Source organism: Chiloscyllium plagiosum, chromosome 5 (genome assembly GCF_004010195.1).
Source record: "Chiloscyllium plagiosum isolate BGI_BamShark_2017 chromosome 5, ASM401019v2, whole genome shotgun sequence".
Taxonomy (NCBI): domain Eukaryota; kingdom Metazoa; phylum Chordata; class Chondrichthyes; order Orectolobiformes; family Hemiscylliidae; genus Chiloscyllium; species Chiloscyllium plagiosum.
In genome coordinates this window covers 51794102-51847729 of record NC_057714.1, presented here as the reverse complement: position 1 = coordinate 51847729, position 53628 = coordinate 51794102, and the positions used below count along the sequence as shown (strand labels likewise).

Below are 53628 nucleotides of genomic sequence, written 5' to 3'. Positions count from 1 at the left end.
AAGTTTGTTTCTCAATTTCCCTCTGACTATTGGGGGTCTATAATACAATCCCAATAATGAAAGGTGGCAAATGGAATTCAATGTAGCTAAGTGTGATGTGATTCACTTTGGGAAGAATAACAAAAAGATGGGGTACTGGGCTAATGGTCGGATACTTGGTAGTGTGGATGAGCAGAGGGATCTTGGTGTCCATGTACACAGATCTCTGGAAGTTGCCACCCAGGTAAATAGTGTGGTGAGGAAGGCATATGGCGTACTGGCTTTTATTGGTAGTGGAATTGAGTTCCGGAGTCCTGGGGTCATGTTGCAGTTGTATAAGACTCTGGTGCGGCCGCATCTGGAATATTGTGTGCAGTTTTGGTCGCCATACTATAGGAAGGATGTGGAGGCACTGGAACGGGTGCAGAGGAGGTTTACCAGGATGTTGCCTGGTATGGAAGGAAGATCGTATGAGGATAGACTGAGACACTTGGGGCTGTTTTCATTAGAGAAAAGAAGGTTTAGGGGTGACTTGATTGAGGTGTACAAGATGATTAGGGGGTTAGATAGGGTTGACAGTGTGAACCTTTTCCCGTGTATGGAGTCGGGTATTACAAGGGGGCATAGCTTTAAGTTAAGGGGTGGTAGGTATAGGACAGAAGTTAGGGGTAGGTTCTTCACTCAGCGAGTCGTGAGTTCATGGAATGCCCTGCCAGTAGCAGTGGTGGACTCTCCCTCTTTATGGGCATTTAAGCGGGCATTGGATAGGTATATGGAGGATAGTGGGTTAGTATAGGTTAGGTGGGCTTGGATCGGCGCAACATCGAGGGCCAAAGGGCCTGTACTGCGCTGTATTCTTCTATGTTCTATGTTCTAAATACCATGGCAGGTTGACATCTGTAAATAGAATAAGAGAATTTTCCTGGAAGCCCACAGCTGAGTGTATCCAGTTTGTCAACCACAAGCCAGCTTAACATTTCAGAAACTGACGGCAAAGAGAAGAGCCCGCAGTCACCACCATCCTTGGTGATGGTGTGACGGGAAGTTTCTTCAACGGCAAGAAAACTGTCTAACCATTAATGTATTGTGCCATGCTTTATGAAAATGAGATTATTCCAGGACAATCTGCAGGAGCACAAGACCAGTCCCAGCACTGGAACAAAAAAGGAAACATACATCATAACAATCTATTTCTGTCCAAGAAATAGATGTTAATGACGATCACCACTGGGCAGTTTTAGAATGTCACGATTATTTCTGATAATCCGATGATTTTGTTAACAGGAGTGAAATATGTTTTAGATTAGCTATCAGAGTCAAAAGGTGTGGTGCTGGAAAAGCACAGCAGGTCAGGCAGCTGATATGCCAGCTTCTGCAGTCATAGAGTCATACAGATGTACAGCATGGAAACGGACCCTTTGGTCCAGCCCGTCCATGCCGACCAGATAACCCAAACCAATCTAACCCACCTGCCAGCACCTGACCCATATCCCTCCAAACCCTTCCTATTCATATACCCATCCAAATGCCTCTTAAATGTTGCAGTTGTACCAGTCTCCACCACGTCCTCTGGCAGCTCATTCCATACACGTACCACCCCCTGCATGAAAAAGTTGCCCCTTAGGCCTCTTTTATATCTTTCCCCTCTCACCCTAAACCTATGCCCTCTAGTTCTGGACTCCCCGACCCCAGGGAAAAGACTTTGTCTATTTGCTCTATCCATGCTCCTCATAATTTTGTAAACCTCTATAAGGTCACCCCTCAGCCTCCGATACTCCAGGGAAAACAGCCCCAGCCTGTTCAGCCTCTCCCATGTAGCTCAAATCGTCCAACCCTGGCAACATCCTTGTAAATCTTTTCTGAACCCTTTCAAGTTTCATAACATCTTTCCGATAGGAAGGAGACCAGAATTGCACGCAATATTCCAAACGTGGCCTAACCAATGTCCTGTACAGCTGCAACATGACCTCCCAACTCCTGTACTCAGTACTCTGACCAATAAAGGAAAGCATACCAAATGCATTCTTCACTATCCTATGTACCTGCGACTTCACTTTCAAGGAGCTATGAGCCTGCACTCCAAGGTCTCTTTGTTCAGCAACACTCCCTAGGACTTTACCATTAAGTGTACACGTCCTGCTAAGATTTGCTTTCCCAAAATGCAGCACCTCGCATCCATCTGCCACTTCTCAGCCCATTGCCCATCTAGTCCAGATCCTGTTGTAATCTGAGGTAACCCTCTTCGCTGTCCACTACATCTCCAATTTTGGTGTCATCTGCAAACTTACTAACTGTACCTCTTATGTTCTCTTTCTCTTAGATTAGATAAAAGTTTTTCAGTTGTGCTATAATCAAGTCAAATCTTCTTCAATCCTTTAGTATTTGACTACAAGGTACAGGAGGTATTTGAATAAAAGTCAAGGGGCAGATGTCTATTCCACTTCATATAATGGATGTGAGTTTACAGATATTGTGTTAGTCATTTCAAATCAAGGTATTCTGTCCTGGATAGAGAAGCTCCTTAGTAAGATATTCCAGGGTGGTGTAGTATCATAACATGGATAGAGGATTGGATAACAAGTAAAATACAGGGAATAGGGATAAGGAGGTGACTTGTAATCATTGCCTAGCCATAGGCAACTGTGTTAGAATCACAATTATTTATAATATACTTTCAGTGGGAATATGGCTGTTGGTGATTCATTTACATTTGACTGTGAGTTTGGTCAGGTCTCTAGGAGTTATCTGATCAGCAAAATTTGATGTTTCATTGCAGCCTTTTAGCAGATAAACCTTGAGCCTTCTTCCAAGTTTGGATAAAGCTTCACTAGATTGGATGCAGGTTCTGGATTCACAATACACAGGCTACACTGGAATTCCATATTGTCATCAAACTCCACCTTAACGTATGGATGCTCAGATTGTACGGTACTGCTGTGAGAGCTGCTTGCCTTCACATCACCCACCTCAAGCAACTCCTTTCAATGAACCATTTTCTGAGATTTCCCTTTCACTACAGGTTTAATAACATGATTGTTTCCATGATTTGATGACTGCAGGTTTCAGGATACCATACGTCCTCTACCTTACTGTCATCACTCACCAAGATACTGAACTGGAAATCAAGCCCCACAATTCCCAAAACCTTCACAACTGTGAAAATTTGCTTAAACTACCAAATTACCCAAATTCTACCTATCTAATTCAGGTTAAAAGAATATGCCAGGATTTTCCATTAACAAAGAAAAACTATCTATTGTAGTCAAACTATTTTGAATCAATTGGAAGAGAAACACAATTTGCTGACTACAAATCTATAACTTAAACTCTGCCCTTTCTTTAAAAGTGTTTCAAGATGCAAACAGACTCACAAAGAAACAAGAGAAAAAAATGACACAAGTAGAAAGGAGAAAGAGAGTCAGACAAGCATGGTTCTAGCACCAGTCCAGAACATAAACATTGATGAGTTGATTTTTTTCAGCTCTTTTTAATTCATTTTGACTCTTTGATGAGGACAAAGGTACATTCTTTCCTTCACTCGTTAAATATGCCATGTTTTCAATATTTTGCGCAGTGACGGATAGTTAGTCCTAATTGTCATTTTTAGTTACAGTCTTGTGTCACCAGCCAATGTCATCCATACCTTTAAGAAATTTATCCAACACTAGGTGAGAGCAGAAGCAAGCTGCCTCCTTTGGGTTTTCCCCAACTCACCAATGTCCATCTTTGAAATGAGGGGAGTGATGTCTTCCCCAATTGGTTGAGTTTGCATGATACTGGCAGGTATTAGGACACCTGTGGGTGTTCTTTGTTGGGGTAAATATCTTTGCCACTCAATTTGTGGGTACCTGCCCTATTTCCCACAGTGAGGAGGGCAACTCCAGAGTTACACAAATTAGGAGCACTGCTGCATGTGTTTATTCAATGTTGCTTTTTGATCTTGTGCTACAGGAAAACTCTAAAAACTTGAAATCTAGACCTTGTGGAGTAAATAACTAATAATGTCTTAATTCTGGTAATCACAACTGATTATTTACATAAGGAGCTATATCATAGTGGCATAAGATTACATGAAATTGGAACCTAATTCTAATGTGTTCTAGAAAATTGTCCTCCATTACTACCGTTTATCATAAAGTCAATGAGTCAGAGATTTAAAAGCTTATTGTGTTAGAACCACTCATCAAGCACCTATCGACTCTCATTCCATTTTCCAGCACTTGGCTTTGTAGGTTGTGGTGTTTCAAATGTTCAGCCAAGTATTCATTAAAATGCTGCGATGGGTCCTGTTCAGACAGAGAGTTTCAGACACCCACCAGCTTCTTTATGTCCCCTGTAAACCTCAGTCCCTTATCTTAAATCTATGCTGCCTGGTTCCTACTAGAGGAACAATTTCTTCCTACAGACCGATTTATGCCCTCATTATTTTGTACACCTTAATTGGGTCTCTCTTCTGCTTTCTCTGCTCAAAGGAAAACAACCCAATCTATCTAATCTCTCATCATAGCAGAATCAATCCAGTTCAAGCAACATTCTGGTGGATCTTGTCTCCACCCTCTCAAGTCCAATCACATCCTTCCTGTACTGTGGTGACCAGAACTGCATACAGTACTCCAGTTGTGGATAAACTAACATCATATATAACTCCATCATTATCTCCCTTCAGTTGTATTCATTGATAAAGACAAGTGTCCCACATGCCCTCTTAACCATCTTGTTCACCTGTCCTGCTGCCTTTTAGGGTATGCCTACCAAGCTCCCTCTGATCCTTTGTATTTCCTCGGGTCCTACCATTCAATGTGTACTCCCTTACCTTGTTAATCCTCTCAAAATGCATCACCTCATTCCTAACAGAATTAAATTCCTTCTGTCAAAGTTCTACCCATCTAACCAGTCCACCGATATCGGTCTGTAGACTAAAGCTTCCTTCCACAGTATTTACCAACCACCAAAGTTTCTGTTATTTGCAAACTTAATGGTTAAACCTGATATCCTGCAGATATGGTCTTCCAGGAGCTCACACACGGCAGGCCATACAACACCTAGGTCTTAGCATGACTCCTATACCTTTAATTAGGCGTCTCGTAAAAAGCTTATATCAAATGGAAAATTGTTTCCTTTTAGAAAAGAGAAACTAGAACTCTTATTTTCCTTAATGCAGTTTGCGAGTGGACACAAACAGCCTACCTACGACAAACCAATCTGCTCCCTGCTTTGCACTGATATCACTTTCATCGGTCTTTTCAAATTCCGCTTGGGTTGCTGCTCAGTTTCGCTGTTGGACCATTGAGCTCCATTAGGACCTTGCCCTTCTGGATTTTATTTGAAAGTTCCATTGCTGCCATTCACCCCCAGGTGCCACTCTGATTGGCTCCGCTTCAAAGCAGAGTACGTGACAGACAAGCAATATCTGCATTTCTGACCCAAATCACACTCAGGTCCACTCTCCCACAGAACAGTGACACTGGCTCACTGTACATAGCTCCCTGCCTGTTTCACAGTGACACTGACCCACTGTACACAGCTCCCTGCCTGTTTCACAGTGACACTGACCCACTGTACATAGCTCTCTGCCTGTTTCACAGTGACATTGACTGACTGTACACAGCTCCCTGCCTGTTTCACAGTGACACTGACCCACTGTACACAGCTCCCTGCCTGTTTCACAGTGACACTGACCCACTGTACACAGCTCCCTGCCTGTTTCACAGTGACACTGACCCACTGTACACAGCTCCCTGCCTGTTTCACAGTGACACTGACCCACTGTACACAGCTCCCTGCCTGTTTCACAGTGACACTGACCCACTGTACACAGCTCCCTGCCTGTTTCACAGTGACACTGACCCACTGTACACAGCTCCCTGCCTGTTTCACAGTGACACTGACCCACTGTACACAGCTCCCTGCCTGTTTCACAGTGACACTGACCCACTGTACACAGCTCCCTGCCTGTTTCACAGTGACACTGACCCACTGTACACAGCTCCCTGCCTGTTTCACAGTGACACTGACCCACTGTACACAGCTCCCTGCCTGTTTCACAGTGACACTGACCCACTGTACACAGCTCCCTGCCTGTTTCACAGTGACACTGACCCACTGTACACAGCTCCCTGCCTGTTTCACAGTGACACTGACCCACTGTACACAGCTCCCTGCCTGTTTCACAGTGACACTGACCCACTGTACACAGCTCCCTGCCTGTTTCACAGTGACACTGACCCACTGTACACAGCTCCCTGCCTGTTTCACAGTGACACTGACCCACTGTACACAGCTCCCTGCCTGTTTCACAGTGACACTGACCCACTGTACACAGCTCCCTGCCTGTTTCACAGTGACACTGACCCACTGTACACAGCTCCCTGCCTGTTTCACAGTGACACTGACCCACTGTACACAGCTCCCTGCCTGTTTCACAGTGACACTGACCCACTGTACACAGCTCCCTGCCTGTTTCACAGTGACACTGACCCACTGTACACAGCTCCCTGCCTGTTTCACAGTGACACTGACCCACTGTACACAGCTCCCTGCCTGTTTCACAGTGACACTGACCCACTGTACACAGCTCCCTGCCTGTTTCACAGTGACACTGACCCACTGTACACAGCTCCCTGCCTGTTTCACAGTGACACTGACCCACTGTACACAGCTCCCTGCCTGTTTCACAGTGACACTGACCCACTGTACACAGCTCCCTGCCTGTTTCACAGTGACACTGACCCACTGTACACAGCTCCCTGCCTGTTTCACAGTGACACTGACCCACTGTACACAGCTCCCTGCCTGTTTCACAGTGACACTGACCCACTGTACACAGCTCCCTGCCTGTTTCACAGTGACACTGACCCACTGTACACAGCTCCCTGCCTGTTTCACAGTGACACTGACCCACTGTACACAGCTCCCTGCCTGTTTCACAGTGACACTGACCCACTGTACACAGCTCCCTGCCTGTTTCACAGTGACACTGACCCACTGTACACAGCTCCCTGCCTGTTTCACAGTGACACTGACCCACTGTACACAGCTCCCTGCCTGTTTCACAGTGACACTGACCCACTGTACACAGCTCCCTGCCTGTTTCACAGTGACACTGACCCACTGTACACAGCTCCCTGCCTGTTTCACAGTGACACTGACCCACTGTACACAGCTCCCTGCCTGTTTCACAGTGACACTGACCCACTGTACACAGCTCCCTGCCTGTTTCACAGTGACACTGACCCACTGTACACAGCTCCCTGCCTGTTTCACAGTGACACTGACCCACTGTACACAGCTCCCTGCCTGTTTCACAGTGACACTGACCCACTGTACACAGCTCCCTGCCTGTTTCACAGTGACACTGACCCACTGTACACAGCTCCCTGCCTGTTTCACAGTGACACTGACCCACTGTACACAGCTCCCTGCCTGTTTCACAGTGACACTGACCCACTGTACACAGCTCCCTGCCTGTTTCACAGTGACACTGACCCACTGTACACAGCTCCCTGCCTGTTTCACAGTGACACTGACCCACTGTACACAGCTCCCTGCCTGTTTCACAGTGACACTGACCCACTGTACACAGCTCCCTGCCTGTTTCACAGTGACACTGACCCACTGTACACAGCTCCCTGCCTGTTTCACAGTGACACTGACCCACTGTACACAGCTCCCTGCCTGTTTCACAGTGACACTGACCCACTGTACACAGCTCCCTGCCTGTTTCACAGTGACACTGACCCACTGTACACAGCTCCCTGCCTGTTTCACAGTGACACTGACCCACTGTACACAGCTCCCTGCCTGTTTCACAGTGACACTGACCCACTGTACACAGCTCCCTGCCTGTTTCACAGTGACACTGACCCACTGTACACAGCTCCCTGCCTGTTTCACAGTGACACTGACCCACTGTACACAGCTCCCTGCCTGTTTCACAGTGACACTGACCCACTGTACACAGCTCCCTGCCTGTTTCACAGTGACACTGACCCACTGTACACAGCTCCCTGCCTGTTTCACAGTGACACTGACCCACTGTACACAGCTCCCTGCCTGTTTCACAGTGACACTGACCCACTGTACACAGCTCCCTGCCTGTTTCACAGTGACACTGACCCACTGTACACAGCTCCCTGCCTGTTTCACAGTGACACTGACCCACTGTACACAGCTCCCTGCCTGTTTCACAGTGACACTGACCCACTGTACACAGCTCCCTGCCTGTTTCACAGTGACACTGACCCACTGTACACAGCTCCCTGCCTGTTTCACAGTGACACTGACCCACTGTACACAGCTCCCTGCCTGTTTCACAGTGACACTGACCCACTGTACACAGCTCCCTGCCTGTTTCACAGTGACACTGACCCACTGTACACAGCTCCCTGCCTGTTTCACAGTGACACTGACCCACTGTACACAGCTCCCTGCCTGTTTCACAGTGACACTGACCCACTGTACACAGCTCCCTGCCTGTTTCACAGTGACACTGACCCACTGTACACAGCTCCCTGCCTGTTTCACAGTGACACTGACCCACTGTACACAGCTCCCTGCCTGTTTCACAGTGACACTGACCCACTGTACACAGCTCCCTGCCTGTTTCACAGTGACACTGACCCACTGTACACAGCTCCCTGCCTGTTTCACAGTGACACTGACCCACTGTACACAGCTCCCTGCCTGTTTCACAGTGACACTGACCCACTGTACACAGCTCCCTGCCTGTTTCACAGTGACACTGACCCACTGTACACAGCTCCCTGCCTGAGAGGGATTGGATGTTAATGGTGAAGATGAGGTGTTGGGGGCCAGGGAAAACAAAGTCTTGGAGGAGGTGGAGAGCGTGGGTGGTGTCTTGGACGTATGTAGGTGTTCCTGGACTAGGGGTGGATAGGACAGTTTTGAGGTAGGTGGAGATGAGTTTGATGGGGCAGGAGCATGCTGAGACGATGGGTCGGCCAGGGTGGTCAGGTTTCTGGATCTTGGGAAGGAGGTAGACTCGGGTAGTACGGGGTTCCCGGACTATGAGGTTAGAAGCTGTGGGTGGGAGATCTCCTGAGGAGATGAGGCTCTGTATGGTCTGGGAGATGATGGTTTGGTGATGGGGTGGGGTCATGGTCGAGGGGGCGGTAGGAGGAGATGGCTTCGAGTTGACGTCTGGCTTCAGCGGTTTAGAGGTCAGTGCGCCAAACTACCACTGCACCCCCTTTATCTGCTGGTTTGATGATGAGGTTTGGCTCCACTTCAAATCAGAGTACGTGACAGACAAGCAATATCTGCATTTCTGACCCAAATCACACTCAGATCCACTCTCCCACAGAACAGTAACCTTGACCCACCGTACACAGCTCCCTGCCTGTCTCACAGTGACACTGACCCACCGTACACAGCTCCCTATCTGTCTCACAGTGACACTGACCCACTGTACACAGCTCCCTGCCTGTTTCACAGTGACACTGACCCACTGTACACAGCTCCCTACCTGTTTCACAGTAACACTGACCCACTGTACACGGCTCCCTGCCTGTTTCACAGTGACACTGACCCACTGTACACGGCTCCCTGCCTGTTTCACAGTGACAGTGACCCACTGTACACAACTCCCTGCCTGTTTCACAGTGACACTGACCCACTGTACACAGCTCCCTGCCTGTTTCACAGTGACACCGACCTGCTGTACATCCCTCATTAAGTTTAGGCAAAGCTAACTTTCTCTGACAAGAGCATGGATTTAAAATGTTTGCAAGGTATTGGTCTTCAATGGGTCTGTAATACTTGCAGGAAAGTGGAGACAGAAGAGAAAGGAAAGCATTTAACATCTTTTGACAACTCATCCTCTGAAGTGCTAATCATAGATACAGAGCCCTGTGTTATGCATTCACTACACCATCTTTTCCACCTATACATTAAGCCATTCACTCTCTGAGAGCTCCACATGCATTTCACTTCCATGTTTGCTTCGGCAGCCCACATTCTGCCCCAATCCAAAATGTCATTGTCCTAAATATGAAGATGGCCATGTCAGGTGGGCATGGTTACTCTGATTCTTGACTTTTATCTCGTGTTGTGAGCTCTTGTCTCCCAAAAATATCTGAGATGCCATTGTTACTTAGCAACCAATGACACTGCCATTACCTTTGCTGACATCCTATTTGTCCATCATGGTGCATGGTCACATGGCAAATCAGTACTGGCTCTGCAGAAGTCACCACTATCTGACTGGTGTCCTACACAGGGAGACTAACATCCAACCCTGATGCTGGAGTATCTCCACTAATTGGCTGATACCCAATCTCCAATTTTATATTCATCTTCATGTCATCAAACCTTTTGTAATATTGCAGCCAGATGTGGAAAACATCAACATAGTTGCTCCCCAATTTTCCCCAGTGCTTCCCTTTGAGCTGTTACAATCTAAAGAAAAAACATCTATCAATGAATTGTGGACTGACCTTTGTTCTGATTTCTGCCAAGTCCTGATTTCTAAAGTTGCCAGTTTTCCATGTTGATTCTTCCAAGTTTGCTTTGCATGTATTTGTTACAATCAGTGTCTGTTAGAGATGGTGCCAGTACCTCCCTTGCTCTTGAGCCACCGATTGGACCAACTCCCAGCCTTCCAGCTGTTGAGTGGCCAACACTGACAGCCACATGTGCCAAGCCCATCAACCCCAATCCATAAAACCTTGTCCTGCTCTCCCTGCTTTTGGTCTGACTTTGGGATTTGAAGGTTGTTGGTAAAATGTTAACCATTCCACTTTTTGTCCTTCAAAGTTTTCAAAATCAATCCACTTTGAGATTGTTTTCAGCAATGTCTTTTTGTTGTTTCTTTTTGTTGTTATTCTGATGCAATCAAAGCCACTGTCAATGAGTTCTGTCTTGTAATGTTTTATGCCCATTTCTAGAAAAAAATGAAATTTCTCCCTGTCATGAGACCAGTGGTGGATTGATGTCATGGATCACAGCACAATGTGAGTACGGGAAAGAAACTGATTGGTGAGTAAGACCAGTAAATATTTCTCGTCTTTAAAGTAAAATAAAGTTATTCAGCTTGTGTTTAGAATCCCTACAGTGTAGAAACAGGCCCTTCGGCCCAACAAGTCCATACTAACCCTCCAAAGAATATCCCACCCAAACCCATTCCTCTCCATTTACCCTTGACTAATGCACCTAACCAACATATCCCTGAACACTATGGGCAATTTCGCACAACCAATTCACACATCTTTGGATTGTGGGAAGAAACCAGAGCACCTGGAGGAAACCCACGCAGACATGGGCAAAATGTGCAAACTCCACGCAGACAGAAGGCTGGAATCAAACCCAGGCCCCTGGGGCTGTGAGGCAGCAGTGCTAACCACTGAGCCACTGTGTCACCATTTCTAGATGCTTCCTCTCACAATCCCTTGTATATTATCCTATTTAACAAATCCTGTTATTGTTAACTGACAAGAGTATAGACCTGATCTTACTGCACTGCTGAGTATTCCAGCATTTTTGTTCTTATGTCAGGTTTGTAGCATTCGCTGTATTTTGATTCTGTTGAGTGGCAGGTAGCATTCATACCACACAGTGCTAGAGAATGATCATCTCCAACAAGAGAGAATCTAACCATCTCCATTTGACTTTTGATGGCAATTCCATCACTGAATCCCCACTATCAATGCCCTGTGGGATACCATTGATCAGAAACTGTGGAAGATAAATATTATGGCTACAAGAGTGAGTCAGAGACTGGGAATTCTATGTCAAGAAATATCTCTGAGGAGACAGTGACTGTAACATGGTAAAATTTAGCATTCAGTTTGAGAGGGAAGAATTTGAGTTGGAAATAACTGTGCTAAGCTTAAATAAGAGTGAGGATAGGGAGATGTGGCTAAAAAGAACAGAGAAAGGAGTTTAGTAGCAAAGACTGTTGAGGAACATGGCAGACATTCAAAAAAACAGCTCATGGCCAAGTTATACCCCAGTGAGGATGAAGAATTCTAGGAACGGGATAACCCAATTCTGATTAACTGGTGAAGATAAGGATAACACAAAATGAAAGAAAAAGAAATGCAATGTGGCAAAGATTATTGGTATGCAAAAGGAGGATTTTAAAAATCAACAGACAACCACAAAATCCAATAAAGTAGAAGAAAATAAATTTCAAGGGTGTACTTGCAAGTAACATCAAGACAGACAGCAAGAGTTTCTTTAAATATGTAAAAGGAATGAGAAAAGCCAAAGTGGAACCCAAGTTCCTCAGAGAACAAGGTTAGGAAAACAGTAATGTAGAACCAGCAAATGGCAGAGGAGTTGAATAAATACATTGCATTATTTTCACAGTAGAAAACACTAAGGCATTCCAAAATGATTAAATACTCAGGAGGCAAAGGGAGGAGAGGAAACAAGTAATCATCACTGGCGAAAAATGCTTTGGAAATTGATAAGACCAATTTGTCCCCTGGACCTGATGGGATGTATCCTACGTTATTGAAGTAAGTGGGTACAGAGATAATGATCTTCCAAAAATCCTTAGAATCTGGAATAATTACAGAAGGTAGGAAAGCTGCCACTGTAACACTTGTATTTAAAAGGAAAGGAGAAAAGTAGAGAATAATCAAATAGCTAATGTCTCTTATTGGGAAAATGTTACCGGTTATTATAACAGTTCTTATGACACCATTAAGGAGAAATCATGCTTGACAAATTTACTATAATTTTTCAAGAAAGTAACAAGCAGGATAGATGAAGGGAATGTAATATATTTGGATTTTTAGAAAATATTTGGCAAGGTACCACCCATTAGTCTACTTAATAAGATAAGAGCTCATGGTATTGGAGATTATAGTATATTAGCTTGGAGGGAGGATTGGCAAAAAGAAACAGAAGATAAAGTTTTGGGAAAGGGGGTATTTACAGGATTGCAACTAGTAACTAGTAAAATGCCACAGCAATCAGTGCTGGGGCCACAATTATTTATAATATATATTAATAACTAAAATGAAGAAAGTGAATGTGCTATAGCCAAGTTTATAGATGATACAAAGATAAGTCAGAAGGCAATTGGTGAGGCTGACACAATGAGAAACTAAAGAACATTGGATGTTGGAAATCTGAACCAAAACAGAAATTGCTGCAGGAAGTCAGCAGGACTGGCAGCATCTGTGATAAGAAAGTATTGTAGAGGAGAAGACTGGGATACAGGATATTAGACTAGAAAGGATTGAGGTTAGTAAGGAGGAGGTGTTATCAATTCTAGAACATGTGAAAGTAGATAGGTCTCCTGGGCTGAATGGGATTTCTCCAATGATTCTCTGGGATGCTAGGGAGGAGATAGCAGAGCCTTTGGCCTTGATCTTTGAGTCATCATTGTCTACAGGTTTAGTACCAGAGGACTGGAGGATTGCAAATGTTGTGCTCTTGTTCAAGAAGGGCAACAGAGATGACCCAGGTAATTATAGACCAGTGAGCCTTACTTCTGTTGTATAAAATGTTTTGGAAAAGATTATAAGAGATAGAATTTATAATCAACTAGCAAGCAACAATTTGATTAGAGATAGTCAACATGGCTTCGTTAAGGGCTGTCCTGTAAATACCCCTTTCCTAAAACTTTATCTTCTGATTTATTTTTGCCAATCCTCCCTCCATGCTAATATACTATCTCCAATACCATGGACTCTTATCTTATTAGGTAGGCTAATGAGTGGTACCTTGCCAAACATTTTCTAAAAATCCAAATATATTACATTCCCTTTATCTATCCTGCTTGTTACTTTCTTGAAAAATTATAGTAAATTTGTCAAGCATGATTTCTCCTTAATGGTCTCGCAAACAGTGTCTCACAAACCTTTGAGAAGGTGACCAAGCATGTGGATAATGGTAGGGCAGTTGATGTAGTGTACATGGACTTCTGTAAGGACTTGGATAAGGTTTCACATATAGGCTATTGGAGAAAATGCAGAGGCATGGGATTGAGGGTGATTTAGCAGTTTGGATTAAAAACTGGCTTTCTGTGAGAAGGCAACAGTGGTGGTTGATGGAAAATATTCAGCCTGGAGTCTGGTTACTAGTGGTGTGCCACAAGGCTCTGTTTTGAGACCACTGCTGTTTGTCATTTTTATAAATGACGTAGACGCAGGCATAAGTGGATGGGTGAGTAAGTTTGCAGATGACACTAAAGTCAGTGGAATGGTGGACAGTGTGGAAGAATGTTGCAGGTTGCAGGGGGACTTGGATAAATTGCAGAATTGGACTGAGAGGTGGCAAATGGAGTTCAATGCAGCTAAATGTGAGGTGATTCACTTTGGGAAGAATAACAGGAAGGCAGAGTACTGGGTAAATGGAAAGAATCTTGGTAGTGTAGATATGCAGAGTCATCTTGGTGTCAATGTACATAGATCCCTGAAAGTTACAACCAGGTTGGTAGTGCTGTTAAGAAGCCGTACAGTGTGTTAGGTTTTATTGGTAAAGAGTTGAGTTCTGGAGCTGTGATGTCATACTGCAACTGCACAAAATGCTAGTGCAGCCTCACTTGGAATATTGTGTACAGTTCTAGTCACCCCATTACAGGAAGGATGTGGGAGCATTGGAAAAGGTGCAGAGGAGATTTACCAGGATGTTTCCTGGTCTGTAGCGAAGATCTTATGAGGAAAGGCTGAGGGACCTGGGGTCTGTTCTTATTGCAGGGAAGAAGGCTAAGAGGGGATTTAATAGAGACATACATGATGATCAGAGATTAGATAGGATGGACAGTGAGAGTCTTTTTCCTAGGATGATGAAGTTGGCTTGTACGAGGGGGCATAACTACAAATTGAGGTGTGATAGATTTAAGACAGAGGCAGGTTCTTTACTCAGAGTCGTAAGGGTGTGGAATGCCCTGCCTGTCAATCTAGTTAACTCAGCCATATTAGGGGCATTTAAACAGTCCTTGGATAAACATATGGATGATGATAGTATAGTGTAGGGGGATGGGCTTAGATTAATTCACAGGTTGGCGCAACATTGAGGGCCAAAGGGCTTGTTCTGTGCTGTTTTGTTCTATGTTTTATGTAAATCAGAGTTAACGTTTTAGGTTCTGAAGAAGGATCATTGCACCTGAAATGTTGACTCTGCTTTCATTCACAGATGCTGCCAGAACTGCTGAGTTTCTCTAGCAATTTTTGTTTTTAATGACACAAAGACTCTGTGGAAGGAAACAGACAAATTAAGTGATTTGGTAAAAACTTAGCAGATGAAAGATATTGTAGGAAAATATGAGTTTGTGCACTTGCATAGGAAGAATAGAGGAACTGAATATTACTTAAATGGAGGAAGATTGCAGAAAGCTACAGAACAGAGGGATTTAGAAGTCCGCACCAATGAATCATAAAAAGCTACCATCTAAATTCAAACAGATGATCAGGGAGACCAATGTAAAGTTGACCTTTATTTAAACAGGAAATGGAGAATAAAATTAGGAAGGTCTTGCTAACGCTATACAAGTCACCAGTCAGACCACAGCTGGAATACTGTGAATTGTTTTGGGACCCTTATCTCAGGAAAGATATACTGGTATTGGAGGCAGTCCAGAGAAGGTTCTCTAGACAGATACCAAGTGTGGAGGGATTGTTTCATGAGGAGAGATTGAGAGTTTAAAAGAATTAGAGGTGACCTCTTTGAAACATGTGAGATTCTTAAGGGACCTGACAGGATAGATGCAGGAAGGTTGCACCCACTTGTAAGACAGTCCAAGACCAAAGGGCATGGTCTCAGAATAAGAGGTTATACATTTAACACAGATGAGAAGGAACTTTTTTTCTCAGAGGGTATTTGTTGAATACTTTACCACAGAGGGTCATTGATATTGGGCCACTAAGTATTTCAAGGCTGGGATAGACAGATTTTGAAACAGTAGGTGAATCAAAGTTCTTACAGAAAAGGCAGTAAAATGAAGTTGAGGATTATCAGGTCAGCCATGATCTCACTAAATAGTGCACCAGTTTTCATTGGCTGAACAGCCTACTTTTGCTCCTAGATCTTCTGGATGACTTAATTTTTTTTTATTCCACCACCAGGAAGATAGGAAAACACCCGGGTGGCCAGTGACAAACACTGCCCTTCACATCAAAGGGCAGTGCTGTGTGTTCAAAACAGTGAAGGAGAGGGTAGGGACTAAATCAAAATAGAGTTGGAGGGTGAAATGATGCACTCCACTCCCTGCGGCGCCCACCTCTCCCTGAACAACTCCACGGTGTTGGTGGACACCGCGTGCTCCTTCTCCAAGGACACCCGGGCCCTAACGTAACCGCGGAACACTCCTGTTTATTTTCTTTTGTTTTCTTACACTACCACCTAAGTGCGGTAGTGCTTAATTTTTTTTTGGATGACTGTTAAAGCTGTAGTTGAATTGTAATTGGCTGTTATCACTGCTGTTGCTGCCGGTCAGCTCAAAATTACAGCAAAATTATTGTAACAAGCTCTACTCTATGTTTGGTGATAGCTGTGCAATCTCACTAATGAATTGATAACGAGCACTGAAGGTTTTGCTAACAGTCTGCATGTGTTCATCGTCTGGATGTCCTTGATGTTTTAATAATCAGATTTCCCTCCATTTATCTCTGTGGAAAGCAATTCAAATCTATAACAAGTTAAATTAAGATGTATAATGCTTGATGTGCAGAAGGATAGGATTGCATGCGTGAGATTACCCTGCAGAGTTAAGTAAAGGTATAGATTAATTGGTTAGACTGGGAAAAAAATCTTCCAAGAATCAGTCTAGATTACTAATTAGTGGTTATAGCTGGAAGTCACTGAATATGAGCAAGATTGGTGTTAGTTGTGATGTCCCAAGGTGGAAGGCTGGTCACCACATTCTAAATTCCCACAAGAAGGATTATCATTCAGGCTAGTCAAGAGAGGGCATTTATAGTTAGTTTCAGGAGAAGGATGAGATAAATCAGATTAGGAGAAAAACTCCAGAGCCCGTAAAGGGGATTATACTATTTTATTGCCATTAGGTGAGTGATTTTTTTTTCCCATTACAATGACTCTTGTGATTTTGTTTATTTAGTTTACATTTGCTTTCATGGATTCTAAATAAATGGGACATGATGGTGCTAAGTCAATAAGGCTGAAGTCTGAGCGTTACTTGATCAGTGCAAGTTGTCTGTTACTATTTCTGACTAACTAATTCTAATTGCTTATTATCTTTATGGGTCTTCTATGTACTCTTTTAAAATTTGAACCCTTGGTCAAGAAAAGGCACATATTTTATGATAGGAATTATTTAAACATGTTTGAAGTATGCAGAATACATTCATGTATCAAAGTAATAGCTTGATTCTCACCTTTTATTTAAACAATGGTAGTCATTTTTCATTCAAATAGGCTGTGTTTTAGCAGATTGTTAGTCAGTAAGCACGTTTCAAGAGAATATCTAGTGAAAATGATACTATTTTGCTATTAGAGAAAAATAATTCTTGATGATGTAGTATTTATGCATTTTATAAATAGATTGGTATTTATGTTGCTTGTTTCTGGTCAATGTTTCTCCTCCCCAAGGATGTTGACTTTAGAAGAATTAATGGCGTTGATACAATTAAGTGTCAAAGAAAAGTGGTCATATTTTGTCTTGTTGGAGGTGGCTAGTGTCTGAAAATTCTGTGGTGCAAATGGCACTTGTTTATGAGCCCATCATTGGATATTTGAAAGTGCTGACAAAAACATCCACTGATACTTTGATTGAAAGCAGATTGATGTACTAGGAATTACCAGATTTTATTTGTCCTTTTGGTACAAGACAGACCAGGTACTTTTCTGAAATACTGTTTGGTGAATGAATTATCTATATTTCCTATTAGTTCTAAGTGTTGGAGTTTTACCAGAATATCTTGGCTAAAGGCTCAGCCAATTCTGGAGCACAAATTACTAGTATGCAGCCAGGATGTCGTCAGGCCTGCAACATTTGCTGTAACCAGTGTTATAGCAGTTTCTCAATCTCTTTTGAGTGAATTGAATTGTCTAAAGTCTGGTATCTATGATGGCAGGGACCTCACAAGTAAGTCAGGATTGATTATTCAAGTAGTACTTCTTGCTGAAGATATCTTTTGCACTGACATATGTTTGGCTCCACTATCCTTGAGGATGGGAGCATTTTTGATGTCTCCTCTAGTTAGTAGCTTAATATTTGTGACAAGACTGCTGAGCTTTAATCCATTAGCTGTATTTATGGCATGCTAGTTGGTACGTCACTTCTAAGTTGCCTGCTACTGCTTCTGTTTTCCACCCCCAGCATTCCATACTGAACCAGGGTTGACTTCCTGTCTTGAGGTCATGAGATTTGTGTTTGCATTCATGCAAACTCAGACAGCTGCATCATGTTTGCAGATACCACTGCTCAAAGGGACCTACAGGCTCTCATGACAGTCCATCAGTAAGTATACAAGCAGATTGAGGATTAAGAAGTTGCCCCATGGGCCAGGAAGTGGTTCCACGACACAAGAATTGTTGACTTCTCTCAAATGACAGCAATAATAGATTTTAAGTGGGAAGTATATCACTGTGCTTGCTAATCTCTATCAACTAATCAGCCCACACTGCTGCCATTGTTATTGAGGTGGTATACTCTCTCTTGCCACGAGAGCTAGAGTTATTTGAGATTATCTTGAGGGGGAGTCTTCAAATCCCACAGAGAGGTGCTTCAATCTTCCACTCCCAGTCAGATGGCAATATGGTAGTAAAGATTTAGAAAAATAGAAAACGGACTTGGGGAACGTGGTTTCAAATCCTACTGTGGCAGCTGGTGGAATTTAAAGTATTGCAATAAAATTTAATGTGAAAATCTGGAATTGAAAGCTGTGCTATGTATAAACCCTGGGCAAGGTTCCCCAATTTGTTATAGGTCCAGATGGTAATCCTAAATCATTAAGCTTCCAGATGAAGAAGGATGAGTTGGCTATTTATTCAACCACCCTTTCAACTGGCCATAACAAAGTTAATTTGAAACCAGATGCCTTCTCTTTTTGGTTACATTACTCCCAGACCTGAATTAACATGTGTCTTAGAATAAGCCAATTTAATCAAATTTGAGTTAACAAAGAATGAATTTATTAATTACCAAATAATAAAATGGAAACAATCGATTATTGGGGGTGGCTGGTGGGGGCAATCTCTCCACTGGTTGGAGTCGTACATGGCACATAAGAAAATGGTGGTTGTTGGAGGTCAGTCATCTCCGCTCCAGGACATCTCTGCAGGATTTCCTCAGGATAACGTCCTAGGCCCAACCATTTTTCCAGCTTCATCAACGACCTTGCCTCCTTAAGGTCAGAAGTGGGGATGTTCGCTCATTACTGCAGTGTTCGGCATCATTCACGATAACTCTGATACTGAAGCAACCCATGTTCAAATGCAACAAGATCTGGACAATATCTAGGCTTGGCAAGTAACATTCATGTCACACAAATGCCAAGCAATGATAATCACCAGTAAGAGATTATCTAACCATTGTCCTTTGACATTCAATGGTGTTACCATTACTGAATACACTACTATCAACACTCTGGGGGTTACCATTGATCAGAAACTCAACTAGACTCACCATGAAAATATAGTGGCAGCAAGAGCTGGTCAGAGGCTAGAAATATAGCCGTGATTAATTCACCTCCTGACTCCCCAAAGCCTGTCCACCATCTACAAGGCAAAAGTTAGGAGTGTGACAGAATATTCCCTACTTGCATGGAAGGTGGAACTCCAATAACACTTAAGAAATTTGACACCATCCAGGACAAAGCAGCCCACTTGATTTGCTCCTCATCCACTCATTCCACTACCAACACTCAGTACACACTACTGGTACTATCTGTGGAAATTCACCAAAGATCCTCAGACAGCACCTTCCAAACCCACAACTACTTCTATTTAAAAGAACGAGGGCAGCAGATACATGGGAACACCACCATCTGCAAGTTGTTCTCCAAGGCACACATCCTGACTTGGAAATATATTGTCATTCTTTCACTGTTGCTGGATCAAAATCATGGAGTTCCCTCTTTAAGGGTGGACTGCAATGGTTCAAGAAGCAGCTCACCACCACCTTTTTCATGAGCAATAAATGCTGGCCAGGCAGCAATGCCCACATCCCGAAAGTATAGCACATATACAGACAAATTAGAAACAAGAAGTGAATCCAAAAGGATAAATACTTAAAAACAATGCACAGATATATGGTCCAGTCTCTGAATTGTTCATGAAGAATGAATGAATGATCATTATGGCATTTGCAATGTAGGTTACCAATAACATTAATAGAGGTAGTTGAGCAATCACAGTCAAGTTTTGCAGGTTTGTTCAGATTCAGCTATTCTGATTCCATTAGACTGTGGCTGAATTCCAGAAGTCGGGATAATTTTTGTTGCCCTGTTTCCTTTTCCTTTTCCTTTTTTATCTGGCTTGCTAGCTAGGTGGTTGCTAACATTGAGTGAGGAACTTCCTTTTACCTGCAATGCAAGCATGAATAATAGCTAGTTCTTCAACTATGGCACTCATGCCTGCTGACACTCAAACCCATCTAGTACATAGAAGACCGTAGGTCCACTAGCCTGTTCAGGATCATAAGTCCCACAAGTGAACTCCAGTAAAGTTGAAACTGATGTTCTTCCAGCCTCCTACTTGTCTTACCCATATTGGGCCATTTCCATGGTTTCAGTACCAAATTTAGTCTCCAGAATAAACTCTCTCTCGCTCTCTTTCTCCGAGAAGTTTTGGTGTCTGGCATTGGCGTTCCACATCCTATGAATGATTTTTTTTAAAAAATTTAATTCTTGGAAATGCAGACTAACCAGTCCCTGCGTGTTTATGATTTTCACCCTAGGGTCTTTAAACAAGTGGCTAGTGAGTTAGTTGATCTGTTGACTTTGAAAAAATAAAGTTAAAAATCACACACCAGATTATAGTCCAACAGGTTTAATTGGAAGCACTAGCTTTCGGAGCGACCCTCCTTCATCAGGTGACAATCACCTGATGAAGGAGCGTCGCTCCGAAAGCTAGTGTACTTCCAATTAAACCTGTTGGACTATAACCTGGTGTTGTGATTTTTAACTTTGTACACCCCAGTCCAACACCGGCATCTCTGAATCTTGAAAAAATAAAGTTCATTAGAATTGGGGAATGTTCTTGTAAGTAGCTAATGTAACATTCCTATTCAAAAACTGAGACCAAAAGTGGGAAACTATGGAGGCATGTTAGTTTAACATCTGTCACAGTGAAAATGTTAAAAAAATTATTATTAGAGATAACATAACAGAACATTTAAATACATTTTAAAAGTAACTGGACAAGTCAGCATTAGTCTGTGAAAGGAAATTTATACTTAAATATTTCATTAGTGTTCTTTTGGTGTGGTAGCATGTACTGTAGATAAAGGAACCAGAAGATGTATTGGTAATTGATTTTCAGAAGACATTTGACAAGGTGACATATTACAGGTTGTTGGGGGAAAAAAGATGCTAATGGTGAAGGGAGCAACATTTTGGCATGGATAATGGATTGGCTAGCTCACAGGAAATAGCAACTAACCAACGAATCATTTTTCTTGTTGGCGAGGTATAACGAGTAGCATGCCAGAAGGCTAAGTGCTGGGGCCTCAATTGTTCACAATTCATATAAACAGTTTGGATGAAAGCACTGGAGGTATTGTTGCTGAATTTATTGATTCAAAAGTTACACAGAGGACACAAGGAGGCTACAAAAGGATATAGATAGGTTAGGGTAGTGGGCAAAGGTTTAGCAACTACAGTTTGATGGGGAAAATGTGATAGTTCATTTTGGCAGGAAGAATATAAAGAAATGTATTACCTAAACATGAACAATTGGAGAGCTCTGAGCTAAAGAATGATCTTGGTGTCCAAGTGCTTGAATCATGAAAGGCTAGTACACCACAGGTACAGTAAAAAATTAAGAAACTAAGTAGAAAACAATCATTTATTCATGGAGAATTGAATATGAAAGAAGGGAATGTTATGTTTCAGTTATAGAGGACATTAGTGAGGCCACATCAAGTCATAGGGTTATACAACATGGAAACAGACCCTTTGGTCCAACTTGTCCTTGCCAACCAGATATCCTAAATTAATCTATTCCCATTTGCTAGCATTTAGCCCATATCCCGCTTAAACCCTTCCTATTCATATACCCATCCGGATGCCTTTAAATATTGTCATTGTACCAGCCTCCACCACTTCCTCTCGACAGCTCATTCCATATATGTACCACCCCCTGCATTGAAAAAATTGCCCCTTAGTTCCCTTTTTAAATCTTTCCTCTCTCATCATAAGCCTATGCCCACCAGTTTTGGACTCCCCCACCCTAAGGAACAGACCTTGACTATTCACCCTATCCACGCCTCTCATGATTTTATAAACCTCCTGTAAGGTCACCCTTCAGCCTCCGCTCCAGAGAATATTACCCCAGCCTTTTCAGCCTCTCCCTATAGCTCAAACTCCCCAACCCTGGCAATATCCTTCTAAATCTTTTCTGAACCATCGCAAGGTTTGTGAAGGTTTATAGCTCAGGTTGAGGTTTAGGGTGTAAGTTTGCTCGCTGAACTGTAGGTTTGATATCCAGACGTTTCATTACCTGGCGTGGCGACCTCCAAGTGAAGCGAAGCTGTTGTCTCCTGCTTTCTATTTATATGTTTGTCCTGGGTGGGGTTCCTGGGGTTTATGGTGATGTCATTTCCTATTCGTTTTCTGAGGGGTTGATAGATGGCATCGAACGTCCGGATATCAAACCTACAGCTCAGCTAGCAAACCTACACCCTTTCTGAACCATTTCAAGTTTCATAATCTTCTTCTTCATTTAGGAGGGAGACCAGAATTGAACATTGGTTAGACCACTTTTGGAATACTATGTCCTGTATAGCTGCAACATGACAAACTCCGATATTCAATCCACTGACCAATAAAGGCAAGCATACCCAATGCCGCCATCACTATCCTATCGACCTGCAACTCCACTTTCAAGGAACCTTGAATGTGTACTCTGAGGTCTCTTTGTTCAGCAAAACTCCCCAGGACCTTACCATTAAGAGTATAAGTCCTGTCCTGATTTGCCTTTGCAAAATGCAGCACTTCACATTTATCTAAATTAAATTCCATCACATAATTTAATGATGGAACAGACTTGATGGACCAAGAGACCTACCTTTGCTCTTAATTTCAGATTCTTGAAGGGCTCATGCCCGAAATGTCGATTCTCCTGCTCCTTGGATGCTGCCTGACCTGCTGCGTTTTTCCAGCAACACATTTTCATCTCTGATCTCCAGCATCTGCAGTCCTCACTTCCTCTTAATTTCAGATGTACATATTTTCATATGAACATGCAGCAGTGGTTTCTGACAGAAGTCAGAGGTTGGTGTGGGGAGGGGGATCCCCAATGACACCATGGCGACTCACTGCTATTTTAATTCCACCCTCTGAGGGAAGCTGTTGTGACTTTCTCACCAGTTGAGCAGAAGTCAGGAACTTATTAGAGGCAGTGGGAGCCTTTGAAGGTTTTTTTTGTGTGACCAGATTGAGAAGCCAGGAGGAGCAGGAGCACTAGACCTGAATCCAAAATTTGACATTAAAATCAGCACAGAGAGTACAAATTAAGCTTCAGGCTTATATGATAATTTAAGAATGTTGAATAGTCTATGGGGTATTTTAAAAGTTCAGTTAATTTGGGTTATAAAATCATTGGGAAATCATGCCTGTGCAAGCTGTTTGGTAAAGCTATGTAACTTAGTCACCGTTTCCTACTCTTAATTCCCTACAGCCTTCAGTTTTTCCCCCTCAACTATTAACTGTTACTTTGTCAGTCATTATGAAACTTTTATGAATTTACACTTACCATCTTTTTAGGCAATGCATTCCAGATTACAACAAATGTAAGAATATATACTCATAGTGCCTAAGATTCTTCTGTTGAGCACTAAGACCTGGATATTTCCAGAGTCATGCAATCTCAGTGCCTTTTTCAAAATGAGATTGAGATTCCATGACTCTTGAAATATGCAGGCCATAGCGCGCTCATGATGAGGAAAGGGGTAGAGTTGTGATTCATCTATGTTGGAAAATCAAACAGAATTCATTGCTGAATTAACATAGAACATTTTTACTGAGGCGAGGTCAATTTCTCACAGCAGGTGGCTTACGATTTTAAGTGTAGTTTTATCTGTGCATAAAAGCTGGATAAGATCTACGACAGCTTAATAGTTCCAAAGTATATACATGCCTTCTCTTTAAATTTAAAAAAAAGGCTATTATGTCTTTAATCATTACCATTGCTTGCATTTCAATAGGTGTTTGTTGACGTAAGCCTGAAGACTGATTATAGCATTATCACTGCTTGATAGATTATGGAAGCAATCATGGAATACTTATCACTAACCTGGATGAGTGCAACACCAACAACTCTTAAGAATATTATCACCATTCAGGCTAAAGCAGCCCATTTGATGGATACCCATTGAATGGTCTCAATATCAATTCTGTCCATCACTGAAACACAGTGTGCGAGATGTACTGCAACAACCCACAAAAACTCCTTCGACTGCACCTTCCAAACCAGCAACCTTTATCACCTACAAGGACAGCAGATGCATGGAACTGCTACCACTTGAACATTCCCCTCCAAACCACATGTCATCCTAACTTGGAGTTGTATCACAAGATCAAAATCCTGGAATTCCCTCTTGAAGTCACTGTGGGTGTGCCTAAACACATGAAATGAGGATCGAGAAGGTGACATCTGGTCGGCATGGACAGGTTGGACCGAAGGGTCTGTTTCCATGCTGTACATCTCTGACTCTATATGATGATTGTATAACATCGTGATTCTGTAGGAGTTAATGTTCTTGTTACATTTAGCTCTACCCATTCTGTTGATGATGCATCTAGTCAGTAGGTGGGAGCAAGAATTGAACACCAACCTTCATGGAGAGTAGATGCAATTAGTACAGTTCCCAAGATTTCTAATAATTATGCTTGCTTTGTAATGTATCTGTAATTATTGTTATCATGCAGTAAGCCGCCTTGTTTTCTAAGAACAGTGCCTCTTCTGTAAGACCTTTTTGTGATTGTGTGTACACCACCACTAATCATCGACTAGGTCCTGGACAAAGGAGGTTTGCTGCCAGCAAACTATCTATCTCGAACAACCCTTACTTTAAACTGCATACCGGCAAGAGTTGGCAAATAGCACCGCACATTAATGTTGGCAATCTGAGTGAACATAAAATGGTCACTGAAATAACTGCATGAAGGCTGGTACCTGGTCACCAATCACCCTTTACGTGTGTGCGATACATGGCACTGAACCAGCTAGCTTAGAACTGGCTCCTAGAGTGAGCAGAGCCCTTGCCGCTCCTGTTTATATCTGTCAGCCAGGGAGCAGGTTAACAGACACACAATCAGGGAACTTATTTTTAATGGGATCCACCTAACTGACCTCATTCCAATTGTTACAACCACCATCTCAAGGATAGTTTAGTAATGAGCAATAAATGTTAGCCTCATCACCAATACCCACATCATATGAAAGAATTAAAAATAAAGCTCACAAATCTAAAAATATATCTAGATCTATACAAGCTTAAAACTTGGAAATTAGTTACACATTTCAGCACAAACGCTACTGTAGCAAGAATATGTAATTTATGTAAAAATATCAGAGCCATAGATTTGTACAGCATGGAAACAGACCTGTTGGTCTAACTCGTCCATGCCAACCAGATATCCTAAGTTAATCTAGTCCCATTTGCCAGCCTTTACCCATTTCCTTCTACACTCTTCCTATTCATACACCCATCCAGATGCCTTTTTAAACGTTTGTAATTGTATCAACCTCCATTACTTCCTCTGGCAGCTCATTCCACATTTTGCGTGAAGAAGTGTCCCCTTACATCCCTTTTTAAAGCTTTCTCCTCTCACCCTAAATCTATGCTCTCCAGTTCTGGACTCCCCTACCTCAGGGAAAAGACCTTTTTGTCTATTAACTCTATCCATGCTCCTGATGCTTTTATAAACGTCTATAAGGTCACCGCTCAACCTCTGACACTCCGAGGGGAAAAAAGTCCCAGCCTAATCAGCATCTCCCTATAGTTCAAGCCCTCTAACCCTTCCTGACTATAGGAAGTATGATTCCTTCTGACTGAATTTCTTGTCATTCTCAGTGGCTATGTTATTATATAGGGATAGGAAGAGAAAGCTCAGGCATTTGAGTTTTGTTTGCTTCATCTTGGTTGGTGGTGGGAAGTGGAAGGGATCTAATGTTGCATCCCTAGTGTACATAGATGGGAAGACTTTTAGGGAGGTTTATTCTCAAATTTGGCTACTCTCAAATATTTTTCACCATCTTCTATCCATTTGAAGTGACATAAGCGTTGTGATCCTCACCAGAAGAGACAATATTGTAAGGAAGATTAAGATCAAACAAGACTTGCACCCAACTTTCATCTCTAACTTCCTCGCTGCAACAGTGTACGTCACAGCAAATTTTCTAAAAGCATGGAGATATTTAAAGGACAAGAAGGAAACCCAACAATCTATACCTACTTCAATCCAAAACAAAAAAGTCAGTTCACCTCAGTCATTGGGTTGCATTATGTAAATGATGTTTGTCTATGTGCCTGACTTTCTCTGAAGCATATGAGAATTTAGACTTTTCACCAAATACCTCAAAAAAGTAAGGTCATCTTTTAGACTGGGGCCAAATATAACACCTCCCTTAACAATTAAGATAAATGTCAAGATCCTGGAAAATGTAAACCACTGGAGGCTTCACCTCCAATGAGGTCTGACATGGACAAAGAAATTCATCATTGCCTCCAATCTGCAACCTCAGTCTTTGGCTGACTCAAGAATAGAGCATTTGAAGACCAGGATTTCAAACCTGAGATTGAGGTCATGGCTTACAGAGCAGTTGTGATCACTGTCATCCTCCATACTTCAGATAGAGGTGCGCTATAGCAGTCTCCTCAAGCACTTGAGAAGTTCTGACTAAGGTACTTTTTGAAGATCCTTCAATGCATGTCCTGAGGAAGCATGGATGTGGGCACAAATTCAACACTTAAGACATTTGGATAAGTACATGAACAAAGGTTGGAGGAGCCAGGAGCAGGCAAGTGAGAATAGTTTAGTTTGGGATTATGTTTGGTATGGACTAATTGGACTGAAGGGTCTGTTTTGATGCTGTATGACTCGAAGAAATGTGCTCTAATATCATGTCTTCAATGGAAGCTAACTTCCCTAGCATCGGGGCACTAATCATCGAAACCAGTTCTGCTGAGCAGGACATGTTGATTGTGTGTCTGTCTCAGATTTCTGCTTTACTTGGAACTCGTTATATAAAGAAACTCATAGTAAGACAATGAAATTACTCTAGGGATGTTATCAAAGAATCCTAAGCAGGTCAAACCTTCACACCAACTAACTGAAGTTCTTGTCTTGTGACCAACTAAAATTGATCAACACCGCAGAGGCAACACTGAGGGGTTGGGAAAACCACACCAAACACTCAACATCACCCTCCCCATATTTTTCGGAGTCTGCAGCTTTAGTATTAGATCTGACAGACATTTAGAATTCATGAGACCAGAATGTAAGCTCTATATCCACAATCTTGGACTGCCTAAGAGGTATGTATCTCATGAGATCATTGCTGGCATCTGTGTCAGAGACATATTAGAAATTTACTGAAACCAGTCACAAGAGATTTAAGTAGACACATAGGTTCCTTGACAGGTCACTCAAAATTGCAAATCTTGCAGTACAGCGTCTTCTTTGGCCCTGGAGTCCGCTTCTGCAATACCCACCTGGAAGCTGAGAGAAATTGAACACTATAGTAAAAGCAAAATAAAATTGAGGAAGTCTGAAACCTCCTCTTTTTCAGCTACATATAAATTGAGATGCTTCTGCATTTTCAAAGGATGTACTCAGTCATCCCCTACTGGTGGATACCGTATCACTGTTAACTTGTATTACAGGTTTGGTTGTTAATATCTGTAGCTTGTCAGCGCAAAACAAAAGTAGCCAATTTTGGAGGCATGCTTTGAATTGTCTTCATAATCTTATCAACTTGAATGGTTTGATTATCATTGAAAAGTATTAACCAAAATGAGAGAGGGTCAGGTGGATTACTAAGGATGAAGTGTCTGTGAAAGCTGTAATTTTTATACATGCTTTATTTCCTATAACAGATTTGTGCAATTTGCTTAGGTTTTATTTTGATTCTTTCACTCTCCCTTTCCAAATGATCATAATGTATACTTCATCAACAAGCAAAGAATAACAATTGCTTATACACAGCACTATTGATGGCATCAGTACATCACAGACTTCCTAAGAGCCAATAATGCTCCTTTGAAGTGCTATCACTATTGTGACATAGGGAACTATGGCAGCCAGTCTGTACACAATGAGGCTGATTAACCGCTTAACACCCCAAAGGGTTCAGACAAGAGTGCTACCACTGAAACAAGGCTGACAACATTAAAAAAATGAATAAATCTAATGAACAAAATGTGTTAATGAATTTGTAGTTCGTTGGTGTAGTACAGCCTCAGGAGGATTTTTACACTGTCAAGACTCCAATTTCTATGACCTGAACAGATGATCATTTGCCATGGTTGAAGCACTCAAGACTGCTCAACTCTAATTGTAAATTCTAAGGTTAACATCAAAGCAAAACTCCTTTGTAGGCCTTTCCAAATTCTGAGAGCAAAAATCAGTTCATGCAACTACAAAAAAGACATCATCCAAATGATGATGTCTGGGTCTTTGCAGGCAGGTATCATGGGAGAGCTTCTCTTTTCCGTAGTTGGCATGATCATTGATGACTGGAGAGAGTTATTTCCAATCGACAAACTCTTGAGTAGCTGCAGCTCAGGAACATCCCGTTTGGAAGGGCTCTGGAAGAAATGGACACCTTACTTCAGCAGCTTCACTTCTGTTCGTTTTGAGCATGTAATGTGTTTCCTGGCTATTGTATGTTGTCTCTGTTGGCAGTCTTCTGCCTTTGGACAACCATTGCTCAATGTTAGGAAATGAATGCTATCTTTTCAGTTGATCTTGGAAATACCTGTGAGAAATAACTTGATCTTGTTTACTGGAGCATAGTTCACTATAAATCCGTGCTTCTTTCATTCTGAAATCCTACGTAGGTAACTTCTTATGCCGCACAAGTGGCTTTGCTGGGAGTTAATGATTTATGATGTTCCCTGCCAACTGATGCTTGTGATGTATTGAAGCTAGAACTGATGCAAGTACTCCAGCAGTCACAGTTGTTTTCTGGGCAGAGCCCATGATTTTGACCCATACAATCGTGATGATGACAAATGTTCTGTATGTTGGAATTTTGAAGAAGATATGCTGTCAGTGGTTTTGCCATGCACATTTCAAAAGACAATCAAAGGAGCTGCAGCTCTTGGACTGTCAATTATTCATGTCCTTATTGGAAGTGGCATCATCTGAGATAATGTTACCTAAATAAATAGTGAACTAGCTATATTGAGGTTACTGCTATCAGTACTGAACTGCAGTGGATTGTCATTTCCTCAGAACCACGGTTGGTTCACACCTTTGACTTTTTCAAGTTCTTTGTAAGACCAAAGGCATTGTCTCTCTGAATCAGTAAATGTACAAAGACCGTCATTGCCTTCTCCATATTTGCGAGAAGAGTGTTATCATTAGTGAGCAGAAATTCCACATCGAGTTCTTCTGTGCCTGTTGGTATCAGTGGAAGAATTCCTTCTATTTGCAAAGGGATGTATATTGTCCAACAAGCATTTTTGTGCAACCAATTCTGTAAAGGAAACAGATAACAATGGATTAAATGTTCCCGGTGTTTAATTGGAATTTCCACTCATCCAATACTGGATGTTGGTTAAGTTGATTTAGCAATAGTGAAGGAATTGAGAGAATTAAGGGAATGATATCACATGTTTGAAAGCTAACACAGTCATTTTGAATGCTATGCCAAAGGACAGCATATAGTTGAGGAATCGGAGTAGAACAAAGATAGATCCTTGAAGAACACCAGAGGTAATGGTATAGGAGAGGGAAAGTGTGCCATTCCAGCTGAAATTCTGAATATAATTAGACTGATAAGGACAGAAGTAGGTGAGAATACTGCACCAAGCTGGATGACAGTAGAAACGCAGTGAAGGAGATTGGTGTGGTTAACATGCCAAGTTGCAAACAGACCATGAAGAACAAGGAGGGATTTTTTTTATTGCAGTCATATATGTCAGTTGTGATTTCAATTCCTTGATTTCCTTTGTATCCAAAACCTTGTGAATCTCTGGCTTGAATATACGCCATCATCAAACAAATAAAGATTGGTTTGGTTTGTTCTAAATTTTTAATTCCTTTAAAGACAATGTTGCTGACAAAGTCTGACACTAACAACAATGCTGTTTTGACACATGACTGAAGGACAAAGAACAAAGAAAATTTTCAGCCCAGGAACAGGCCCAAAGGTCCTCCAAGTCTGAGCCGATCCAAATCTACTGTCTAAACCTATTGCCCAATTCCTAAGCATCTGTATCCCTCTGTTCCCCACCTACTCATTCATCTGTCCAGACGCACCTTAAATGAACCTATCATGCCTGCCTCTCCTAGCTCTGCTGGCAATGCATTCTAGGCACCTACCACCCTCTGTGTAAAGTACTTTCCATGTGTATCCCCCTTTAAACTTTTCACCTCTCACCTTGAACGTGTGACCTCTTGTTATTGAATCCCTCACCCTGAGAAAAAGCTTATCTCTGCCCACCCTGTCTATACCCTTCATGATTTTGTAAACCTCAATCAGATCCCCCATCAATCTCCTTTTTTCAAATGAAAACAATCCTAACTTACTTAAACTCTCTTCATAACTAGTACCTTCCATACCAGGCAACATCCTCGTAAACCTTCTCTGCACCCTCTCCAAAACGTCCATATCCTTTTGATAATGTGGTGACCAGAACTGTACACAGTATTCTAAACGTGGTTGAACCAAAATCTTGTAAGTTTTAACATGACCTGCCAGCTCTTAAACTCAATACTCCGTCCGATGAAGGCAAGCATACCATTTGCCTTCTTGACCACTTTATCCACCTGTGCAGGCAACATCAGGATACAATGGACCTGAACTCCCAGATCTCTCTGCTTATCAACTTTTCCCAAGGCTCTTCCATTTACAGTACAGTTCGCTCTAGAATTAGACTTCCCATAATGCATCACCTCACATTTGCTTGGATTGAACTCCATCTGCCACTTCTCTGCCCAACTCTCCTGTCTATCTATATTCTCCTGTATTCTTTGGTAGTACCCTATGCTTTCTGCTGCTCTACCAATTTTGAACCATCTGCAAACTTACTGCTCAGACCAACAATGCCCTCTTCCAGATCACAATCACCCTGTTGCCTCTACATCATTCCATAATCTGTTTACCTATTTGTTCATCTACCTCGCGCTCACTGTTGGGAGGATTGTAGTACAGCCCCAACAATGTAACTGCATCCTTCTTATTTCTCAGCTCCTACCCATAATGCCTCACTGCTCAAGCCCTCCATAGTCTCCTCCTTTAGCACAGCTGTGATATCATCCCTGACCAGCAATGCAACTCCATCTCCCCCTTTGTACTTCCCTCCTTGTCCTGTCTGAAGCATCTATATCCTGGAACATTTAATTGTCAATCAAACCCTTCCTTCAACCAGGTCTCTGTGATCGCAGTAATGTCATATTCCCAGGCACGTATCCAAGCCCTAAGTTCATCTGCCTTACCCACTATTCTACTTGCATTGAAGTATATGCACTTCAGGCTGCCAGTTCTTTTGCATTCATCTGCTCTCTGCCTACTCTTCCCCTTGGTAATGTTAACTTTGTGATCCTTCCAGTCTCTAGTTTCCACCTCACTCTCTACTAGTCTTCTCTTCTGGTTCCCAGATCCCTGCCACATTAGTTTAAAATTTCCCCAACAGCAGTAACAAAAACTCCCCCAAGGACATTAGTTCCAGTCTGGTTCAGGTGTAGACCACCCAATTTGTAATAGTCCCATCTTTCCCAGAATTGGTCCCAATGTCCCACAAATCTGAACCCCTCAAATCAAGTGTTCATCCTGCCTATTCTTTCATTTCTACCCTGAAACACAAATTCTGTTCAAATGCACACAGTCTGAAATCTCACATGTCTTAACAATTCAGTGTGCACTGCCAGAATGTGTGACACTTGGTGACTAACTTATTGTGGTTTACTTAATGCAGCTCAGAGACAAAAGGTTGCATGATGCTGAGCTGTCAAAGCATCCCTGAACAGGCAATATAAAATAAAATCTTGTCAATCCACATTCTTGGTCACTCAGTCAGCCTTCACTTATCAGCCATTCTCTCTCTATCACATCTAGGTGCCTGGAAAAGTCATTTATGCACAAGGTCTGTGAAATCATTAATGTAAATAATTTTTAAGCAAAGATGCAATTTTGATGGTAACGTAACAAATGTTTAAATTGGATTTGATCAAACACCTATCTCTGAATAAACAGTGAAAAGAAAGCCTTCACACACAGCAATTTTTTAAACTTGTTTGGCCTGAGTGAATAGCTCTGGGTTAATACTGGTTGAAATGAAATGCCAGTAATGGAGTTGGTGATGGATTAGCAGCCGTTGAAAATGTGAACATGCCAGCAGATTGTGTTCGCACCTAGATGGCCAAATGAACTAATGGATTCCTCCTGCGATCTGCAAGCAAGATGAGTAGACACTGACAATCTGCCTCAAGGAAATTCCCTACAGCATGGAAGCAGGCCATTCAGTGCATCAAATTTTTGGCAATCCTCCAAAGACTGTCCCACCCAGACCTATACCCCCACCCAATTCCTCCATTTCCTATGACTAATCCACCTAACCTGCACATCTTTGGATTGTGGGAGGAAACCCACACAGACACAAGGAGAATGTGCAAACTCCACACAGATAGTCGCTTGAGATTGGAATCAAACCCAGGTCCCTGGCGCATAAGGTAGCAGTGCTAACCACAGTTCCACCCTAGTGGTCACTATAAAATCGTTGTTGTCATGGTCAGCTTTTAACAACCCATCTTACTGCTAAGTTTACCATCGCCCATGGCTTCTACTTGCTTATATATTCAGCACCACTTGTGAACTGAGGATTTTCATAAAATGTTTTTCTCACAACTTGTGTATCTCCAATGGTGGTCATTGTGATAGAATGATATCAGGATGATGTAACAGATCATGTGATTCTGTCAACAGTAAGAGAGAAGATACCGATCTAGAAAGATCATTAAAGGAGAGCGGTTTTAGACCCTATACTAGAAAACTGAATTTGAGAAACTCCTATGTTTTGAATGTAAATAAAGGTGGATTACAGAACATAAGGTTTTGAAGAGCCTTACTTAGAGATAAGGAGTAATAAACCTCTTGGACAGTTTAAATGCTGACAACCACAGCCAGAAATATTCCAGTATTTCAATTTGCAAGTAGCAGTATTGACTTAAAGTAGAAAATATCGGAGTTACAAACTTTATCTTGGGGGGAGAGAGAGAGAAAACGAGGAAAAAAAATGTTCAAGACATTTGAGGAGCACTCTGCTCCTCAGACAAATAACCCTAACCCCTTGGTAAGCAATTTATGTTGTTAAAGCAGTTTAAATTATAGATGTATTTGAGAGCTTTCAGAGCAAACACAGATTGAAAAAGAATGTGATAGACAAATAAACACTCTCTGAATGGCATAGGATCCAGATGTCAAGAGTTTTTGACATCCATTGGTGGTCTTTGCAGGAAGAATTTTGACATTCTCTCAATGTGTAGAAGTGATCCACATGGCTGCTCAAGCTTACTCCACCATTCAATAAGATCATGGCTAATTTTAACCTCAGTTCCAATTTCTGCCCTAATCCCATATCTCTTGATTACCCTTGATTGCAAAATCTATTTTAACCTTGAACGTACTTAATTGCTGAAAACCTTCAACCCTTTGAAATAGAGAATTCCAAACATTCACATTTTGAGTGAAGAAATTTCTCTTCAAATCTGTCTTAAATGGTTGACTCCTTATCCTACATCTATACCCATAGTTTTAGATTCTCCCGCCAGGGCAATATCCTCTTAGCATCAATCCTGAGAGATTCCTACAAAACCTTTTTAGATTTCAATTGGATCACCTCTCGTTCTTCCAAATTCAGGAACTGTGTCCACAATATACTCAACATTCCATCAGAGGATAATCCACACAACCTAGTAAACCTCTACTGCACTGCCTTTAAGGAAAGCATACCTTTCCCTAGAAAAAGAAATAAAAGATGTGCACATTTCTGATCTCCAGACCTGACTGTAGCCAGACTCCTCCTCCTTGTGTTCCAGCCTTATTTTAATAAGGAGCAATTTGCTATTTGCATTCCGAACTATTTACCTTGCCTGCATGCCAATTCAGTGTTGTTTTTTTGTATAAGGACATTCAAATATCTCTGCTGTGCATCAACATCAAGAAGTTCCTGATTATTTAAAAGAAAAAAATTGCTTGCCTATTCTTTCAATCCAAGTGAGTACTATCAGAAATTACACAGTATGCCACATTATCGCTTATTCATTTAATCTGTCTATAGTCTTCTTTCTTGCTCTTGTGTCCTTGTCACGGCTGACTGTCCCACTTAGGTCATGTTACTTTATCTCCAGTCTGCAGTTCCTGCTTTCTCAGTGTTTCCACTTTTACTGTTCCATTCTTAGTCCATACTTTCTGCTTTAATTCCTAGTCAATTCTTGCTGTTTTTTTAAAGGAATTCTTGAGGTTGCATTGACCACGTCTATCGTCTCCCCTGAATGCCCCTCAGATATGAATTCCAGCTCTGTTCTCTATCTCTGGCTTAACTTAGTCTACTAGTATCTGAAAATCTTCAAGTCCTTTCTGGTGGTGACTACTTCCAAGTTGTAGTGGCTCTTGCTCCACAAGGTATTTTAGTCTTATTTCTCAGAATGTCTCACTCCTTTTAACCGGGACTCTGTATGAAAACTGTGACCAGTACTGTACTTCCCTTGACCTCCGTGAAAGTAAGTTATTCAGGAACGACATTCTACCACAACACTTAACTTTCTCCTGGGCTCAGTTGAAGGTACATTTTGAATTTTGGCCACCAGTCTATGAGGAAGCAAAGGAGAGCAAGTAATCTGATCTCCAATGTTAGAAGACTGACTAGCTAAGTTTTCTTTGTAACCTTTCCAAATTTAAGTGAGATAATTGTGGTATATATGTAGAAACACATTACCACTATTCTTACTTCCATTACTCTGGGTGATACGGTAGCTCAGTGATTAGAAATTGCTGTATCACAGCACAGAGAACAGAGATTTGATTCCACCATTGGATAACAGTCTGTACAGAGTTTGCACATTCTCCCCGTGTCTGTGTGGGCTTCCTCTAGATGCTCCAGTTTCCTCCCACAGTCCAAAGATATGCAGGATAGGTGGATTATATTAAGTGGGTCTGGATGGGATGCTCTTTGGAAGGTTGGTGTGGACTCAATGGGCTGGTTGCAGACTGTAGAGATTCTATTCTAAGAATCTATTTAGAATACAGTGGTGAAGGAACAGTCACCAGTCTTAAGAAGAGGAGGGTCTTGTTTTAATATATGTAGACAATTGTCTGATAGCATTTAGGTACCAATTTCATTAGTTGGTTTGTTGTTACTAAGCCATTGGAATGCATACATGACACATTGGCCCCCTTTGAGATCCAGACCTATTTCCTCAATTTCTCCACCAAAGACTGTATGACATCAGCATATTTTGTGGAGTTTAATGCCTCAAACATTAACTCCTTCAAAACCAGTACTTTACATAACATTTCATTGAAGCTTTTTTCTTCCTATTGCTAATGCTTGTTCATTCACATACATAATTACATTCACCAATACTCTTCTTTCAGCAACAGTCTGATTTCACAAATTCAGGCAGTCTGGAGATTTCCCAATTCTTCCACACCACACACTCTTCAGATTTGGAAGATTGGTAGGCTTTGGCTTCAGAATTGCTGACTTTGATTCTGATCCTGATCTTATACACTCCATAAACTGTGCCTATAGGGCTTTTATCCTTTGAATGTCTTTCGTAAAGGATATTGTTTTTACCAACTCAGGTGACTAGTCAATTACCTTAATTGGATGACCCTTAATCTTCAAAACAGCTTCTGCAGAGAGGTATCCCATGCTGAATTAGGCAGTTGCCCCATAATAACATCTGAGGGATGTGTAATTTCATCAGTTTCCATAATGGGACATGGCTGCTTAGTGGAAACAAATACATTTTTATTGGTGGGATATTGTATTTTTGTGGTGGGTTTTTTTTATGTGCCTTGAAGCTGTGGATATTGGCCTGGCATCCAAGGGTTGAATACAGCTTATCCTCATTTTGTACGAACAGGTTTTCAGTCTGAATCAGCTGATGGATCTGTGAGGTACCATCAGATTGAGTGGAGCTTAACACTGTCTCCAATCTTAATCCTTTCAGAACTGATACATTACACTCTGATAATGACTGAATTAATGATGAAGCCTTTTGAAACCTAACCATAAACTCTGTTCATTTGTTTTTGCTGGCACAATATTTAGATGCCTCTTCCATATAGTAGCTGGGCAGCCGAGTGAAACAGTTCATCTTCCCTCCTGCAAGCTGAGTTTCCAACAATCATTAGGCAAACCTTGTAGAAGGTGGCAGTAGACTACATATAACAGCAGTAATTCCCAAACCACTGCAATGGATGGTGAGGATCTTGTAAAAGCGTCTTCTCTGTCCAATCTTGCCTACATTCACTCAAGTGTGTAAGCTTTGCTCTCTGATACCTGCAAATCTGCATTTTCTGTATCTTTTGGAGTCTTCTCCTTTTAAGTAGTTCCACCAGATCTTATAACATCACAATGGCAAATCTCAAGCTGAGAGAAAGAGTCAGGGTTTTGGTAGTTGAAGGGCAGGTGGAAATTGTACTCTACTTAAACACTGTCACAAGATGAAGAACAGATTTGTGTGATAGGATCAGCTTGTAGGAACAAATCTCTCTCATAATGGCATTCACATGAGTGCTTTTCAAGAAAACTATAAATTTCTAGACCAAGAATGCAAGATAATTTCCTTTACCTCTTCCTAAACCAGGGCAGGAGACCAGTTCGCTAAGTATGATTCAAACTCATACTAACAGCATGGATTCAATTCCCATTCTAGCTGAGATAGACTTGGGCTTTGCTGCCAATGTTTGATGCAGAGTGGTGCCCTTCAAGCAAGGGGACAGATTGTTTCTCTGTATTAGAGAGAGATGTCTATGGGTCTTTGTGGACTGTACTAATTATCTACTTGCCTAAGCTACAGGAACTTCCTTGCTATTTTTTAAACTGAAGTGAATTAGAGTAGAATGAAGTTAGCAGTAATTAAAACTGACAACAAAATTTATTTTCAAAGGGATTTTACTTCAGTTTCAGGATGCTAGGCCTGCTGGCTTCAGTGCCATGATTATGGCAAAATAAAACAGACTGATACAATCAGAATACCGTTTATTTGTTCAATGCCTTCAAGTGCAGTATAATCATTTAATAAATGACAAGAATAACAATTGATTATTTATTTATTCATTGCTGAAGTGATAGCTCAGCCCCTGCAGGACTAGGATCCTACACAAGTTCTCATTATATACCGGGTTTCGGACATTCGCTCCTGTTTTGAGTTTGTTATGCAGGGGTTGGGTTGTCAGGTGTTCTGATATTGCACAGGAAATATGAAATAATGTTCACTCCATCTGTCAGTAACTTTTCAATTTAACTACATCATTATCGTTCTACTTCTAGGTTTCGACAGCATTGAGCATGACATGGATCTTTCGGTCCTGATTCCCACATTATATAATAGTGACAACCTAAAGATGCAAGATCCATTGGCACAGAATTGGGAAGAAGAGAGAATTAAGTGACAAACTGAAGAAGGGTATGCCTCGTTTCTTTGACACCTTCCAGAATGTGCTGTTGGGGGCTGCAAAGAGACAGAGAGAGATTCTTGCCAAGCAGTGGGAGGAAGAACTTGTCACTAGGACAATTTATGGAAGACCCTGAAAGGGTCTAACTGACATCACGTGATAAACTCTGTCCACTGGGATTTAAGGTTTTGTTTCTAGGAGGAGTTAACTAGTGATCCAGTTGTTCAGTTATTGTTCAGTTGTCTCTAAGTTATGTACCAGAATGTTTCAGTGGCAGTAATACATATTTACTGTCAGGTATAACCTGAGGTCTTATCTAAGGCTCTCATGTATCTCAGATGCAATGTAACTAGTTGTTGAGCATGATATAACAAAAATATTCTGTTCATCAATACTGAGCCTAACTTTGATGTGGAGGTGGTTGTGTTGGACTGGGGTGGAGAAGGTTAGAATTCACATGATACCATATTATAGTCCAGCAGGTTTATTTCAAATTACAAGTTTTTGGAGTGCTGCTCTTTAGTTAAATAAAGTGAAGAAAAGCGTACAGGCACATAATTTATAAGCAGAGAGACCAATGGACAGACAGAGCAAAAAATCATATAAATGGTTTATGTGGAGTGCAGAATAATAAGTCTCAGCAGGTGATCAAAAATGTCAGACAGTGTGAGTAAAGTGTCAGCAGCTGAATAGTAAATGGAGGGGATGACCTATACTCCAATTAATTGAAAATGAGAGTTAATTATAAAATACCTTTAAAATAAGGTGGTACTGGAGACAAATCAAATGGCAAGAAAACATAATTTTTTTGTAATTATCTCTTCCTCAGTCAATTGGATTATAGGCTATCCCCTCCATTGACTATTCAGCTGTTGACACTTTACTCGTCCCATGTGACACTTTTGATCACCTGCAGAGACTTATTATTCTACACTCCATTTACACCATTTGTATGATCTTTTGCTCTGTCTGCCTATTGGTCCCATTGATTATAAGTTCTGGGCCTGTATGCTTTTTTTTTTCACTTCAACTGATAAAAGGGCAGCACTCCAAAAGCTTGTAATCTCAAATAAACCTGTTTGACTATACCCTGGTGACATGTGACTTCTGACTGAACCTAACAGACTTCTTATGGCATCCTAACACATTTGGTATCAGTAACCTGGAATAATACCAAAATGAAAGCTCGTGAGCCTACTCAAGAAATGTTTGAAGATTCCATTAGAATACAGTAAGCTGACAGTTGTTTGGATTTTGCCATGCGTATCAGACAATAGAATGGAGATTGCAAGGAGATCAGCAAGAGACAATTATGGCCACTTTTCTGAAATAAGTGTAAGTCTCAGTTTAATCAGCTGAGCAGGTCAGGAAAGGTGAGTATAGTAACACATTCACCTACATCCTTCAGTGCACTCTCGCTCTACCTTCTCAAGTCTCTTTTGTCACATCATTTCTCACATTCTCACCTATTCTTCCCTCACTTTGCACTTTCTCACATCCCCAGCTCGACATCCGCCATTGTCCATCACTCTTAACCTCAAGGAATGATATGCCTCACCCTAATAGTCACACTCGCTGAAAGCACTTCATTATTCAGGTGAGCATAATACACTGCAATCCCCTTTTCTTTCCTAACAGTTTATCCTTTGTTGCAGGAAAAGAGAACACTGAAGAAATTCAAACTGATAAAGAGCCTGAGTAGATACTCAGCAGATCATACAATTGCAGAGGAGAAGGTGCTGAAAGTAAGTGCAGTTGCAGTATCCCTGCTAGAATGAAATTATTACAGCTGTATCCAATCTCAGTACCAAGACGTTTTGTTGGACAAAGTTTACTTTGATATATTCAAGATGATTTCAAAGTCTGTTAGATCACAAATATAACGTGAATGAGTTTCTCTGCTTATTACTTGTCATGAAATTGCAAAAACATAATCACATTTATTCTTTCACAAACAGAAAATCTTTCTCCACTGACTTTGTAAGGGTGTCCAGAGCAGTGTAGTCTTTCTGTTAAATTTAATGGAAGATCTTCTTGTCAGATCATTAATATATGAAAATAGCTTTGTCTCTTAGTGCAGATGTTTATGCAGCATTTAAGTTAACGTATATAATATTCACAAAATCACAGCTTATATGATCGTCACCAACAGTCTGGCTCAAATTAATATTTTATCTGCCAGGAATTTTAAGCATGGAATCAAGAAATGATAACTGATTTAACTTTTTTTTGGTTCTCAGCGACAATTTAATGATGCATAAGGTTAATTGGCAAAGAATGCTGGGATCTGATAACTCTGAGACTATAACAGTAGATACTACTCAAAGGTTCCAGCCTTCAAAGAACTAATTGTAATTCATTCTGTATGTACATGATCTCTTGTCAGTTGCTTGTATTGTCAGCTACTTTCCAACACTTGTTGTTAGAGCCGGGAATGTAAGACTTCAATGAAAATTTTACATTGATTGCCAATTCCTTTATCAAAGTGCTTCAAGGGCTCAGAGATTGTCACCGCAGGTGGTGCCAGACCTCTACTATTTCTTAGCTGATTGGTTACCAGGTTCAGCAGGTCAACTATGTTACCAGCAGTCTTGACAGGAATCACCACCCTCAATACATCTGCCTCTGCTACAGATATAATCAGAATCTACCAGGCAGCAGCCCTCAAACACTCAGAGTTGACAATTATAATCAGCTTCTCTTGTGCCAGGAAGAAGGTATTGATACATGGGTGTGTGGATCAAACTGGGTTTCCAAAGGTGCAGGGGATCATCATTTGCACACACACTGAATAACCGGGAGTATTCATCAATTGTAAATGCTTTCCTTCTATTAATGTGCAGTTGCTTGCAATCACATACAGATCTAAATGTAGATAAATACAAGAATCCTGGGCAGCTGCATGTGATGCTTATGTCCTGCGGTAATCTGAGCTCCATAATCTGTTCAGACCTGGAGTACATATTAGGAAAAGGCTGCTCAAGGATACACATCGCTAACTCCTGGTTTTCCTTTTGAAGGACTGGATGAATGGTCTGTGCTGTAGCAGAAAGTTTTCTTCAGCTAATTATTCATTGCCATCTTAGTGTCCTGAATATTTCTGCAAGAGAGATGCTTTTTCCTCCAGTAATATTCTTGATTTTCTGTCACATAGGTGAGAACACTGTCCGTTGAAGTCCGAGATGTTTAAAAATCTTCTGCAAGCTTCTTGTTTCAGTCTGGAATGTGCCACAATGACATAGTGATGCTGGTGTTTTGTCAATGTGAGCAGACATGAAGCCACTAACTGCCTATGACGAATGCCCTGACGTGTTGGGGGACAGTGGTCAAGGTGCATGCTGGGAGAAAATGCCAGTGAGCTGCAGCTTCTAAATGCCACTTCTAAACTTCAAATTGGGAATTAGTGCCATCTAATTTCTCTCTGCTACCTCAGAAACCAGGAACTGGCATAGGAATGACACAAGATTAGGTAATAATGAGATACTAATGTTGGCAAGTAGACCCATCACAAATCATGAGAGAGATTCAAAATTGGAACCAAAGCAGAAAGCCTGACATTTTTTTTTCTCTATATCAAAAATCTAATTTTTCCATTGTGCACATCATACAGTGGATAGAAAAGTTCAGCCTAAGTTTTATTCCCTGGATCTTGGAAGTAGCTTCCCACCCTCATGTCCTGTCCTGTCCATGTCCCCTAACCTCCTTTGCTGGTGTGTACCAGCCTAGCCTCCGTGAAATCCAGGAATCACATCTGTCCATCAGAGCTGGGACTGCCTCAGGTCACTGCTCCAATTGGCACTGGACAGACCAGTCAACCATTTAATTGAATGGTGGCTGTTGAAGGTGGGAGTGGGGTGGATATCCTGCCTCAAGAAAATTCAGGACCCAGTTGCCTTTGAATAGCTGCAGAGTGAACCTAGGGAGTGGGCACAGGCTTGTGCCAGACACTGACACAGGGATGTGGGAGCAGTGTAAAATTTACGCCAGGGCATTTGTAACTTCAATACGTTGTAAATACCTGCAAATTATTACACTAATATGAACTTTATGATATAGTTGATTTTGGATATGCTTCTAATTTATTTACTGGCATTCAAATTACATAAACCCAGAAAACAAAGAAAAATGATCTTAATAATGCCTGAAGTTACTGGAATCTCATTAGTGTACTTATATTTCAAGGACTAACAGAAGTAATGTGAAATCACAATTGACTATAATACACAATTAATGCCGGAAGGTCTAAAGCATACACTGCACAAATATACTAATTGGATACATCAGTCAGAATAACAGTCAGGAAGCAGTTCACTTTATTGCCCCTCAACAGTGATGATGGACCATGAAATTATTTTCATGGCTGTGAACTTAACCAATTGAGTAACCCATATCTCATGAATTTGTCCAACTAGTTAATTGAATCTGTAACCCAGTTTCCATTATCTCGTCCCATGAGTAAAATAAGTTACTCTGGAATGCTTAATTCCAAAGAATCCTTTATTATTGACCCAATGAATGATGAACTGGCTGAAGAGACATGGAAAGAGCTACTGAAAAGGTATTTTGCCTAATAAACAGAAATACTTCTCTAAAATATGGTTGTACTCAAAAATTAAATTGTTTCAATTTCCAATTGATTTTTTTACTTCCAGCTCAGACTTAGAGTTGCATTTTACTCTGAAACTAATCTTTGTCATATGCACAAGATGATAATTTCTGATCCTGAAACAGTTTGCTCATAACTCAGAATTCCCTGATTAGCAGCAAGTTTGTCAAAACTCCAGTCTAAGCCCTAAATCAACCACCACATCTGCATTCTCTTCATGCCACCAGTGACCCATAGGATGAAAATTTGTGCAGTTTATCCTTGCCAGAACAGCAGGATTATTGTTTGATTAACAATCTAACAAACTAATCTATAGTTTACCAATGCTCTTTCCCAGATCAATGTAATATTATCCTGCCTCCAGGTTTGCCCACCAGGGAGAGGAGGAAGAATGATGTGGCTAAATACGCAAAGACTTCCATGGATTCCAGCAAGACCTACATTGGCAGCAATGATTGGAGAATACAATTGAGTGTGAAGAGCACGTGTGGATGGAAGTCCACAGCTTCATAGAATCTTCTCTGGAACCAATGGATGATGCAATAAAGGCAAGAGAAAGAAGTCGAGGGAATGGGTGGAGGAGGTCAGCAGCCTCACCAAATAGGTGTGGTTACAAATCACACACTCTGTCAGCAACCAATTTATGGTGCTGAGAACTTGGATCAAAAACAAAGGTTAACTGACCTCATGAGATCTGGCAAGGTACTTGTCCTACAACTTGCAGGCATCATTCTTTTGCCTCTCCATAATTCTCTTGAAATGCCCTCCTCTGACTGACATGTCTTGCTACACATTTCTGTCTCTCCAATCTCTTCCTCACATGTCCACCTCAGCAGACAGCACACATATTCAACCTCAAAGTATTGCCTTCATACTCCCATCACCCTCCTCAAATATTTACATTCCTTCCTAGTTATCAGTTCATTTTTACATTCTTAACTCTAAATTTCTGCATTAGGAAAAGAGAGCCCACTACCCACAAAGAGGTGAAGAATTAGGGATGAAATTGCAGCAATGACCTTGTTAACCACAATGGAGGAGGAAACAAAGTGGAACTAGTACAGACAGTTGGTGATGGAGTGATAAGATGACTCAGAGGCTTTGTGACAGCATTACATATCACAGTGCACTTAGCACTTTGGTGTCAATTATGTTGAAATGAATGTCACTAATACATTAAATGTCATGATCTGCACTATGAAAAACTTTGTATACTATTGCACTTAGACACAAATTGTTGCTGAATTTTTCATTATCCTGGCACATTGATGATGCTGGTGGAAAAAAATGCCTGGAAACATGGTTCGGAGTTGCCAGTGTTGGACTGGGGTGTACAATGTTAAAAATCACACAACACCAGGTTACAGAACAACAGGTTTATTTGGAAGCACTAGCTTTCAGAGTGCTGCTCCTTCATCAGGTGGTCATGTAATATAAGATTGTAAGCAATCTTATTCTCCACAACCACTTGATGAAGAAGCAGCACTCCAAAAACTAGTGCTTCCAAATAAACCTGGTTGGACTATAACCTGGTGTTGTGTGATTTTTAACTTTGGAAATATGGGGGATCCTCAAAGAATTGAAACTATGATCAAGCAGAGTTAGCCTGGCTTCTGTTATGGACCAGACCAAACCTGCTCACAAATGTCAAGGAATTAGCCCAGACCCTAACGTTTTGTTATTTTAAAGGCAAGTGCCAGGCATTGCATTCTGATGCAATTCCATTGGTCAGGCCATCAGGCTTGAAGAAAGATATATTTTATTCATGCACTATAGTTAAAATACAGACAAAATATAAATAAAAGAATTGGCTTAACTGTAACTCTATTGAAATGCTTAACAAAGTAACAAACTATCATTTACTGTTCCAGTACAGTAATAGCCCATAAACACTCACTTGGCAAAGGCAAAGTCAGTAAAATTGATTGTTGCACATGCATTTCTAGCATTAGGAAGAGAACCCCAGACTTTGAATATTATTTAAACAGAGAAAGACTGCAAAAAGCTTCAGTACAATTGGATTTGGAAGTCATTATGCATAAATCAAAAGCCAGCATGTAAGTTCATTGGAATTTAGAATAAAGAGAGGCAACCTTATAGAAATACATGAGACTTACAGGGGGCTTGACAAGGTGGTTGTGGAAACATTGTTTTCCATTGTGGGAGAATTCAGAACCAGAAGACACAATCTCAGAATAAGGGGTCATCCATTTATGATAGAGATGAGGAGGAATTTCTTTATTAAAGTTAGTGATGCTGTTGATTTCTTTATCGCAGACAGCTGTAGTGGCTGGTTCATTAAGTATATCCAAGGCTGAGACATACTGTTCTTTAATTTGTAAGGGAATCAAAGGTTATGGTGAAATGTTAGGAAAGTGGAATTGAGGACTGCTGAGTCAGCTATGATCTCTTTGAATGGAGGAACAGACTTAATGAGGTGAATAGCCTATGTCTGTTTCAATGCCTTACAGTTTTGTGGCCTCATATGGGTATGCTATCTTGTTTCCTGCATCCAACTACCAGTGCGGATACACAGACCCTAACTAGTGGAACACCACAGACAGAGAAGGTGACATGGTGAGGAGTGAATCACAAAGGCAAGAATGTATGGCTTGCAAGCATCCTCAACCCGAAAGAGTGATCCATCTTCACCTTTTCATGAGATCCCTAGCATCTTCAATGCCTCAAATTCTCACTCTCCGAGGTCTTCTAGGGGTACAGGTTCAACCCTGCGGATGTAATCGGGAATCTAGCTTCATCTGTAAGACACAATAGACAGAGGTGTCAAGGCCCCTGGTTCAAACTGCTGCTAGATGCATGACACTGACTGCCTGGTTAATGTCAGCACAGCAATGCAGCAACCAGTGGTACCTACTTGATTGTGGGATAGAGATGTCTCTCCCAGTCTTCACCTGTGAACATAATGATTCTGTCCTGATAGGATCATAGAATTCCTGTAGTGGGAAGCAGGCCTTTCGGCTCATTGAGTCCACACTGACCCTTGGAAAAACATCCTACTGAGACCCACATCCCTACCCTATCCCTTTAGCTCTACATTTCCCATGGCTAACTCACCTAGCCTAGGATAGGCATCTTTGGACATTATGGGCAATTTAGTATGTCTAATCCATCTAACCTACCCATCTTTGGATTGTGGGAGGAAACCGGAGCACCCAGGGGGAAACTCACACAGACACGGGGAAAACGTGCAAACTCCACACAGTCAGTCACCCGAAGGTGAAATTGAACCTGGGCACCTGGCACTATGAGGCAGCAGTGCTAACCACTGAGTCACTGTGCCACCCCGGGGTAGAAGATATTGGGCACCCACCCACCAGTCGGGTATTGCCCTGTCATGTTCCTTAATAGGGGGCACAGGAGTAGAAACTGGTGCATGTGGGGTAGAGGTGTTGAGGTGTGTCAAGGGAGTGTGGAGGCAGCTTGGAGAATATGTATAGTGTTAATGGTGTTGGAGGATGGGAGCTAATAAGAGCAAGTGAGTGAAGTTGATGCACTGAGCAGGGAAAAGATTTACAAGGATGTTGCCAAGATTGGAGATTTTGAGCTATAGGGAGAGACTGAATAGGCTGGGACTATTTTCCCTGGAGTGTCAGATGCTGAGGGGTGATTTTATGGAGGTTTTAAAAATCATGAGGGACATGGATAGGGTAAATAAACAAAGTTTTTTTGTCTGTGGTGTGGGAGTCCAAAATCAGAGGGCAGAGGTTTAATGTGCGAGGGAAAGATTTAAGAGGGACCTAAAGGGTAACATTTTCATACAGAGAGTGGTGTTTGTATGGAATGAGCTGCCAGAGGAAGCGTGGAGGCTGGTACAATTGCAACATTTAAAAGGCATCTGGATGGGTATATGAATAGGAAGGGTTTAGAGGGGTATGGGCCAAATATTGGTAAATGGGACTAAATCAGTTTAGGATATCTGGTCAGCATGGACGAATTGGACTGGAGGGTCTATTTCCCTGCTGTCCAATTCTCTCACTCTATGAAAGGGTGTCAGAGTATGAGTCTTGGTGAGTGTTTGCTGCAATAGTAGAAATAGAGTAAGTGTGATATATCAGACAGAAGATTATGGGACTTATCATGGTCTGGCTGAGAAGGCCAGTGATCATCTTTCTGCCCTGCAACCCCATCATCCACATACCCTAAATGGTACAGACCTATGTGGTCATCTCTGAGCAGGCTGGCATTGTCTGGTGCCACAGCCTTTTCTGATGGTCCACAAGGAAGAGGGCTCATCTTTGTTGCATCTCTTCATTGACCAAGTTCTCCTGGTCTTTGTTGAAGAAACATGGTATAAATTACCCCTGCCCCGATCAAAACTAGAGGACATAGGTTTAAGGTGAGAGGGGAAAGATTTAAAATTTAAAGTTTAAAATTTAAAGATATAGTTCAAACATAGTCTCCCTGTTCTTGAATTGAGTGTCTTGCATAGTAAAGGCAAGTATCCCTCCTTACCTACCTTAATTACCTGCCTTGCTACCCTTGGGTATCTGTGGGTATTATTACTCCCCATTGCTTGATAGATAACAAGTCTCACTATTCCTGGAGTCATCACAAAATTTGAAGATTTTAAAAGTATACAGAATCGCCCAATCTACCTGATTTTCAGATCCAGGCATCGCATGTACCAGCTTTCTGTATTTCACAAAAATTACTATTTATTATAAATAACTTGACTCTAGCTACAGGAAAACAATTATGGACCATTGACATATAACTCTACTAGTTAAAATTCTAATCTTCTTACATAGTCCCTTTTACACACACAGTCACATATGCAGAAAAAATGGGTGTAATCGGTCGAGGGAAAGACTAGGAAAACAACTCAATGGGTTCTTGTTCACAAGATGTGCTGAGATAGTTCTTGTGCTAATTAGAATACTGCTTCTTGGTCTTATTTTTTTGGATGTTTTCACTGGTTTGCCGGAGACACAGCATGACTGGTTGTTACCTGGAAAGTTACTCTGGCTTATTCATTAATGAAAAGTCACAGCTTACAGCAATTTCTTTCAGTTCAAAGTGGCTGTTACTGCAAAGAACAGAGAGCGCTCCTGAGTTGTTAGAGATTGGACAGTTTCTCCCAATGTTGTTCACAATCTCAGACTGTTAGTGACCCAGGAGCCAATCACATCGCTGCTGTGAGGTAAAGGCTCTTTGTTATCAATCTGGTCACTATTCGTTTTTAATAAGCTATTTGTTGCTGTCTGAATCTCCATTTGGATACTGCCTTGACTTGAGCCTTCTTGCACTTTCTCCTATTATGCTTGAACAGCAGCTGTGTAAACTGTACTTACAATGAGTGTCAAGTTACTTATTTTAAAACAGCTTTCCCATTTCAGTCAGCAATAGAAAAAACAAAAATAAAAAAACTGGTCTTTACAATTTGCACACCAATGTTCCTCCGATCTTTAATACTTTCCAAGGTCCTACTATTCATTGTATAATGTTAGACTTCCCTAAAAATGAATTACCTTTTCTGGTTTGAATTCTTTAATACTATCTATGTATTGCCTATAGCATGCTACATGTTACTTTAGCAATTAGTGGATCGGGAAAGGTACAAAGCCCAGCAATGTGAAGTTTGTGTCAATGATAATAATACTAGTTTATTCAATGCTCATCATATATGTTCAATAATGCTTGCTTCCATGAAATTTTAGCAGTGTTTTGCTACTTTGTGAAACAAAGTAGAGGCTATTGTTGTGCAAATAATGCTTTTAATTATTGTCTGTATGGTAACTCTGGGACATCCTATTGAAAGTCAAGGATGAAAAAGTTAGTCATGTGAATGAACAAATGTTAATGTATCACATGTATGAGCAAAGGAATTCAAAGCGCTTCAGAACCAATGAAATACTTTCTTAGTAAAATTGTTGTTCCCATGTCAGATTACAACAATGAAGCCCCTCAAGCAATAATGAGCAAAAATGTCCAAATATTCTGCTCAGTGATGTTGATTGCTAGGTCAGTTAGAACACTAAGAGAAGACTGTTCTTTTTCAGATAATATTGTAGGAGAGGAACAGCAGTCCATTGGTTTAATATTTCATGTAAGAGACAGTAAACCCAACAAAACACTCCTTCAATGCTGCAGCCTGAACACCTGGCAAATGTCCTCAAGTCTCAATGCAGAATTTAAACTCACGATCTGACACCTACAGGACCATCATTACACCACTGCGCTTCATGCCACCAACATAACTTGAAGCATTTCTTCTCTCCTAAATTGAAAGAGTTAAATAAGTAACATAGGAGCATGCAAAGGCCAGTCAGCCCAACAAGCCTGTTGTCTCATTCAATTAGCTATTCTATTCTATTCTTATATGTTTTGATATCATTAATATCCATAAATTTATCAATTTCTAGCATGAACATGTGCAATAAGTAAGCTTCCCCAGCCCTATAGGGTAGAAAATTCCAAAGATTTATCATTTGCTCAATTCCTTCTCATCTCAGTCTTTTATTCTGTGATGTATTCTTATTACAGATCCTCCAGTCAGGAAAAACATTTTATCCGCACCAGCCTGCCATACAAGATATTATAAATTTTATCCAATCTCTTCTCACGCTTCAAAACTCCATAGATTTCAAGCCAAGTTTCCTCAATCTGCCATCCTGGGGATGAGTCTGGTGGAGTACTCCCTCCAGTAGTAGAGCGGTTAATAAACAGGGGATGTAACTTTAAGGTAAGAGGTAGGCGGCTAAGAAGGGAGTTGTGAAAACATTTTCCACCTTGAAGGTGGTGGGAGTCTGGAACTCACAGCCTGATGGGGTGTGTGAGTCAGAAACTCATGTAACATTTATGAAGTATTTAGATTTTGCATGTGTTACCATAGCCTTCAATACTATGAGCCGAAAGGTGGAAAATGGATTTAGTGCAGTCAGAGTTTTATTGACTGGCATGGACACATTGGGCTGAATGGCCTCTTTCTGCACTGAAAACATCTATGAGTCTACTAAAACTTTGCTGACAGCAAATAAAAGAACAATACGCATTGCCTCTGAAAGAAAGGCTACACAACCATGCATATATCTGGCAAAGCATAGGGGAATTTAATGTCAATGTTTAATAGAAGCACAAGTTACAAAGGCACAGGGTAGCACAAGGGAGCTTAGAAGCAATTTAGTTAATTGTTACTAAGCATGCTTCCACTTTTTTGCTCTACTGCTACATTTTGACATATCCTCATTACCTTATGCCTTTCATTTCTAGAATCTTATTGGTAATTCAAATTAATAATATGCTGCTGTGAAATTATTCACATAAATACAGCTGACAGCTGTAACCTACTTGGATAGATGTTTCTGTAACTGAAAGCTGTTCTCAAATGCAACAAGACAAAATATTTTATTGCTCCGCATAGTATAGCGATGAAGGTAATTAGCATTATCCCACATTGGTAGTCTTTGCCAAAATATCTTGTACTCCTGGGGAAATCCTTTGTTGACAGTCACCTTGTTGGATTCTGCAGGGTTGGAAAATTACATCTTCTGAATAAACTCACTGGATATTTTTCATGTGCATGGAGCATCTTGTGAAGAGATTTATAAATTTTAACCTCTTTTTGGAGCATTTACTTGATAACTGTGGGCAGCATGGTGGTTCAGTGGTTAGCACTGCTGCCTCACAGTGCCAGGGATCTGGGGTGGATTTCAGCCTTGGGTGACTGTGTGGAGTTTGGACATTCTCTCTGTCTGCGTGGGTTTCCTCTGGGTGCTCCGGTTTCCTCCCACAATCCAAAGATGTGCAGGTCAGGGGAATTGGCCATGCCAAATTACCCATTGTGTTAGGTGCATTAGTCAGGGGTAAATATAGGCTAGGGGAATGGGATAGGGTGGGTTACTCTTCGGAGGGTTGGTGTGTACTTTTTGGGCCAAAGGGCCTGTTTCCATACTGTATGGAATCTAATCTAATCTAAACTTCTGTCTATTGAGTCAAAGTTATCTAATTTAGTGGTTAGCACTACTGTCTCACAGTGTCAGGGACCCTGGTTCGATTCCAGCCTTGGGTGCCAGTGTGGAATTTGCATATTCTCCCCTTGTCCGCTGGGGTTTCCTCTTGAGGACTGGTTTCCTCCCACAATTCAAAGATGTGTAGGTTAGTGGATTGGCCATGCCAAATTGCCCCGTAGTGCCCAGGGATGTGCAAGTTAGATGGGTTAAGTTAGGTAATTGGAAATTTACAGGGATAGGATGGAATGTTCTTCAAAGGGTCGGTGCAGGCTCAATGGGACAAATGACCTCCTCTGCACTACAGGGATTCTACTGCAAGGTCTATGAAGGTTTGTAGCTCAGGTTGAGGTTTAGGGTGTAGTATTCATGTTATACTGTATCTGCCTTGTATTTGCCCACTCACTCAGCTAGTGTGAATCAGCTTAAAAATGGTCTGTGCATCCTCCTCACCATTCACAATCCCACCTAACTTTGTGTTGCCACCAACATTGGAATTATTACACTCAATTCCCTCATCTAAATTGTTTATATACGTTCTGAATAATTGGGGCCCAAACACTGCTGTCACTGCTTTCCATTCTGAAAAGGATTTGTTTATTCCTGCTCTGTGCTTCCTGCCTGCTAACTACTTCTCTGTGCTCACCAGTATGTTACCACCAATCCTACATACTTTGATTTTAAATGTTAACCTCCCAAGGGACTTTATCAAAAGCTCTCTGAAAATCCAAATACACCACACCCACCAGTCCTCCCTCATCTATCATGTAAGTCACAGTTTCAAAATAATTTCAATCTATTTATTGAGCATAATTATCTTTGTATAAATCCATGTTGACTTTATGAAATCCGATTGATATTTTTCAAATATATTGCAATGCTTTTTGTACTACTGATGTTAAGGTAACCAATCTATAATTCCCTGTTTTCTCCCACCACCCTTTGTAAATAAATGTGTTTTTTTTTGCCACTCTCCAATCTACCAGGTTTCAGACTTTTGTCCCCCTGCTCTCAGGTTCCTGTCCCCATAACACTTTATTTTAAACCCTTCTCCACATATTAGTGAATGTCCCATGAGGATGTTGATCAAAGTCTTTCTGGGATGCTTCCTGTTCAGTTTGTACCAATCTCATCATCCCAGAATCAGTCCAGATGCTTCAAGAATCGAATGTTGGCTTTACTATATCATCCCTTCAGCCATGCAGTCAGTCAGTTTGTTTTCCTGTTCCTGATCACACTAGCACATGGCACAGCTCAGATGTCCTAGCTTCTTATATTCTGTATTCAAGACTATATCACTATTTTTATCCATATTCTTAATACTGATGTGGACTATGACCTCTGGGTGTTTCCCATCTCCCAACAGAATGTTCCGCAGCCACTCGGTGACATCTTTGTTCCCGCACCAGGGAGGCAACAATCCATCCTGCTGTCATGTCTGCAGCCACAGAAACATCCATCTATTCCCTTTACAATGGAATCTCCTATCAGTATTGTTTTCTCACATATTGCTCCCACAGATATGACCATGGAATTCTAGTCAGTACATCCAGAGACATTTCCTACTCATGTGATTGCCCTGGACACAGGAAATTTGACTTGATTTATTTATTGTCATGTGTAACTAATGAAAAGCTTTGTTTATGAGCAGGACAGGCAGATCATAGTAAGCAAGGATATAAAGATCACAGGATGAAAAACTTAGACAGAAACATACAAGTTATATTGCACAGGGTGTGCACTAAGCAAGATCAACATTAGCAATATCAGCATTATTTGCAGTTAGACAGTCCATTCATCAGTCTAATAATGGCCAGGAAGAAGCTGTTCCTGAACCTGCTGATGTATGTTCAAGGTTCTGTATCTTCTGCCTGATAGAAGAGGTTAGGTTAGAGTGGTGCTGGAAAAGCACAGCAGTTCAGGCAGCATCCGGGGAGCAGTAAAATCGACGTTTCGGGTAAAAACACTTCTTCAGGAATGCAGGCAGAGAGCCTGAAGGGTGGAGAGATAAGTGAGAGGAGGTTAGGGTAGGGAGAAAGTAGCATAGAGTACAATAGGTGAGTGGGGGAGGGGATGCAGGTGATGGGTCGGGGGGAGAGTGGAGTGGATAGGTGGAAAAGAAGATAGGCAGGTAGGACAAGTCATGGGGACAGTGCTGAGCTGAAAGTTTGGAACTGGGGTGAGGTGGGGGAAGGGGAAATGAGGAAACTGGTGAAGTCCACATTGATGCCCTGGGGTTGAAGTGTTCCAAAGTGGAAGATGAGGCGTTCTTCCTCTAGGCGGCTGGTTGTGAGGGAGCGGCGGTGAAGGAGGCCCAGGACCTCCATGTCCTCGGCAGAGTGGGAGGGGAGTTGAAATGTTGGGCCACGGGGCGGTGTGGTTGATTGTTGCAGGTGTCCCAGAGATGTTCCCTAAAGCGCTCTGCTAGGAGGCGCCCAGTCTCCCCAGTGTAGAGGAGACCACATCGGGAGCAACGGATACAATAAATGATATTGGTGGAAGTGCAGGTAAAACATTGATGGATGTGGAAGGCTCCTTTAGGTCCTTGGATGGAGGTGAGGGAGGAGGTTTTGCAATTCCTGCAGTGGCAGAGGAAGGTGGCAGGATGGGAGTGTAGGTTGTAGGGGAGCGTGAACCTGACCAGGTAGTCACTGAGGGAATGGTCTTTGCGGAAGGTGGAAAGGGGTGGGGAGAGAAATATATCCCTGGTGGTGGGGTACGTCTGGAGGTGGCGGAAATGTCAGCGGATGATTTGGTTTATGCGAAGGTTGGTAGGGTGGAAGGTGAGCACCGGGGCGTTCTGTCCTTGTAACGGTTGAGGGGTGGGGTCTGAGGGCAGAGGTGCGGGATGTGGATGAGATGCGTTGGAGGGCATCTTTAACCACGTGGGAAGGGAAATGCGGTCGCTAAAGGAGGAGACCATCTGGTGTGTTCTGTGGTGGAACTGGTCCTCCTGGGAGCAGATACGGCGGAGGCGGAGGAATTGGGAATATGGGAAGGCATTTTTGCAGGAGGTGGGGTGGAAAGAGGTGTAATCCAGGTAGCTGTGGGAGTCGGTGGGTTTGTAAAAAATGTCAGTATCAAGTTGGTCGTCACTAATGGAGATGGAGAGGTCCAGGAAGG

General features: G+C 41.6%; 1 long non-coding RNA gene across 2 annotated transcripts; it reads left to right on the top strand.

Annotated features, from left to right (window-relative positions):
• Positions 1–16621: 16621 nt before the first annotated feature.
• LOC122549895 lies at positions 16622–43911 on the top strand. 2 transcript variants are annotated; one of them, XR_006311697.1, is made up of 4 exons: positions 16622–16958; positions 39588–39677; positions 41087–41401; positions 42903–43911. It is a non-coding gene; the product is annotated as an uncharacterized LOC122549895 (long non-coding RNA). The 2 variants fall into 2 exon arrangements; XR_006311698.1 differs by lacking the exon at positions 16622–16958 and adding an exon at positions 39057–39305.
• The last annotated feature ends 9717 nt before the right edge of the window (positions 43912–53628 follow it).